This window comes from Dromiciops gliroides, chromosome 6, assembly GCF_019393635.1.
Source record: "Dromiciops gliroides isolate mDroGli1 chromosome 6, mDroGli1.pri, whole genome shotgun sequence".
Classification (NCBI taxonomy): domain Eukaryota; kingdom Metazoa; phylum Chordata; class Mammalia; order Microbiotheria; family Microbiotheriidae; genus Dromiciops; species Dromiciops gliroides.
The window spans coordinates 196857709-196929797 of record NC_057866.1 but is presented as its reverse complement, the minus strand read 5'-3'; the positions used below and the strand labels follow the sequence as shown (position 1 = coordinate 196929797).

General features: G+C 36.4%; 1 pseudogene; it reads left to right on the top strand.

Moving 5' to 3' along the window:
* Positions 1–44897: 44897 nt before the first annotated feature.
* LOC122732191 lies at positions 44898–55451 on the top strand (annotated as a pseudogene).
* The last annotated feature ends 16638 nt before the right edge of the window (positions 55452–72089 follow it).

Below are 72089 nucleotides of genomic sequence, written 5' to 3'. Positions count from 1 at the left end.
AACTAGATCATGGAGGCCTTGATTGCATGTCAAGTGGGGTCTATTTTCTTCAAAAGATAAAATAATTTAAAAAATGGTTTCCTGCTCACAATAATCTGAAAAAATAATTAAATACTAAGATTTCACATGTGAATTTTCGAGTGATAAATACATTTGAAATGACTTTTTTTGCAATTTATTCCAAAAGGCTTTTATATGAAAATATTCACTGGTTAGATTTCTAATCTTAAAACTTTTCCTTTCACATATCTAAAACCTTTAATGCCATTGTGCTACCTTTCCACAAAGAGTCCACATAGATGACACACACTAGTACAATTGATCTCAAACCAATTTTATACCTTTGGGCAAAACCTCATCTTGTCTTTTTTTTCAGGTGGATTATCATGCCCTTTTTCATTTTTTTTAGGCAGAAACAAATCTGAATGATTCACTCCTATTTTTACAAAAAAAAAATCAAGCCCTATTTTTTGCATATTTTGTTTCTCATTTACAGTTTTAAAATATTTATTATTTTAATATTTAGTTTAATCAAAATAAAATATGAAATGTCTTCTTATATAACACTACAAAAATTAAAATAACTAAAAAAATTAATACCTCTAACTGCCTAGTAGTTGGTGACTGATCTTTCATGTATAAAGAAGTCACATTGACCTTACCCAAACATCATTTATATTGACCCCTTATATAATAAATTAGTTGAAAGCATGATCTTGCTTCCATTAATCATATAAAGGGTCATTAACCCTGAGCAGCAAGAAACAACTTTTGAAAATTTTAGAGATTATTTTCCTGGTGATGATTTTATAATTACAAACCGTTATTTCAGAAAAATCAAAACAATAGATAACCCAAAGTATAATGAAAATCAAGTCAACAAAAAGCATTTATTAAGTGCCTATTGTGTATTAAGCATGGAATATAAAGACAAAAATGAATAACATTCCATTGGATCATGGACTATCATTCTATCAGGGAGATGACATTTAGAAATATAATTATATATGAAATAAATACAAGGTCATTTTAGATGGGAATGAGACATTGGGGGCTGGGAAGATATAGAAAGGCATCATCTAGGAGAACACTTTTGAGCTTAACCTTTAAGGAAATTAGGGATTCTAAGAGTTCAAGGTGAGTCTGTCCTCTATGCTGATCAATGGTCAAGGGATGATTTAGCAGCTTCCACATTGAAGAATTAGAAGGCTTGGAATATGAATATTCTGGAGGCCAAAGGAACTAGGATTACATCCCAAGGATCATTTACCCACAAAATCTGAGTATAATTGTTCAAGGAAAAAAATGGTTTGGATAGTCAATGAAATAGAGGACTTTCAAGTGTTCTTGATGAGAAGACCAGAGCTGAATGCAAAATTTGAGTTTTAAATACAAGACTTAAGAGAAGCACAGAAAAGGAAAGAGCATAAATAAATCATGAGGGAATCAATAAGGTTAAACTATTTTCATTCCTACACAAAAAGATGATACTTATTACTCCTAAGAACATTCTCATTATTAGGACAGTTAAAAAGATTATATATAACTAGAGGTCACAGGTGTGAGTTGAATATGATAGGATGATAGCTAAAAAAATAAAATTAAATGGTTAGAAAGATGAAAGAGCTAGGAAAAGGCAACAAGGAGAGGTAGAATGGGATAAATGATCTCACATAAAAGAGGCACAAAAGAACTTTAACAGTGGAGGGGTATATGCTGGAGGTAGGCAGGAGCACTTGAACCTTACTCTCACCAGAATTGACTCAAAGAGGCTATAACTTACACACTCAGTTGAAGAGGTGTATCTTACCCTACAGGAAAGTAGAAGGGGAAGGGGATAACAGAAGGGAGGTCCTGATGTAACAACTGGAATGATGCTACCTGCTGGAGATTTACTATAGGAAAGCTCCACCATGAAGAGAAGGCCTCTGAGGGCAAGCCATGCAGCTTTTCTTTGGTGTCAGGAAGTGATGTGTGCTGGGGGGGGGGGGAGGAAAAGGGGGCGAGGCTGGCTCTCTCGCTCTCTTTTGTCTGGACTCCTGTGGAGAGCGGGGCAGGAGAACTGTAGCTCCCCAAGAGAGATAACTGAAGCTAGGCCTCTTTCTCTCTCTCTTCACCAATTTCTTATTCTCCTTAATAAATGCTTAAAAGTCTAACTCCTGCTAAAGCTTATAATTTATTGGCAACCACTCATTAGATATTTTAGACAGACTAGCTAGAATTTTAGCCCCTTATACTGATAAAAGGTAAAGCAGAAGTCAGAAACAAAAGACTTTTGAGGATAGATAGTTTGAAAGGAAAGAAAGGAGAAATAGGGATAAGATAGGATGGAGGAAAACACAGTTACTAACCATAATTGTGAAAAAAAATTATGTTTTCACTGATAAATGCCTAATTTCTCAAATATATAGAGAACTGAGTCAAATTTATAGAATATAAGTCATTCCCCAATTGATAAATGGTAAAACATTATAAACAGGATGTTTTTAGTTGAAGCAATTAAAGCTATCTATAGTCATATAAAATTTTTCTAAATCATAGATTAGAGAAATGCAAATTAAAACAACTCTGAGAGACCACCTTATACCTATCAGATTGACTAATATGATAGAAAAGGGAAAAAAAGTGACAAATGTTGAAGGGGATGTGAGAAAATTGAGAGAATAATGTACTTTGTTGGAGTTGTGAACTGATTCAACCATTTTGGAGAGCAATTTGGAACTATGAATCCCTTCTGACCCAGAAATATCAGTACTAGGTCTGTATTGCAAAGAAGATTTAAAAAAAATGAATGGCACCTATATGTACAAAATATTTATAGTAGTTTCTTAGTGGTAGCAAAGAATTGGAAATTAAGGGGATTCCCATCATTTGGGGAATGGCTAGATAATTTGTATTTTATGATTATGACAGAATTCTATGGTGCTCCAAGAAATAATAAAGAGAATGGTTTCAGAAAAAAACCTGAGAATACTTTTATGAACTCATGCAAAGTGACAAGAGTAGAATGAGGAGATAATACTCAGTAACAGCAATATTTTAGCAATGATTAAGTATGAAAAAACTTAGCTACTGTTATCAATACCATGATCCCTGAAAATTCCAAAGGACTCATAATGAAAAATGCTATAAACTTTCAGAGAGAGAACTAATGTACTCTGAGTGCAGATTGAAGCATACTTTTTCATTGTATGTTTCTTGCTTTTTTTGTAACATTACTAATGGGAAAATTGGTTTTGCATGATTTCACATGTATAATGGGTATCATACTGCTTGTCTTATTTTTTTAATTTCATTTTTCTGGGTTACATTTTAAATTCTGAAATCTTATTCTCCCTCCCTTACCACCCCACATAAGAATAGGCCACCATTTGATACCGCTATGTAAATAGATATAAAACCATTCTATTTCTATTTCTATTTATCAATTCTCTTTCTGAAGGTAAATAGTATCTGCCTTTATAGGTCCTTTGAAGTTGATTTCAGTATTTATAATATTCAGAATAACTTGCTCGTTCACAATTGTCCTTCAAAAATATTGGCTCTGGTCATTTCACTCTTCATTATTATCATTGTTAATGTATTAATAAACATTTTTATTTATACTTTTGGGTACCAATTTTTTCCCCTCCTTCCCACCCTCCCCTACACACCCCTTGATGTAGAAAGTGTAAAGAATTAATTGTTATTTGAGGTTTTTATGCCTCCGCGCACACTGGCCTGGGGCTCCGCAAACCGCATGGTGCTCCATCCACTGGTTATAGCCGTTGCCATGGTGCTGGCACCTCACATCATCACCACTCACGGAACCCTACATGGGCCTGGCAAAATTATAATGATTGGGAGCCTAGTGAGGGCAGTCATGTGACTCAGAGCAGCCATCCCATTGGCTGAGGCTGTGTGGGGTTTTTCTGGGATTGGGGGAGGAGAATTGGGCATTCTAATTGGACACTAGAACGACAAGAGGTCTGCTGTGTATTCTCAGCTGATTCCTGGGCGGTGGTATCTTTTGAGGTTGTATAATTTCCCTTTTCCCATTTATTTCCTTTCCCTTGATCCTACTAATCCTGTTTGTGGGTGGGTTTTTTTTTAAGTTCGTTCTTGTTAAAATAAATCCTGTTCTGTTTTGAGGGAGACTGCCAGTCTCCTTCCTTTCCCCAATATTGAGGCAAGCCGCTTAGCTAACACTCCCCAATTAAAAATTGATCCCCACAAAAGCAATCATATATGGGTTATACATGTACAATTATGTAAAATATTAACATATTAGTCCTTTTGTATAAGAAAAATTGAGTAAAAGGGAAAAAATGAAAGAAAGTAAAAAATAGCATGCTTCAGTATGTTCCGTCAATATCAGTTCTTTCTTTGGCGATGGATAGCATGTTTCATCAACACTCCTTTGGGATTTTCTTGGATCATTATATTGCTGATAATAGCTAAGTCATTCACAGTTCTTCATCAAACTATATTGCTGTCTCTATTAACAATGTTCTCTTGGTTCTGCTCACTTCACTATCCATGAGTTCATGGAAGTCTTTCCAGGACTTTCATTTCTTATAGCACAATAATATTCCAACACCATCATATACCACAGCTTGTTTAGCCATTCCCCAATTGATAGGCATTACTTTACTTTTTAGTTCTTAGCCACTACAAAAAAGAGCTGCTAGAAATATTTTTGTGCACGAAGGTATTTTTCTCTTTTGGCTAGATCAAAGGGTATGTACAGTTCTATAGCCCTTTGGGCATAGTTCCAAATTGCTCTCCAGAATGATTGGATCTTTTCACAACTCCACCAACAGTAAATTAGCACCCCAGATTTCCCATATCCTCTCCAACATCCAATATTTTCCTTTTTTGTCATATTTGCAACACTGATATGTGATACCTCAGAGTGGTTTTAATTTTCATTTCTCTAATCAATATTGATCTAGAGCATTTTTTCATATGATTATAGATAGCTCTGATTTCTTCGAAAACTGCCCGTTCATATCCTTTGACCATCTCAATTGGTAAAAGTCTTATATTTTTATAAATTTGCCTCAGTTTTCTATGTAATTGAGAAATGAGACTCTTTATCAGAGATATTTGCTTCAAAAATTCTTTCCCAGTTTTTTTATTCCCTTGTAATCTTGGTTAAATTAGTTTTCTCTGTGCATACACATTTTAATTTTATATAATTAAAATTATCTATTTTACATTTTGTTTTGCTCTCCATATCTTCTTTGGTCCTAAATTCTTCCTCTGCTCATAAATCTGACAGATAAACAATTCTATGCTCTCTTAATTTGCTTATGATAAATTAAGGTTATGGTTAATTTGCTTTATGTGTAAATTATGTACCCATTTTGACCTTATTTTAATATACTGTGTAAGATGTTGGTCTATACCTAATTCCTGCCATATTGTTTTCCAGTTTTCCTAGCAGTTTTCATCAAATATTGAGTTTTTGTTTCAAAAGCTTTGATCTTCAGGTTTATCATATACTAGATTATTTTCCACTGATCCACCTCTCTATTCCTTAGCCAGTACAAGATTTTTTTGATAATCACTGCTTCATAATACAGTTTGATATCTAGTACTGCTAGGCTACCTTCTTTTGTAATGTTTTTAATTGATTGCCATGATATCTTTGAGCTTTTGTTTTTCCAGATGAATTTTGTTATTTTTTCTAAATCTATAAAATATTGTTGAAAGTTTGATTGGTATAGCATTAAATAAATTAATTAATTTAGGTAGGATTGTAAAATTTTTATTATATTGGCTTGGCCAATCCAGGAGCTATTAATATTTTTCTAATTGTTTATATATAAATTTGTTTGTATGGAAAGTGTTTTGTAGTACTGGTTATATAGTTCCTGGGTTTGTCTTGGCAGATAGACTGCCAAGTATTTTATATTGGCCACAGTTATTTTAAATGGAATTTCTCTTTATACCTGTTGTTGTTGGACTTTGTTGGTAATATATAGAAATGCTCATGATTTATGTGCATTTATTTTGTATCTTGCAACTTGGTTAAAGTTGTTAATTTCAAGTAGCTTTTTAGTTGATTCTCTAGCTTTTTCTATGTATAACATCATATCATCTACAGAGAGTGATAGTTTTTTTCCTTATTATCTATTCTAATTACTTTAATTCCTTTTTTCTTATTGCTATAGCTAACATTTCCAGTACAATATTAAATAAGAGAGGTGATAATGGGTATCATTGCTTCACCATTCATAGTATTGGGAAGGCTTCTAGCTCATCCATATTACAGATAACACTTTACATAAATTTTTAGATAAATATTACTTTATTTTATATAAATATTACTTATCATTTTAAGGTAAGCTCCTTTTATTCCTATGCTCTGTAGTGTTTTTAGTAGAAATAGCTGCTGTATTTTGTCAAAGGCCTTTTCTTCCTCTATTGAGATAATCATATGGTTTCTGTTGATTTTATTATCGATATGGTCAATTATTCTCATAGTTCTCCTAATATTGAACCAGTCCTAGATTCTTGGTATAAATCACACCTGGTCATACTGTACAATCCTTGTGATGTACTGCTGTAATTTTTTTGCTAATATTTTATTTAAATTTTTTGCATTGATATTCATTATGGAGATTGGTCTATAATTTTCTTTCTCTGTTTTTGCTCTTCCTGGCTTGAGTATCAGCACCATATTTGTCTCATAAAACGAATTTGGTAGGACTCCTTTTTTAGTTATTTTCTTGAATAATTTACATAGTATTGGGATTAATTGTTCTTTAAATGTTTGGTAGAATTCACATGTGAATCCATCTCCTCTTGGGGATTTTTTCTTAGGAAGTCCATTGATGGCTTGTTGAATTTCTTTTTCTTTAAAATTGGGTTATTTTAGTATTTTATTTCTTCTTTTATTGATCTGGGTAATGTATAGTTTTGTAGATATTCATCCATTTCATTTAGATTGTCAAATTTATTGGCATATAATGGGGCAAAATAGTTTCTAATAATTGTCTTAATTTCCTCTTCCTTGGTGGTGAGTTTACCTCTTTAATTTTTGATACTAATAATTTTGTTTTCTTCTTTCCTTTTTTTTTTGATCAAATTAACCAGTGGTTTATCTATTTTATTGTTTTCTTTTTCATAAAGCCAGCTGCTAGTTTTTTTTTAATAATTCAATGGTTTTCTTACTTTCAGTTTTATTAATCTCTTGATTTTCAGGATTTCCAATTTGCTTTTTAGTTGGGGATTTTTAATTTGTTCATTTTCTAGTTTTTAGTTGCATGCCCTCTGCTTTTTCTCTATTTTATTGATGTAAGCAGTTAGGGACATAAATTGTCCCCTAAAGGGGCAGATGGGTGGATAAAGCACTGGCCCTGGATTCAGGAGGACGTGAGTGCAAATCTGGCCTCAGACACTTGACACTAGCTGTTTGGCCTTGGGCAAGTCACTTAACCCTCGTTGTCCCACCAAAAAAAAAAAAATCCCCAAATTAACACTTTGACTGCCTCCCATAAATTTTAATATGTTGTTTCATCATTATCATTTTATTTAATGAAACCATCAATTGTTTCTATGATTTATTCTTTGACCCATTTGTTTTTTAAGATCATAATATTTAATTCCCAATTGATTTTTTGTGTTTGTTTGTTTTTTTGGTGAGGCAATTGCGGTTACCTGACTTGCCCAGGGTCACACAGCTAGTAAGTGTCAAGTGCCTGAGTCCGGCTTTGAACTCAGTTCCTCCTGACTCCAGGGCGGGTGCTCTATACACTGTGCCACCTAGCTGCCCCCAATTGATTTTTAATCTCTTTTTCAGTTGTCCATTATTGAATGTAATTTTTATTGCTTTATTATCTGATAAGGATGTGTTTACTATTTCTGCTTTTCTGCATCTGATTGTAAGGTTTTTATGCCCTAATACATAGTCAATTTTTGTGTAGGTTCCATGTACTACTGAGAAAAAGGTATATTCCTTTCTATTCCAATTCAATTTTCTCAAGAGATCTATCATATCTAACTTTTCAAGAATTTTATTCATTTCCTTAATTTATTTCTTGTTTATTTTTTGGTTAGATTTACCAGGAACATTTTGTCATTTATTCCATTCCTGTAAATCATTCAACTTCTCCTCCAAAAATTGATGCAGGGCTTGAAGTATCATATGTCAGAAGCGACACTGAATATACTCTTTCAGGGAGGAAAATAAAGGGATATTCAATGAAATAGAGGACTTTCAGGCATTTTTCATTAAAAGGCCAGAATAAAAAAATTGACCTACAAATACAAAAATCAAAAGAAACATAAAAAGATATTAAAAAGAAAGAAAGAAAGAATACTTTCTCCTTGATCTGTGAGTTTTGAAATTTGGCTATGATGTCCTGGGGGATTTTTCATTTTGGGATCTATTTAGGATGCTAATAGACGGAATCTTTCAATTTCTATTTTGCATTCTGGTTCTAATATATCAGGGTAGTTTTCTTTACTAATTTCTTGACACCTTCTCTAGAGCTGTTATTCTGGATTTGGCATGCAAAAGTTAACAAAGTATTTCTGTTAGCAGGTGACAGAGGAGTCATTTTGTTGCCAACTGCCCAAGAGTGGGGCGCTGCTTTGGGTTGCTATGGTAACTGAGTCACTCTGTTAGTAGGTCCTGAAGGAGTAATTTTGTTGCCAATCTGCCGGAGAGTGGCCCTGTTGCTAGGTTTCTATGGTAACCAGTCCCTCTGCTAGCACGCCCTCGAAGGATAATTTTGTTGCCGATCTGCTGAGGCTTAGAGTCTCCTGCTGCTGGATTGCCCTGGAAACAGTCTCTCTGCTGGGAAGTCCCGGGGCAAGAACTTCTTGTTGCTCAGCCTTGGGCTGGGTTTTACTATTGGTCAGAAGTGGGGTCAGGGCCTTCCTCGTTGTCTGTGCTATCTATGGGGTACCAGACCTTTCCAGGGGGCTGAGGGTTTGCAGGAGGGTGGAGCCTCTCTGGTGATTTGCCTCAGGCTTAGAAGCCTGCTCCAGGACCCCTGCTGTAAGCCCAGAAGCTGATCCTGGACTTCACTTTCCTGGCTCCTAGGTAACACTGACCTTTTCTGCCAGGGCTGGGAGATGGCTTCCCTGCTCCTAGAATTATTCAGAGGCAGTTTTCTGTTGGTTTGGAGGGGAAATTTGAGAGCTCTCCAGAGGGTCTCTTCCATTTCTCTGCCATCTTGGCACCTGAAGTTGTGATAAGATTCTTAAGAGTTTCAGATAACATTTTCTCATAAAAGAACTAATCCTTTAGACTTTGTTAAATTCCATATAATTGGACATACTTTTTACCTCATATTTCTACTGGTTCCTGTAGGTCAAATTTTCTATTCATTTCTTATATTTTCTTCACAAATACCTGAAAGTCCTTTAATTCATTAAATTATATATATCTATAGATATATAGATATAGATATATGTGTGTATACATATATATATATATATATATATATATATATATATATATATATATATATATAGTTTTTCTCCTCCTGCAGGATAAACCTCAGCTTTGCTGGATAAATTATTAGTTGCAAATCCACCTTCTTTGCTCTTTTGAATACAATGTTGCACACCCTTTGGTATTTTAATGTAGAGTCTGCTAAATCATGAATTATCCTTGCTGTGACTCAACAGGATTTAAGATTTTTTTGTTTGCTTATACTATTTTCTCCTTGATGTGGGAGCTTCAAAACAGCTATAATGTTCCTGTGAGTCTTCATCTTGGGATTTGTTTCAGGTGGTGATTGGTTTGTCAATTTCTGTTTTACCCTCTAGTTCTCAAATTTCAGGGAAATTTTCTTAAGAATTTCTTGAAGTGTAGTTTCTAGACTCTTTTTCTAAAAAAAACCCATAACTTTCAGATAGTAAAACAATGCTTAAATTTTCTCTCCTTGATCAGTTCTTGAAGTCAGTTATTTTTCTATTGAGAGGTTTCACATTTCTTTCTGATTTTTCATTCTTTTGATTTGATTTTATTATTTCTTGATGTGTTATCAAGTCATTAGCTTCTCCTTGCCCAATTATGTCATAATTTTCTTGCCTTAGTCTTTTCACCCTAATTTTGCTTCAACCTTTCAGGTCTTTGATTTTTAAAGCCCTTTTTAAGTTTGGCCAAAAATTCTTTTTTTTTTTTTCAGGTTCTGGCCACTTCACTTTTTTCTTAGTAGTAGAAGTACCTGTTTTAACTTCTCTCTTGTCTTTTCTATCACCATAGTAGCTATGTATGGTTGGTTTATTTCTCTTGCTTCCTTTGTTCCCCCCAAATGGCTTATTTCTTGTCTGCTAAAGTTGTGTTAGAGTCAGGCTCTGGTGTGAGTTGTGCAGGATAAAGTCTCAGTCTTCAAGTTTTTAATGTTCTTATTTTTTAAGCATTATCTGGGTACTTGACTTCAGGTACTCTTCGACATTCCTGAGACATAACCAGGGCCCCCAGCTATGGTGTCACCACAAAGGTTTTTCCTCCCTATAGTTCCCTTTGTGGCTCCAAGTTTTAGCTTACCCCTCTGCCCTAGAAACAAAAGCAGGGACTCTTCTCCTGTGTTTACACAGGCCCCTGCCTTCTGTGATTGTACTCACTAAAATGTACTCATTGCTTCTCACCCAGAGCCACAGCCTGAGAAAGATTGCAGGACTTTCTGCTGGTGCTGGATACATGACCCTGCAATCTTTCTCTGATCAGCCCTAGGTCTCCCACCCACTTCTTGGGGTAAAAATTCCTGAAGCTGAGGCTGACTCAGACAAGGCAGCTGCTCCTAGGGCTTGTTTGTTGATTCAGCAATATCTGTCTGGAGGTATCTGTACCATCACTGGAGATCAGGTTTTTCCAAATGTCCTCCCAAGTTGTCTTAGGTGGATCAGTGTTTTGCATCACCTTTTAAAATTTATTTCTCCTTCTCAAAGTTTACTATGAAGTATTATTAAAATTGTTTGTGAGGAAATTGGGAGAGTGGGGTAATTTTTTGTCTTATTCTTCCATCTTCCCAGAATTATCTCTTGTCTGCCTTCTCAAGATGTGAAGAAGGAGTGGGAAGGAAAGAGAGATTTTGGATCTCAAAATAAACTAAATAAATATTCAAAAAAAAGTAGGGAGGAAAAGACAAATATGGCATACGTCACAGTTTTGCTTAGAATTATCTATAATATTTTGAGCAAGTCACTAGGTCCTCCCTCTGATAATAGAGGTAAGAGGAAGCCAATGTAACTTATTAATTAGGAGAATGATATGATCACATCCATGTTTTAGAAATAGCATTTAAGGGGGCAGCTGGGTGGCGTAGTGGATAAAGCGCTGGCCCTGGATTCAGGAGGACCTGAGTTCAAATCTGGCCTCAGACACTTGACACTTACTAGTCGTGTAACCCTGGGCAAGTCACTTAACCCTCACGTCCCCCCCCCCAAAAAAAAAGAAAAAGAAAGAAAGAAAGAGAAAGAAAGAAAGAAAGAAAGAAAGAAAGAAAGAAAGAAAGAAAGAAAGAAAGAAAGAAAGAAAGAAAGAAAGAAAGAAAGAAAGAAAGGAAGAAAGGAAGGAAAAGAAAGAAATAGCATTTGGATAGCAGTGTGTAGGGAGGATTAGAGAGTAGAAAGATTTGAGGCAGAGAGACCCATTAGTAGGCTATGGCAATAATCCAGGCCATAGGTGATGGTGCCATGGGAGCCAGGTAATTGGAGGGGCAGATATGAGTGGTGTGATAAGATAGAACTGACAAGACTTGACAACTGATTGGATATGTGGTGTGAAAAGCAGTGAGGAGTCAAAATTAACTCCCAAGATTGTAAATTTGAATAACTAAAAGGATGCAAGTGCCCATGACAGAAATAAGAAAGTTTAAAAGTGGACTGGTAAGGTTATATGTTCTGTTTTGGATATGGTGAACTTCTGATGCCTTCAGCCATCCAACTGGATATGTCCCATAGGCAGTTGAGGTCAGGAGAGAGAACTAGAATGGATATTTAGATCTTGGGAGTCAATGGGAGTGAATTGGTTATAAAAGAAGAGAGAAGAGGGCTTAGGAGAAGCTTGAGATCTGCTTCCCAACTCTCTGGAACTGAAGAGCAAATGGAGTCAATTCTTTCTTAAACAAGACATAGGCTTAGAGCCTATTTACAGTTATTGGGTGGTATATAAGTGATGACTCAGCAAAAGGTCATACAGCTAGGTGAAGAACTGAGAGAGAGTGGTAGGAGAGGGAGAGAGAGAGAGAGAGAGAGAGAGAGAGAGAGAGAGAGAGAGAGAGAGAGAGAGAGAGAGAGAGAGAGAGATTGATTTAGTAAAAGAAAGAGGGTACATATAAATTTCCATCAATACAACTGAAATAAGATCATAAATACAGCAAAGTAAGAGTATAAAAGGGTACCTTAGGTAGGTAGTAAAGACTTTTGAAGATTATCAAAATCATGTTTCAGACTTATTACCCTAATTAAGAAAATGGAATTAATTGTGTAATATCAAGTAATTATTTGTTTTTAATCCATTATTATGTTTTCATATAAACTCAAGGGATAGCCTGTTCCTTATCCTATTGTCTTTACAGCCTGGAATATTATCTCACAGTTAATGGACAATTAACTGTTTTTGGAAAAAAATATTGATATGGATTTATTTCACTCTCATGTTCCTCCCCATCCCAGACAGATATATCTATGTAAACACTGTATTCAGTATTCCATACTTATAGCCTCCACATTTGAAAATAAGGGAGTGTTTTCACCTTTTCTAAAGGTAGAAACTTGGTATTTAAATTAACTTAGAATCCAATTTATTTTTTTAGATAACTATATTGTAATAAATTTGGACTCCTTTGTCATCATTGTATTTTTAGAATGCTTTGAAAAAACATTATTCTAAGAAAGGGTTCATAGACTTCCCCAGAATGCCAAAGGGGCACATGACATACACAAAAAAGAAAAGAATTACACAGTGTAAGAAAAATGACATAGAATGCATTCTTCTTTTTATTAAGATCGTTGTCACATATGTCACTTTCTTCACTTTTCTGACTTCATTTTAAATAAGTTCATATAAATCTTTTCATGCTTTTTCTATATTCATTGTATTTATTTTCCCTATAGTAGAGTAATATTCATATTCCATTATCTTAGCAAACAAATCTAACTATCTTAACAGGATAACAAAGGAACTACAAACCCCCTGCTCTCTAGAAGTTCACAATCTAATGGGAGAGATAAAAGGCAAAAGATTATGTTAAAAAAGATATATACAGGATAAAATTGGAGATAATCTCAGAAGTTATAAGGGAAAGACCCTTAGGTGCTGCAGCAGGTAAGATCTCAATTCGGATTCAAGTAGCACAATAGTAACATGTCCACTTTAGTAACTTTAGATATTTTATTATTATAAAATAGGAAAGAAGCAATTATATTTAGATCACATAAACCATAAACAGAGAGCACTAACTAATAAACCAACAACAATTAAAGAAGTAGAAAACAAAGACAACATCACTGAACTGGAAGAGCACCAATCCTTGATCGCAAAGCTGGGGAATCCCAGATATAGGTTATCAGGGTCCTATTCCGGAAGGTCCCAGGCACATTGTCCTGCCCATGGGTGAGATTCCCAAGAAAGATAAAATAAAGACAACATCACCAAGTCAGAGAAGCACCAACATCTGGATTTCTAGCTGGGGAATCCCAGTTCACAGCTTCCAGAATCCTGATTGGGAAAGGTCCTGGGCAGAGCGTCCTCTCCAGGGGTGATTCCAAAGATCTGTCTTCACTAAGGGGAAATTATAGGTCTCAGAACAAAGAAGGCAAATTGCCATGTCCTACACAAGCTCAGCAGACGTGGGAACAAACCAGAGAGTCTGATCAGGGCCTTGTCTCCTTGTCCTTATTTGGGCATAACTTCCGGGAACTCAACTGAGAGACATGAGTTTTAAGCATTTTGTCAATATTTGATGAGATTCGGGTCTGGCCAGCACCCATATCTCATTGAGGTTGAATTCCCTCTCCTTCACCTTTCCATTCTCACACACTGAGTGAGCTTGTACAGACTATCTTAATATTCATGGGCCCTGGGGGCAGCTAGGTGGCTCAGTGGATAAAGCACTGGCCCTCCATTCAGGAGGACCTGAGTTCAAATCTGCCCTCAGACACTTGACACTTACTAGTTGTATGACCCTGGGCAAGTCACTTAACCTTCATTGCCCTATTTAAAAAAAATCATGGGCCTTTTAGGAGATTTAAGGTGAAATTTATGGAGGAACCATATCCAGCACCTTATTTATTCAGAAGGAAGGATCAAGCATTAAAGTGGATCAGGAAAGGCTTCTCACAGAGAGTGAGACTTTATTTGAGACATGAAGGAAGCCAGTGCATCCAGGAGACAGAGATGATGAAGTAGAGAATTTCATGGGGGACAGTCAGTAAAAGTGCCCAGAGATCAAAAATGGGGTGTAGTGTTAAGTTGACAATAAGCATGTTAGAGTCACTAAATGCTAAGGTATGTGCAAGGGAGTTGTTTAAGAAGATTGCAAAAGTACGAAGAGGCCAGATCATAGAGGGCTTTAAAAGGCAAACCAAGGTTTTACATTTGATCTTAGAGGTTATAAGAGAGCCACTGGACTTTATTGAATGGAGGATGGGGTAATATAATCAGACCTCTGTTTTATGAAGGTCAGTTTGACATCTGAGTCAAGAATGGATTAGGGTGGGGAGAGGTTTGAAAAAGAAAGGCCAAATAATAGATTATTGAAGTAATCTCAGCATAAGGTGATGAGGACCTACACTAAAGTGGTGGCAGTATCAGGACAAAGAAAGGACTATAAATATATCTCTGCATCTATCTATCTATCTATCTATCTATCTATCTATCTATCTATCTATCTATCTATCTATCCACACACACACACACACACACACACACACACACACACACACATATCTCCAGTTATCTAAGAATGCATAAACTTGGCAACAGAATGAAAATGGAAGGTGAAAGAGAATGAAGTATGCAAGATGACAACTTGGTGGTGAGCCTGGGTGACTTGGAAGATGCTGATTGGTTCGCTCTTATCTTTTGTTCTAAAAGAGGACCAAAATGAAATCACTATGTTGGGATCAAGGTACACTGTTTCTGACTGTGGTTGATCAAAACAATATGAGCTCAGAAAGCTCTAAACAGGTTGGGTACAAATAGTCCATATGAACATTTGGAGTAGTGATGTCTCTAAATTTGCACATCTCAAATTTATTTTTGGAGCTACTGCAGTTCTGCTTTGCTCCTACAACATAGCACCTTGGTAGGGACCAAATTTAATATGTGGAAAATTTGGCCCCTACACCTTCTTTGATGTTGGCACACCATGCTGGGTGGTCCTACATTAGCGTCTCCCATGTATCACAATCAATTTCAAAGTTCTTCAAAGATGTCTTGATATTTCTTTGTATCAGTTCTGTTGACCTCCATGTGAGTGTTTGCTTTGCATGACTTCTCTATAAAAGAGACTTTAGGCTATTTAATTTGAAAAGACTATTTGCCAATTCTAAAGTGGAGGGAGATTTGGTGTAGAGAATATGTAATTATTTCTACAACTATTACCAAGTTCATGCTGAACTTTTTCTTTCAGCATAGCAATTAATTGATTTCATTCTGTTTCTTTGCAACATTTACCACAAGTCATTACACAGGATCATCAAAATCCTACTCAATGAATAATTCCCACCTAATTATATTGATCTATAAGAAATGTCCCTTCAATAACAGAATGTCACTTCCACATCAATTATCCATGTTTTTAGTACAAGATAAATACTGACTATCTTTTCTTCATGAATAACTTGTGTTTTTAAAATATTTTTAACAAAAAATTCATTATCTATAATTATTTCAGCCAGCATGCTAGAAATTCCATTTGGCATTTTTCTCACTCTCTCCCCCTGTCCTATTAAACATATTTGACAAAAAAGCAATTATCAACATGATAAAAAAGATTTCACTTGCCATCAGTGTTCCAGATTTCTTCAGAAAGTAAATAAAAATAAGGGACTAGAACATAATGAGAAGCTATCCCGTTAGAAGGAGGCACAAGATGTAGAAGATTAAAAATATTTTATATCATGAAAGTGGCAAGAACAATTGTGACCTCAGGCATACACTTTGTTGTCTCATGCACTGTTAAGCAAAGGCTTTGCCTCCTTCCCCCCACCCCCCATTTTACTGGATATAGAAATTGTCCTAAAGCAACTTTCCTTTTAGGGATCTTTTTGCTGTAGTGTTTGGGCTCTAGGTTTGACATTTGAGGCTATTTCTGATTTGTTGCTATTTCATGAATCACATGTCTTACAGAGTTGTTTGAGGCTGAAAGAAGTTAAGAGTTGCCTCTACTCATACTGATTGTGATCAGATTAGCACTCTAGTTATTCTGCCTACAAATGAATGACTTTATCCACTTGGTGCTCTGATTTGTCCATATATAACTTTAATATATAAAAAAGTTGTGCTTTTACATTAAACACATTTCTTTTCTCTAAAAGGGAAGTTCTAAAAGGTCATTAGTCTCTGTAATCTGCACAGTGTTGCTTTTCACAATATAGTATTGTTTTCCCCACTGCCATAGATAAATAATAATCTCTTTCAAAAAACTAAGTCTAGTATATTTTCAAAACCATAGGATCCTCTCTCTATGAGTCCCTGTCTTCCCAGAGTTCCTTGAATAGTTACAGACTTTGGGCACAACCTTTTGTACTTCCCTTTCCCACAATTTCCTGTCCTCTTTTTTATTGTCTCATGAAACAAATAATTTTGAATAGACCTATGTAATACGTTTTATAAAATGCTCCCAACAAACACGTGAAACCAATTCATAGCTTGCAGGGAGTTGTGACTGTAATCAGCTGTCTGATTACTCATAAAACTTAAATAGGGTAGAATTAAGTGTCTTCTAGTCTCTGCTTCATGTATGGGAAATGGCTATGCACATACAATTTTAGGGGAAATAGAAAGAAGTATATTTGCTTACGTTCACTGCAGTAAATAATAATGGATTCACAGTCATTTTCCCCTAACGTTATTATAAATGACATCATTTTATGTTGATTACTCTTCCCAACCATACTTTGAATACACTTGAATAAAAGGAAAATATTAACTAATTTGAGATGCTATTTCTGAACAGATAAAGGAAACTAAAAATGTGTCAGTCACATCTAAAGGCATGATGGAGATATAGAAATCAGAACAATGCAGTTTGGTGCAAGGTTTCAAATACATAGCTTTTGGATCTGCACAGCACAGTAGCATTTTTACAGTATTTATAAAGCTTAATATTTTGAATCTAATTTTTAATGTGGGTCATTCTACAGGAAACCTTCTATAGGTTTTTACTTTTTACAGGAAAGTAGAAAAAATCTTAGACACTTTACATGACACTTTGTGTAGATATGATCTCACAGGTTGACAAATTTCAAAGATGGGTTGTCCAGAAAATATAGTTTGCTGAGAAATCCAACCTTCCCTATTCTTGGAAAACTACAATTTTGTATTTTCTCAATGATAAAGTGTATTTAAATTTCTGTATTCCTGCTGAGAAAACATTTTAACATCTATTGATGCTAAGAGGACTTGAGTATAGGAATAAGATGAATGTGAAAATTCTTAAGAATGGTAAGAAGAAAAAAGTACTTTATTTACAAATTAAAAGGTTTTTGTTATTTAGAGATCTCTTCATTAAGAAATTTTGAACTTCTTTTTAAGATCATCTTTTAGTAATAAACACATTGCAAGTATAACTATTGATAGAGATCACAATCATGACTCTGTAGCATAGCATGGTACAATGAAAAGAACATTGGATTTAGGGTCTGAAAACAGAGTCTCTGCATGTAAAATTAGATGTGTGGCCACTGAAAAAAATCATTAAATCTCTCTTATACTCTGGTTTCCTCATATCTACAATGAAGGTGTAAGGGGGTAAAATTCTAGCTATACTATCTAAAATCTAATGAGTAGTTGTCAATAAATGATAAGCTTTAGGAAGATTATTCAAATGTTTAACTATTTATTAAAGAGCATTAGGATCAGAGAGAAAGGTAAAAATCTAACTATTTCTAAGAGACCCTATCATCCAACCTACCATCGTGAGGTCAGGAACCAAAAAGAGAGAGAACCCCTCCACCAGTGTCCACTTCCTACTTCGTGTCCTCCTCCCAGAAAAATGGGAGGCTCGTCAACTTGATTGGCTGGTAGCCTTGATAGACAGTATCCACGAGCAAACATCACTTCCTGATGCCAAGGACCTTGACCACGTGGCTTGCCCTCAGAGGCCTTCTCCTCATGGAGAGCTTTTCTACAGTAAGTCTCCAGCAGGTGGCATCATTCCAATCATTACAAGGGTGATATTATCTACTGTCATGGGAATTGTTATGAGGACTAAATTCAGTAATGGCTTATAGAAAATTTTATAAATTGTGAAGAACTACATAATTATAATCTGACTATTATGATGATTTTTCACTTTTTCTGCTCATAAGAAGGTGTTCTATAAAAGTTAGAGGAATGCAACAAAAGAATCACTTCTTAAAAACTGACTTTCAATCACCCAGCAAAATATCCCTTCCCCATTTATCTCAGGCTTAATCTAGCAACTCAGTTGTTCTAGCCCTTAAACACCTACACTCCTTACCTTTGCATATCAAGAATGTTATTTCAGTCACTCTAATATCAAGGCTATAGGAAAACAGTTAAATTACAGTAGTAATTTTTTTAAAGTAGACATATGTACAATAGAAGGCACATTCCCCTCGCTTCTTTCCTGTTTAAATTTGCTTCCTACCTTTTTCAGTTTCATGAAAATGAATGACAGAGACAAGCAGGAAATTCATTTTCTCCAGAAAAAATTCACCTATATTACAACGGAGATTTTTATAACAATCATTCTTGCCAGTTAATTCACAAATTGGCTGCAACTTGAAATTCCTTTTCACTCCTTGGAAAGATAGCATGGATAGGTTAACATCAATTAAGCGTGTCAAGCCAATCCTTACTCTACTGACTCAAGCCACTAGGTCATGGTGTGTATAGTTCATTTGCTTTTCTGGCCCACAGTAGGAAATATGTTTTTATAAGCTATGCTGTGTGGGTCAGCTAGGTGGCACAGTGGATAAAGCACTGGTCCTGGATTCAGGAGAACCTGAGTGCAAATCTGGCCTCAGACACTTGACACTTACTAGCTGTGTGACACTGGGCAAGTCACTTAACCTTCATTGCCCTACAAAAACCAAAACAAAAGAAAACAAAAGACAAATAAGCTATCCCGTGTGCTTTTCTAGGCTGGTGGAAGGTGTATAAACCGTATAAACTTACCAATGGAGGATACCTCTTCCCATTCCCACCATGTTTCTGCCTCTTATTTAACCTCTTTGCTATTTCTATGATTTGTGTCATAACTATAATCAGAAGAATCCCTGTGTAGGTGAGGAAAGGGGTTAGAATTGAGATGAAATTAGCCAAATTCAAACCCAAGGCAGATGAGTTCTGAAGAAGATCGCCTGGAGGCAGAAGGTGGTATCAGCAGCAAAAGAAATATGAAAACCAGGAGACACAAAGGAAGGTGTAGAAGTCAGGTGTAAAGAGCTGATACTTGCAAGTAACAAGGTGTCAGGCTAGAAGGACAAAAATAAAACAAAACAATATCTTACTTTGCTTCCCCTAGTGGCTAGGTTCTCATGAATTCATAGTAGTTGGCGTTTTTCACCCGGCTCTATGTGTCTGACTGCTTTCTCCAGTTTCTTTTGACCTACATTCAGTTCCTATAAGACACTGCTATCAGGGTTCTCCATGGCTGAATCCACAGGGCATAAAACATGATTTTCTTTAATACTTCAAATGATTGATGATTGCACTGGTCTAGGGTATTCCTGTCACTGATATAGTTTTAAATGCCTCCTAGCTATGGTTTATGGTTTTTAAGTTTCTATAATCAAAAATATTTATCATCTGGTGGCTAAGAATAGTCAAGAAGAATATTTTAACCTGGTGGAGGTCAGGCAGCATTTGATAGTGTGTGTGTGTGTGTGTGTGTGTGTGTGTGTGTGTGCACGTGTTGTTTCTGAATCATATAATCTCACAGTTGAAAGGGAAGTTAGAAGTGTCATATTCTAAACCATACATGAATAAGAATCTTCCCTACAACTTAGAATTACCAACTTTTTGGAGGTAATTAGGTAGCACAGTGAATGAAGCACTGGGGCTGCAATTAGGAAGTGCTGAGGTAAAATCTGGCTTCAAATATGCATTTACAGACCCTGGATAAGGCACTTACCTTCTGTCTACCTCAGTTTCCTCAACTTTATGGTTTTGTTTTGTTTTGTGAGGCAATTGGGGTTAAGTGACTTGCCCAGGGTCACACAGCTAGTAAGTGTGTAAAGTGTCTGAGCCAGATTTGAACATAGGTCTTCCTGACTCCAGGGCCGGTGCTCTATCCACTGTGCCACCTAGCCGCCCCCATTTCCTCAACTTTAAAATGGGGCTAATCATACCATCTAGCTCACGGCATTGTCATGAGCATCAAATGAGATAATATTTATAAAGTGTTTAGCACAGTGTCTGACACACAGTAGGTATTATATAACCACTTATCCTCTTCAATACCATTTTGTTTGAAAATGGCCATGGGGAAGGGAGAGCTGCAATCTCAGAGCACATTCCATTTCTGGAAAGATAAGAACTCAGACCAAAGGGAAGCTGCAGTTTTATCACTAAACCTGCAGAGTTTTACTGTCAGATAACAAGGGGTGGTGTTAGCAGCAATCTATAGAGTTCTACTCAAAAGCTAGACCTTGTGTACTAATGGCACCATGGGGCTGCTCAGACTCAAATATTGATCAAGAGCTTGCACAGCTCAGACCAGGAGAGTGATCAGATGATCAGTTGTCACCCTGGACCAGGCAGCACTGAGCCCACCGAAAGCTAAAAGCTTTAAAAGCTAAGCCACTCCTCAAATACTAGAAGAAAAGTCACTCAATATGAGAGAAAGAGACTGTAAAACAGAACCAAGGAAAGGCATATTGATTCCTTCCAGAAGTACACAAATCCAGGTCTTAACACAAAAACCTGTTCAGGAAGTAAGGCTGGGAGAATGAGTGAACAAATAAATAAATCCCACCATAAAAAGCAATAATGAAATTGATTCCTAAGACACAAACCTGGAAGAAGGTAATTACTTCAAAATGTCAACAAGCAAAGTCTAAAAGAAAAACATGGCTTTTACACATTTGATTAGTTCAAACTAGAATTCCTAGAAAATAAATGAAGCAGAAGGTTTTTTTTTAGAGTTAAAATGATTTTATGAATGAAATGAGTGCTGGAGGAAAGAACAAGAAAAGAAATAAGAATTACAGAAGAAAGACTTGGAAGAAGAACTCACAGCTTAAACCAAGAGAAACAAAACCTTGGTTAAGAAAACAGACTCCTTGAAAATTAGAATGGATCAAACAGAAGTTAATGATTCAATAATAGGATAACAAATATTACAACAAAATAAAAAGGCTGAATGTGTACATATATATGTATATATATATATATATGTATAAATAGATGTACCTAGTACTTAGATATATCTAGTGATCTATGGATATAGATGAAAGGACAATGGGAAGATTCAGAGTGAGTATATGAGCATATGGTGGAAAATTTACAAACAATGATTTGCATTGAAGAACTTTTAAAGAAGGCATCATCAAGGATGTGTAGTATCAGAAAATAAGGTAGGCTGGCCATTTAGTAATAGGGAAAGATAACAGAATGACATGCCTATCTTGGTACTGGATCCCAAGAAATATTAAAGGAAACAGAATATTTTCATGTATACTAGGCAGATTTTCTATGAAATATTTGCAGAAAAAATATAGGCAAGAATCATGTGGGATGAGAATTGTTTAAGCAGTGTTCTTAAACTTTTTTGTGTCATGGAACTTTGTCAGTTTGGTAAAATCAAGAGGCCCCTTCTCAAAACAATGTTTTCTATAATGCATAAAATAAAATACATAGAACTTCAAGAGAAATCAATTTTATGTAGTTATCAAACTATTAAAAACCAAACAAGATTATAGACACGGGTTAAGACTCCCTGGTAAGAGGGATCATAGGAACTTATGCTCATAGGAACATAGATGTAAAATTAGAAGAGATCTTAGTCTAATTATTTTATTTTATAGATAGGGAAAGTAAGGCCCAGAGAGGTTAAGTGAATTTGCCCCAAATCATGCAGTTTAAAAGAGGCAAAGGAATTTACAATGTTTACTTGTGTCTTCCTTGGTGATATGAATCCATGACAGTGTCAAAGAAATATAATTTATCTCTTTATAAACTGGCACAGAATCCTAAGACCATAGGATCATAGATTTCGAGCTGTAAGGAGCTCAGAGCCCATCTAGTATAACCCTTCATTTAAGAGATGAGGAATTGAGGATGTTTTAGACCCAAATCTTTTAAATCTTTTGCATCCAATAGGTATCTAATATTTTTCAAGAAAAAAAAAGTATCTCCTAAAGTCAAATTCTTCTATTTTGTACTGTAATGTACTTTTGCTATCTCGGCAAGCAGCACTGTAATTTTTCAAGCCTTACTTACAAAAAGCAAGATTTCCTCCTGACAGATGGCTATAGGTTCTCTGCTACAAAGGCCTATCTCTGGAGTCCTTGCTTCTAATCCCTCCCCAGTTAATCAGGAGCCTCAGATGGGTCTTGTGAGCCACCTGTGTCTTCCTTGACTCAACAAATGGCTCTGTCAGTTATGAACTTCTAAAAATATGCCTGCCTGATACAATCTACTGAATCTCAAAGGATAAAAGGATTACTAGGAATGTTTTTATATAATATGGAGTTGTTTCTTCAAGGTGTCATTGTAGATATGGGGCCTTCATACTGTAATGTTCTCTATTTTTCAATATGAATTGTGCTCTAGTTCTTTCCCAGTGAAATCTGATGAAAATACTCAGAGAGGCCCTGAATAAACTCTCAGTTCTTTGTTTTTCTTTCTGGTCACTTTGGCTGCCATTATCTATGGTATTAAACAGTATTCTTTTTACATTAAAACATGAGGATCATCACAGTTTCCATTCTCATATTCCTCCATGGTAGGTCCAATTTGCAAACACTTAGAACGTAAAGTCTACTTCTATAAAAGGAAGACCTAGGCAAAGAGATATACATTAAGCATAGTTAGTTTTTTGTTGTACTGTAGGATGTGTGATTTCATCAGTCATGGGAACTCTCAGTGAGGAAATTCTCTAGCAAAGCAGATCAAGCACCTGCTCTGACTTCACTGAGAGTTGAATTGACTTGCCTCAGGTAACACAGACAGCACATGTCAGAGAAACAACTTGAATTCAAATCATCCTGACTTCAGGGGTGGTTGTTTATCCAGCATGCTATTGTGGCACATCAATATGGATTTGTAGGTAAGCCAGTTTATCCCTAGGCCAATACTTTTAGGCCCACTCCTGTGAAGTCACGTCTATCCATCCAGGGCTGCAGATGCAATTCCAATTTCTAGGCCAAAATTATATTCTTCATAACCACTTGGACTCAAGAACTACATCAATCCTCAAATTCTGTCCCATTAAGCTGATAGCAAATCTCATCACTTAGACTCTTCCAATCTTGGTTCTCTCAAACAAATTCTTCATCACTCATTATTCCTGGAATTTGTTTATATTCATGTTCTTTATCTCATATACATGAGATGTGTTCTCTGACTCAGAAGTCCTGGTCCTAATATCTTCTCACATTAATCTATTTTCTTATTTTCTTACCAAATCAGAAATCTCTACAGAATGCAAGACTTCCATGACTCCGCATCTTGTACAATTATTTTCTCTGTGTTCCATTAAATCTCCTATAGAGGACCTGCTGAACAGGAATAGAGGCTTTCTTCATGTCCTTTTAGTAGCTCGAGGCTTTCAGTGTACTTGCATTAGTCAGTAGTCCATCTTCTTTTCTATTCAAGCATGTGCTTAATAATATAGCTTATTGCATTTCTCACAAACAGGTTGTTGTCAATAGCAACAAGCATTAACATTCATACTATGGTTTTCATACTTTCAGTTCAAACCAGTGAAAGATGGCAAGGATCAGTGAGGACATTGAAAGATTCAAAGGTGGCAAGTTCCTTCACTGAAATATAAGGGAGATATTTCTTTAGGGCATGTAAGCTCAGTCTGGTTTTATTTATTTATTTTATTTTTATTTTTTTGCGGTGCAACAGGGGTTAAGTGACTTGCCCAGGGTCACACAGCTAGTGTCAAGTGTCTAAGGCTGGATTTGAACTCAGGTACTCCTGAATCCAGGGCCAGTGCTTTATCCACTGCGCCACCTAGCTGCCCCTCAGTCTGGTTTGTCATCTGTAAAGATGACAGTCCTCATGAGTTTGGGTACATAAAGCAACATTTTTCTTCTCTGTGACTTAGACTAATGGTCTTCACATTTATTTTTTGATCATATACACCATCATTAAAAATATTGACCATGCTTATGTATGTAGTTAATCATAAAATTATGTATAATAAATACTATACTAATATTTACATGTATTTTAAAAGTTGTAGAAAAGTAGATTTTTTTAAAAAGATGATATAAAAATGAATCAAAACTTGACCCTAGAGAGATGTGAGGCAAGGGAACCACTTCCTCATTAATCCTTGTACATAGTTAGGACAGCTGGGTGACACGGTGAATAGAATGCTTGGTCTGGAGATGGGAAGACCTGAGTTCAAATTTGACCTCTTCCACTTACTAGCTGTATAAACCAGGGTAAGTCACTTATTCTCTTTTTGTCTTAGTTTCCACAAATATAAATTGGAAATAATCTCCCAGGGTTGTTGTGATGATCAAATGAGATAATATTTGTAAAGCACTTAGCACAGGACCTGGTACATCATAGGCACTATATAAATGTTTGCTCCCTTTCCCTCTTCCCCTTCCTTGTTATGGTAAAGGAGTTTGGGCCGGTTATTTCCATATTGCTTTTGTTAAACTCAAAATTATTTAGCCATTATTTTTAGAAAGCCAATGTAATAGAGTAGGCCATAAGTGATGAGAGCTTTAGCCTAATTGATAGCTATTTAAGTTGCAAGGAATCAGATGTGAAAGATGTTGTGGAGGTAGAGTGACAATGCTTAGCAATTGATTAGATATGTGGGGTGAAGGAGAGTGTGGCATTGAGTATAATGCCAGTTTACAAATCAGAAAGTCAGAAAGAATGGTATCAACTATGAGAGAAACAAGGAAATGAGCTGGATGAGAGGGTTTAAGAGGACAGATAATGCATTCTGTTTCAAACATGCTGAGTTTGAGATGTCTCTGATTCATTCAATTTGAAATGTCCAATAGGCAATAATTTGGTGTTGGATCACTGAAGGATGGAATCACTTAAAGTATAATAAGGGAACTAACTATAAAAGTTTGTCAGCTGGGGCAGCTAGGCGGCGCCGTGGATAGAACACTGGCCCTGGAATCAGGAGTACCTGAGTTCAAATCCTGCCTCAGACGCTTGACACTTACTAGCTGTGTGACCCTGGGCAAGTCACTTAACCCCAACTGCCTCTCTCACACACACACACACACACACACACACACACACAAGTTTGTCAGCTATCATTCTTAAGTATGAAATGTATATTTATAATTTCATTTTAAAATTTAAAATTTCCTTTCTGAAAAAAAAGAAACCTTATATACTAGACTAGACTTTCCTGAATCAGAAGATCTTAGGTTTAGAGAGAGGAGAAAACTTAAGAGGCCATATAGTCTGACCCCAGCTTTTTTTTTTTTTTTTTTTTTTAGTGAGGCAATTGGGGTTAAGTGACTTTCCCAGGGTCACACAGCTAGTAAGTGTTAAGTGTCTGACCCCGGATTTGAACTCAGCTACTCCCGACTCCAGGACTGGTGCTCTATCCACTGCGCCACCTAGCTGCCCCTGACCCCAGAATTTTAAAGCTAAAGAAATTGAGTAGCAAAGAAATCCAATGACTTGCATAAGTTCACATAGAAAGTGGAAAGAATACTGAAATTAGAGCTAAGAGATTTTTTGGTTCAAAAGCTACCTCTGTCATTTGCTACAAGGTGTGAAACTGTGGCCAAATCTCTCAGCCTCTCTGAGGCATTTTTTCTTACCTGTAAAATGTACAGCACACTAATGTTACTCACCTTACAGAGTGTTTAAGCAAGCTTCAAACCTCAAAAACTATATAAATATGTAAGCTTTATTATTTTACTACTGAAATGGTGTTCCTTGATTTTTTGAAAGACGTTGGAGAGAGTTGAAAGGAAGACAACCTACAGCTGTGTGAGAAAGACATCTTGTGGTATCTAATTGAAGACGTTAGCTAAATAAAGACAGATGGCAGAGGATTAATTCTAATACCTCGTTATTGCAAAGGAGCCTTGGTTGATTATTTCCATTTTACTTTCTTAACTCAAAATTATTTAGCCAGTATTTTTCCCTAATAAATCAGCAACTTTCTGTCCAGTGATATTTGAAAGGATTAAATGTAATAATCCATCAACAACATTTGACATTTCTTACAAGCTCAAGGTGGGAGAAATGGCAATCAAACATGAGTCATCAAGGAAAGAGGGCAGCTTAATGTAGTCAAACAAGGGAATCAACTGCAAAAACTGCAATAATGTCTGAAAAGGAAGTTGCTTATTTTTCGGATTCTATGATAATTAGCAAATTTCCTTTTATTGAAAAACAAAGAAACAAAATGCAATGAGTGAATTGGGCTGTAGGCTTTAAACTATTTATATGACCTAGGTTCAAATCCCAGCTTGATTGTTTGAACTTCAACAAGGCAGTTAAAACATTGGGCCTTAACCAGAAAATCAAAGCTTTGGGATAGATGACATGTGAGATCCCTTCCAGCACTAAATCTATGACCTAAAGAAACCATGAATAATCCTTAAGCATTGTTCTTTCCAGTCAGTGATGCCCAAACAGTGAGCTGGATACTAAAAACAAAACAAAACAGACCAAAAAACAAACAAAAAAACAAAACATGAAACTTCAAGGTCTGAAAAACCAAATGTGATAGCTAAAAGGGCTTACCTTCCCAGGGAATAGTACTTGGAGAGTTAGCTCTGTGTGGATGTTTCATTCTGATAAAGGTCTTGCACTGTACATCATTTCTAGTTTATTATTTAGAAGAGATGACTTGCCTATGTAGCAGAGCTATTAAACTGTGGCTACATGCCAAGTACATCAGCATGATCCAGACCTATTTTTCAAAGATAGTATGGACCAATAAAGTAGTAGCAAATTGAACATCTCTAGAATATGTGTGCTTTTAAATAAAAGTGGTTTGAATAAAGTATCATTACTCTGGACCACATAGTAGTGAAGGTTATTAGGAGAGAACAAAATCCTTTGGGCACAGAGGGCTTTAGTGTAAGAATGGTGTTCAGAGCTAAAGCTTGGATGGGTGGTGACTGCATAAGGAGGGGCGCAAACCCACTCAGAGAGGGAAAATCTAGCAGGTTAATCTTCTCTACTATCAGTATTGGGAGTCTTCAGTGAGTGGCCATTGCACTTCCAGGCCTGGATGAGATGTGGAAAGAAGGAGTGAAGGAAGGAAGGAAGGAAGGAAGGAAGGAAGGAAGGAAGGAAGGGAGGGAGGGAGGGAGGGAGGGTCACAAATTGAAAGAGTGTAAGTATTTATTAAGCTTTTACTATGTGCCAAATAGAGGCAAGTATTCTAATTCCCCAACTGTAATTCGAGGAGACAGCACTTATGGGAGGCATCAGTTGCAGGACAGATGAAAAGTTAGTTCTCTGCCTACTGCTTTAGGTTATCTCTGAATATGTAAACAACTAATTGACTATCAAAAATGTTAAAAGGTTATAACTAGACCCTGGATATACTATATCATGAAGGGGAGAAAAGATGGGGTAAAGAGGTCCTTGTTAGGGTGAATAGAATGAGATTGTGCTGGGGGATTCACAGGCCCTCTCCTGGAGTGGTAATTAATCCTATACTGAATGTTTATACAAAAAAAAAATCATTTTCTGTGTTGTTCATCACAACTATAAAGGATACGGATCTTTTCACAAAACACTTTGACCAGATGGGGGGTTTCATTGGTGTGAGGAACGCTTTGCACACAGGCAGAAAGCCAACTTTATTATGATTTATAATCTTAGAGAGTGCTTTGAGAAAACAAGTGACTTGCTCAAGGTCACAAAGATTAATAGGTCAAAGGCAGCACTTGAACCCAGGTCGGACTCCAAAAGTGACATATCTACTACACCATATTCCATAGCAGGGTGGGTGATCATGCTAATTTTCAAAGCAACCTCATTGTTTTATTAGGCATCCATTTCTCTAACTCTCCTACTTTATTTTCTCATACTGGTCGGGAGTTTACTTTCATTCTATGATACAGTACTGGTAGAGACCATAATCCTTACTAGGTGAGGAGAGATGCTCATTTCTAGAAGGCTAGCCAACAGCTGTTGAAACTTAGAGGCAATTAGGTGATATAAATTGTTATTGAGGTGAGATTTGAATTCAGGTCCTCCTGACATCAAGACCAGTACTCTATCTACTGTGCCACCTAGCTTCCTTATCCAACAATATTTGGATACCCAAAAGCAATATTTGAGCATATTTCTTCCAGTCTCCAGTACTAGCACTATTTATAGCACCTCAGACACTTATTAGCTGTGTGACCCTGGGCAAGTCATTTAACCCCAATTGCCTTAAAGAAAATCTCTGGCCATCTCCAGTCATCTAGATGCATATATTGCACTGGACCCAGATGACTTTGGAAGAGAGAGTGAGATTTGTGACCTTCCATAGTCCTCCCTCACTTAAATCCAATTCAATGCAATTCATGTCACCACCCTGATTGTCAAGGTCATCTTCCAGAACTAAGGAAAAACAGCAATAGCCGTTGAATGCTGGGTACATTATTTAACTCCTCTCAGTCTTAGTTCTCCCCTCTGTGAAATGGGAATAATAATTGCACCTACCCAACAGGGTTGTTGATAGGATAAAATATCATATATAAAGTGCTCTGCAAGTCTTAAAGTGACATATAAATTCTAGCTGCCATTTTATGAGGCGGAGGAGGAGGAGGAGGAGGAGGAAGAGGAATAGTATTTACTTGGCTACAACAAGTAGAAGGCAGTGTGCTGCAGTGTAAAGTATGTTGGCTTTGCAGTCAGGTGAACTTGCCTCACATTCCAGCTCTGGTTTATATCTCACTGCTGCCTACTTTCTGATTGTATGACCTGCATATATGACTATATGAGCATGTCCCTTAATTGTATGGAACTCAATTTCTACATGTATGGAATGAAGGATTGTATTAGATGGCTTTTAATGGCTCTATGACTTCTAAACCCAAGATTTTAACTTATCAGTCAATCTGTGAGTTAATCAACAAGTATTTATTAAGTATCTACAGTATTCCAATCTTTGTGGTAGCTTCTAAGGGAGACGAGTGCAAAGGATAAAAGATCTCTACTCACAATGTGCTTATGTTCCCATGGGACAGAAAAGTACCTATAGAGATAAAGATAGCTTTCTAATGTTTAGTATTATACAATATTAGCTCATTTGATCCTCTCAACAGCCCTGTGAGGTAGCTACTAATAGTATCATCATTTGATAGATGAGGAAACTGAGCAAGAGATATTTTAAGTGACTTGGCCTTGGTTACACAGCTAGTTAGTTTTTGTTTGTTTGTTTTTGGTGAGGCAATTGGGGTTAAGTGACTTGTCCAGGGCCACAGCTAATAAGTGTCAAGTGTCTGAGGCCAGATTTGAACTCAGGTCCTCCTGACTCCAGGGCCAGTGCTCTATCCACTGCGCCACCTAGCTTCCCTTGCTAGTTAGTTTTTGAAACAATATTTGATTTCAGGTCTTCTTGATTCCATTTCCGTTGCTCTTACCCACTTTGCCACTACATTGCCACATACATACATACATACATATATATACACACACACATGAATGCATGCATGCATGCATAAATATGTGTGTATATATAATCTATACACATAAAACAGTAGAAATGTTAAGTTAATGAATACCAAGATATGCAATAGAATGTTGTTTAGGAGTGAGAACATTAACAATCAAAGTGATCAGGAAAGATTTAAAAGTAGACAGGTTTGGGGATAGAGTTTTCACAATCATGAAATCCTAGCTATTGTAGGGAATTGTAGTACTTTTGTACTTTGTGAAATACTGTGTATTATAGTAAAAAAAAATTTCAGAGCTTTGGGGCTTAAGTTTGTTCTCTGAAAAAGGAAGAAATAAGATGAGGAATGGTCCTTATCTTCTTCCACATTTCTCCTAACTGGATAAATCAATATCTATAGTGTATGGTCTGTAGCTTAAGAAATAGGTTATAAATTTCTTCTCTTTTTAGAAGTCAATGGGACCTGTAGGGAACAACCAGCACAGGTCACCTACATCTTTATAGTGTATCTTTTAATATTTATCAGGGAGAAGTCAAGTCAACAAGAATTAAGTATTTATTATGTACTAGGAACTATATTAAGTGTTGGGGAGAAAAACAAAAATAAAGACAGTCCTTGCCTACAAGGATCACACATTTTAATGGGGAAACACAGCACATAAATGCAAGATGAGAAGTGAAGAGAAGGTAAAGAGGCAAAGGTATGAGGTTTAGGAGGTGTCTCTTCTTGTTTACTTTTATTCCTTCCATGAGGGATCAATGTTAATATAAACAAATGCACTCTAGAGACAGTACAGGTAACAAAAGGATACCCAGATTGTCTTCTTCTCTTCAAGTTTGAATTTCGAGGGAAGAGACACTGTCAGAATTATTCCCTTATAATGAGGCCTAGATAAATTACCTGTTTAAATGGGAATGCCAGTTTTTTTTTTTAATTTTCAACAGGTAATCAATTTTTATACAGCAAAATCTTACACAGTACAAGCAGGTTTTCCCATCAGAAAGTACAAATACTAGTTTTATTTACTTAGGCGAAATAAGAAAATATCAAAAGATCAAATGAATTAAGTGTGCTAGTGAAATAGACAATTTTGATGGAAAAATCATTTATCTGATTAATATAGGGCATATTCTAGCACATTTGATTAAATTAAGTGTAGAAAAATACTATCTGATTTTTTTTTCATTGAATCAAAAATAATTATTGAGTGCCCAGAGTGTGTAGAATGCTATGCCTTAGGTGTCCTGGTGAAATTCATGAGAAACAGAACACCATCCTGTGTATAATAGAATTGTGGTAGAGAATTATATTCTCCTTCTAGAGATAAAAACTGGCTTGAAAAGGCATTTAAAAAGAAAATCAGCCAACAAAATTGAATATTTGGTAGAGTAACATACAATCAGAGGAAAATGAATATAGTTCCAGAGATGTACTCATGGGCCAAGTGACTACAAAGAACTAATTACAGTCAAGCAAGCTTCCTTTTTGGTTCAAATTATACAAAAATGCCTTCATTTAGCTGATATGTGTATCTACTTTCATCCTTTAATGAGTCACTACTGATGTGCTTACAGAGAACTCTTCATTAACTAGGAGCTATTTTGCTATTAATTCAATAAGTGTCATAGCTAATATAATGTGGAAGGAAAAAGACATATATAACAATAAATTGCAAGTGTGAATTAAAGGTACTATCTGTATGTTTACATTGAAAATAAAGCAACTAGATGGCTCAGTGAATAGAGTGCTGAGACTGAAGTTAGGAAGACCTGAGTTCAAATATTACCTCAGATGCTCACTAGCTGTATGATCCTGGGCAAGCCACTTAACCTCTCTTTGCCTTAATCTACTAGAGAAGAAAAACCCAAACCACTCAAGCATCTTTGCAAAGAAACCCCTACAGCGGGTCACAAAGAGTCAGGCATGTAAAGTACAACAGATTTAAAATTTTGAGACTTGAGTATGGTGATGTCTAGCTAAGTCAAGTGCCGTAGATCTCTCAGGAGGGGCTGTCTTCCCTGTCCATTTCTTTTCTTTTTTTCTTTTTTTCAAAATTTATCTATTTATTTATTTATTTATTTATTTATTTATTTATTTATTTATTTATTTTGGTGAGGCAATTGGGGTTAAGTGACTTGCCCAGGGTCACACAGCTAGTAGGTGTTAAGTGTCTGAGGCTGGATTTGTACTCAGGTCCTCCTGAATCCAGGGCCAGTACTCTATCCACTGCGACACTTAGCTGCCCCACCCCTTGTCCATTTCTTAGATCTCCTTTATCAGTGAGACTGAATTCCTCTTGATTATTGAGTACGAACATATTTTAGATATATCTATCTTATACTGTATAATCCTTCAGAGAGTCAGGGAGGCATAGTGGAAGAATCAAAATTAAAAGATCCCTTAAAGAGAGATAACAACAATAAAACCAGCATTAGATAGGAGACTTAAAGAAGAAAGATAGGAAATTGCACTGCCCTCTTGGAAATTACATGTAGTTAAATAGAAGAATAAGATACTAATCTACATAGCTGTTATATCCAGGAGTTACAAAATTAAAAGGCTATGTAGGGGGCAGCTAGGTGGTGCACTGGATAGAGCACCGGCCCTGGATTGAGGAGGACATGAGTTCAAATCCGGCCTCAGACACTTGACACTTACTAGCTGTGTGACCCTGGGCAAGTCACTTAATCCTCGTTGCTTTGCAAAAAAATAAATTAAAAAAGGCTATATATAGGAGGTTCAGTAGGGAAAAGCAGTCTTAACTGGGAAAAGTGAAAGCTTCATAGAGTGGGTAGCATTTGCTTTGGGCTTTAAATGATGGATAATAATTCAACAAGTATAGGGGTGGAGAAAGGAGGGCATTTCATTGTTGAGAACAGCAGGGATCAATACAGTATGAATTTAAATCTACTTTTAAAACTTTTATTAAGGGTCTACTCTGCACAAAATATGGTACTATGTATTGAGGATTCAAAGACATTAAAAACAGTGATGTCCTTAGTTTTATAGGGGGTAGCAGTAAGGAAGAGGACAGCATGCAAATAGAAAATTAAATTCAAAATATAGACAAAGTAATTTCTAGGAGAAGGGACCTTCAACTGAAGGATCAGAAAAGGATGTGGCAATAGGCACCTGTGCAGGCCTTTAAATGAAGTGAGGGATTGGATTAGGTAGACAAGGAGAAGGAATGTGTTCCAGGCATTGGGGACCACCTGAAAATAAAAGGATGGAGATGAGAGAAGATTTTTTTGTTTATTTTAATTTTTATGTGGAACAACCAATTGGAATGAAACTATAGTTCATAAAAGAGCACAATATGTAGTTATACATGGAGAAATAGGCAAGAGACAGTTTGTCAAGGTCCTCTAGGACCTCTAGGGGAAAGGGAAGATTGGCTCTGGGAGACCATTAGAAGGCTATTGTCATGTCTAGGTGAGAGGTGATGAGGGCACAAATTAGTGTGGTGGCCATTTGAATGGAGAGAAACAGATTCATGGAAGATAATCTGCAAAGGCAAAATCAGTAAGGCCTGGCAACTGTTTGAATAAGGAGAGGATGAGGAAGAGGAAAGAGTCAAGGATAACTCTGAAGTTATGACCTAGGTGATTAGAAGGATGATAACATGGTCAATTTGGAAGAAATAGGGAAATTATAAAGAGAGGATTGCATTTGATGAGATTATGAATTCTATTTGGGACATTTGAGTTTGATATGCTTATGGGGCATCCAATGAGAGACACCCAACAGAAAGCTGGTGATAGAAGTCAGAAGATAAATAGAGACTGGATATGTGTCTATAAATAACATATGTGCCAGTGATAGTTGAATAATCTTAGGTAGTTGAGATTACACAGAAATAGAGAAGAAAAAAAGCACCTACGATTGAAACCTGAGATAGAGGTATGAAAAAGGGGTAAAAAAAAAAAATGATCATCTACAAAAGAGGCTGTTTGTATGTTGTTTGTCCTTCATTCTTGAAGAAGAGAGGTGAAGTCATGACTTGCAGTGAATTGGAGTTCAGTGAGGGAGGGCTATGCAAGGTCACCAACCTTTACTCTCTCCTCCAGAGCTATCTGGGTCCAGTGGCAATGTATGCATGCATGAATTTGCATGTGTGTATGCATACATGTATCTAGGTATGTGTGTGAGAATGTATATATGCACATGTACACACATGCACATATGTATGCATATCAGGATGACTAGAGAAGGCCCTAGATGTTTAAGACAATTGAAGTTAAGTTACTTGCCCAGGGTCACACAGCTAGTAAGTGTCTGAGGTGAGATTTGAACTCACATCCTCTTACTTCCAGGGCCACTGTTCTATTCACTGGACCACCTAGCTGCCCCACAAAGGGGATTGAGGAGGAGCAGGCAGACAGGGAATAGAAGAATGAGGCAATTTCAGTGTCAAAAATACAGGAAGAAGAGTTCCTTGGAAGTCACTGTATCACATGCCACAGAGAGGTCAAGAGATGTGAGTACTGAGAAAGAGCCACACTGTTCAACATTTTGTCATTGGTAACCTTGGAGAGAACAATTTCATTTTAGTGACAGAGTTAGAAGTCAGATTGCAAAAAGTTGAAAGGTGACTATGAGGTGAGAAAATTAAGGCAAAAATGTGTAGATACCTTTTTTTCTATTACTTTGATTATAAAAGGGATCTAAGTTTGAAAGGTCTAATTAGGGTTTTTAAGAGATGGAGAACTGGTTAATATTTCAAGCTGTAGCAAAGGAGTAAGTGGATAACAAGAGACTAAAAATAGGTGAGAGAGAATAGTCATAGGTGCAAGTTCCTGGGGGAAGAGAGTAGAAAATTGGATCAAAGACACATATAGGGGGATTGGTGTTCTGAAGGAAGATTACCTTATCCTCCGAGACTAAAACCAAAGAGGAGAAAGTGGAGGGAAATGTTCGGTATGTTTGGAGAGTAGAGAAAGGTTCAAGAGCCATCTAGGTGGAAATATATTAGTGGTATTCAGGGGGTAGTTGACAAAACATTGAAAAAAGTTCAAAAAAAATATTTAACTTTACTGGATTGTAGCAAGTAGTATTCTGGCAAATGTTTCATTACCAGCTCTCCAGGAAAAGTAAATAATAGGAAGTACAACATAAATTTAAGCTTAACCTGCATTAATAACATATTCTCCATGTAGCCCATAATACTTCTAAGTATAATCCAATTCATTTTAAAATGTTTTGGGGGGATATTTGAAATGATAAAAATAAAATAAAACATAGATAATATTAATATGTAGTTTTCTATATTGATACGTGGTCTGTAAGTATCATTATGTTTGCTTTAGTGGCCCCATTCCTATTTGAGATTGACTCTGCTGATCTAATCCATTAACTAAACAGGAAGTCAATGTCTTATTGGTAGTATTTGCTGAATTCTGAGGTCTAAATGTTCCCATGAAAAATTAAAGAATTGGCTGAAAGTCAGAAACAGCTGGCTCCAGCACACTCCTCACTGTAATACTCAATGTGCTGAGTAATACAGGAAAATCAAGGTGGTTCCTTTTATGCTGGATAAAGCAGTCTGGAATTTACTCAGCTTTCAACAAAGAACTAAAAATGTTTTCAAGTAGAGGTAATCATCAGATCTAGAAAAATCTTAGTTCTAGAGGATAAACTAGGAATAATGGTATGGAAGTTACAAAGAAGAATATTGGAAAACTGTTCATAGTCTTGTATACAGTAACAGACATATTGTTTCAAGAATGACTTTGGGGGCAGCTAGGTGGTGCAGTGGATAAAACAGTGGTCCTGGATTCAGGAGGAACTGAGTTCAAATCCAGACCCAGATACTTGACACTTGCTAGCTGTGTGATCCTGGGAAAGTCACTTAACCCTCATTGCACAACAAAAAACAAAACAAAACAAAACAAAAAATTCCAAAACAAATAAAAAAAGAATGATTTTGAATAAGTTATTTTGAATATTATAATTACTGAAGTTAACTGCAAAGGACATATGCAGAAAGACACTATCTGTATCCAGGGAAAGAACTGATAAATATATGTAGAGAGAATAATTTTGATATGAGTATGCATATATATGTATACATTTATGTGCAAATATACATATATGTATACATATACACCTATTTACATCTAATGGTAGCCATCTCTAGGGTGCGGGGGAGTGAAGAAAAAGGGAAAATATACATGATAACTTCATTATGTATTTAAAAGGAATATATATATATATATATATATATATATATATATATAGAGAGAGAGAGAGAGAGAGAGAGGGGGGGGGGGGCAATGAGGATTAAATGACTTGCCCAGGGTCACACAGCAAACAGCTAGTAAGTGTCAAGTGTCTAAGGCTGGATTACAACTCAGGTCCTCCTGAATTGAGGCCAGTGTTTTATCCACTGCTTTACCTAGCTGCCCCAATAAAATAAATATTTTTTTGAATATCTTTTTGATAAGCACACCCTTGGAGACAGTGACGATGAGAGCTAAGCCACACACCTGGCTTCCCCCACACCTGTAAACTGTGGGCGCCACTCCTCCTGTCTTTCAGTGCATGCTTATTTTGATTATCTGACCTTTACATAATCTGTATAAAAAAAAAAAAACTACCACCATTTACATCCCAATAAAGTGACTTGGTACTGATGAAAAAAAAAGTACTATGGAATGTCAAAAACCCCACAAAAACAAAGAAGCATATTTCAATTCTGTATAGGAAAACATAATTAGAGCTGACCAAATGTAGAATGGGGCTGCCTAGAATGATCACAGGTATCCTTTCACTAGAGTACTTCAAGTAGAGAATAAATGTTCAATAATTGCAGAGACTGGGGCAGCTAGGTGGCACAGTGGATAAAGCACTGGCCCTGGATTCAGGAGTACCTGAGTTCAAATGTGGCCTCAGACACTTGACACTTACTAGCTGTGTGACCCTGGGTAAGTCTCTTAACCCCCATTGCCCCGCAAAAAAAACAGACAAAATCATTGCAGAGATTGTAGGAGGAATTTCATTTTAGGTATGGGTTGAAGTCTGAATTCCCTTCCAACTTTCAATTTCTTGGTTCTATGCACAAGAAAGATTATTCTGGAGATAACATGTAGGGTCACTGGAAGAAGAAAATAATAGCAGGAAACCTGTTAGGAGGCCATGGCAATTTTCTGTTTAGCTGGTACTATTCATGTTATACTAGGATAATCCCAGTAAGGGTAAAAAAGAAGTGATGAGAGAGTTGGGGGATATACATTTAAGAGAACTTGCTAATTAATTGCCTTTGTGAAGAAAGGATAAGAGATTAGGATGAAGAAAAAGATTTCTTAGTATTGCGGAATCTGAGTATGTTTACAGAAGATGGCAAGGAGCCAATAGACAGAGAAGGAATAATGATTCATGAAATAGAGGAATTGTCTATTGATCATGATCCTGGAGGAGTTAAGAGGGAATGGAATAAAAGGTATGAGGAATTGGAAGGAAAAGTGGGTAATTAGGCGGAGAAATTTTAAGAAATAGAGGAAGGTAGCTGAGAGATTATCATGTAAGATACACTGGACCATTTGTTTTAAGTATGCCAATGTATTTGGGGATAAGAGCCGAGTAATTGGGAATAGCTGCTGAAGAGAATGAGACCTGGTATACATTAAATGGTTAAAAACCTGAGTTTAAGTTCCATCTCTGACATTTACTAGATGATTGATTGTGGGCAAGTCATTTACCCCTCTAAGCTTCAGTGTTCTTATTTGTAAAATTAGGCAAGTAACAGACTATCAATGTCACAATGTCATTGAGAGGAAAGTACTCTGCAAACTAGAGGTCTGTAGCTCCTTTAAAATGTCAGTTGGCTCTGTTACCTCATCACTATGAAACTTTCTCCATTTATCCAGACTGAAACAAATCTATCCAGCCTCTTTCATCCTGTTAGACTCTTGCCCATGTCCTCTTACAAATCTTTCAGAGAAAGACTCCCCAAAATATAGGAGTCCTCTCAGTAATTGCCTCAATATCTATGGAATATGTAGACTGTCTGTTAGAAACCAGTCTAACAGCTCAGTAAGTCTTGCAGCTCAAATAATCCAAGTGTACAGCAGAGTGTGGTTGAAGGCATTTTTAATACATCTTTGTGAAGGTGGATGCTCTTCTGAATTTGGCAGAGTTCACTCAAGTGGAGTCTGACTCCTCCATTTGTATTAACTCCTAGAACCTCATTGGTTGAGTACTCAGAGTTTACAATCCTCCCAACCTGGTCTTAACAAATCACATTTCAGTATTACAGCCCCTATTTACATTCAGTTTGACCCAATCAGTTTACACCAAAAGGACCAACCAGTTTGCACCAAAGTTGATCAATTTTATTTCAGCATTACAAGGCTCTGTACCAACCAGCAGTGAATAAAACTCAGGTCAGAGATTTGACACTAAACTCACTCCCTGTCCTTTCTCTCACTGTCCATTACTCTTCTCTCATTTTACATAACTAGCCTACTTTCTTTTCTTATTTCCTATTCCTTATGGAACCATTCCTGTATAATCCTTTGTTGTCAATGTGTTGTGAATTAGTCAAGCTTACTGTATACATATCCACTGCCTTTTGGGTCACATTCAACTTTTTATTCCAGAGACTAGGGTATCCTGTAACTTATAGACACACAGGATCCCTACATAATATCAATTTTTAGATCATGCAGAAACTAGATATTATTTCCCTAAAACAATACAGCCCACTCTCCCATTCAGTCCTAGAATGAGTTCATTGCCCATCCCCAGTTCTTTTCTAAGATCTCTCTCTCTCTCTCTCTCTCTCTCTCTCTCTCTCTCTCTCTCTCTCTCTCTCTCTCTCTCTCTCTCTCCCTCTCCCTCTCCCTCTCCCTCTCCCTCTCCCTCTCCCTCTCCCTCTCCCCCTATATGTACATATAGAGAGGCCAACTCCATATGTTAAAATCCAAACTGCTTAGTATAGTCTAGAAAATAAATAGGCAGTATTCATGTATTTGACTTTTTTCAGTTTGCATATTTAGCACAAACTCTTTTGTTTGTTTGTTTTTTGGATGAGGAAATTGGGGTTAAGTGATTTGTCCAGGGTCACACAGCTAGTAATTGTCAAGTGTCTGAGGTCAGATTTGAACTCAGGTCCTTCTGACTCCAGGGCCAGTGCTCTATCCACTGCACCACCTAGCTTCCCCACACAAACTCTTTTTAAGAGATTATCATTCTCTTTTAGGAAATTATACAATGCTTTGGTGCTCAGTGCAACCAACAAAATCTCAACCCCAAACATCTATAGGACTTCTCTCATCTATAGGGAATCTCTCCTCTGTTTGGATTATGAGCTGGATATTATTAAAAATTCTGGCAAATAATTTTAGAGAACACACATTTTCCTGTTTATTTTCAATTCACATAAATAATCAGAGAGGGATCATCAAAGTTATATCTGTTGTTACATTGTTCAAAAAATTCTTATATAGTTCTGATGTACAGTATGCCTGACTGAACCATTAGTACTCTTCATCATCACATTAACATACATTTATATTATGTATGGGTTTTTTTTCTGTCCCCAGATGTCCATTTTTTCCTCCATTAAAAAAAAAACACAACAACGTAACTGGAAATGGTCAAATGGGGAAAAATAGCTAACATTTATATAATGTAAAGTTTGCAAGGCTTTTTATACACATTATCTCAATTGTTCCTCACAACAATCCTGGAAGGCAGGTTATATTATTACCCCTATGTTACAAATAAGGTAAGTGAAGCAGGCAGGGATTAAGTGACTTGCTCAGGATCACAGTTAGTTGGTACCTGAGGCTGGATTTGGACTTAGCTCTTCCTCACTAGATCCACTGCTCTCTCTCCACTGAGCCACCTAAAATGAGGGCATAAACACTATTTGGACAATTGTCCATGTGTCTAACTATGGACTTCCTTATACATTTAAAAATCACTACCCAAATGTTGGCTTTATGCACATCTCCTATATGAAGCTATTATTTCACTTGTTTTTCCCCCATAGAGACATGATCACGTCTACCATACACACACACACACACACACACACACACATGCACGCACACATATAAAATATATGTGTATATGTATATCTATATGTATGTGTATGTGTATGTATATGTGTACATGCGTATGTATAATAGAAGTACTTGGTCTCTAGAAAATCCCAAAACTGTCTTCTTTCTATGTAACAAAACTGGAATTTTCTCTTTAGTAATGGAAGTAGAGCCCTTACTTTGTGAGTGGCTATCCTTTAAATAACCAATGTAGATCTTTCTGTTACAGGAAAGTCTGGGCTTATATGGGAAACCACTTTTGCTTTTGGATCAACTGGAATTAGGGAATATTTTTTTCTGAATAAGTCCAGTTGCTCAGACTGACTGTAGCAAAGAAGAACATCTTAAAGGAAGTTTCTAAGAAAATAGATGATACTATCAGGGCAGCTAGGTAGTACTATGGTTATAGATCCAGGCTTGAAGTAGTCAGTCCTCTTCCTGAGTTCATATCTGGCCTTAGACACTTACTATCTATATGACCCTGGGTAAGCTACCTATGCTTGTATGTTTCAGTTTTCTCATCTGCAAAATGATCTTGAGAAGGAAATGGCAAACCACTTCAGTATTCTTGCCAAGAAAGCCCCAAATGAAAGAGTCAGACACAGGAAACAGGTGATAATTGTATCATCTCCCACTGCTTGAATTTTTCCCTGTTGTGTTGGCAGTATAAAAAAAGTCCTTTATGAGTTTGAGCTAATTTCACAAATGTTTTCTCAGGGTAGTGTCGCTTAGTAGATAAGTGGCCCTTTGTGATGGTTAGGAAGACTTGAGTTTGAGTCTTGTCTCTGACACATATTAGCTGTGTTATTAGGCAGATCACTTGATCTATCAGTGTCCTAGTCAATTCTCTAAGACTATGAATGGCTGAGAAGTTGCTAATCTGCATTGGCAGAGTGAGTTTGCAAAGTAAGATGAATTCATAAAGTCCAGACCAAGAAAACCAATCTCATACCATCTGATTATCTTCTATGAACATTTTAGTCTATAGGAATAGTTTTCCCCTTTCTTTTTCTTTTTCTTTTTTTTTCTTTCTTTTTTTTGTGGCTCAATGAGGGTTAAGTGACTTGCCCAGTGTCACATAGCTACTAAGTGTTAAGTATCTGAGCCCGGATTTGAAATCAGGTCCTCCTGAATCCAGTGCCACTATCCACTGTACCACCTAGCTGCCCCTTTCCCTTTCTTTCAATGTGAGCAACGTCTTACACCTGGATGATATCCTGAATTTGCTGTTTTGTTGTCTTTTCCTATCTGTTCTTTCTGGCACCTGTAATTTATGTGCTTTCTGAATTATTTATGATGGCAGTATCTAGTGGGTTGGCACAATTGAACATATTCCAGAGCTTGACACAGTCTACAAGAGATGATAGATTTATAATGATTTTTTAAAGTATTTTTTACACAGCAGTTATTTCCATGATGTCCAGATGTTTAATCCAAGCCCTTCTCATCCTAGATGGCCATATAATCATCAACAGTATTTCATTGTGATTTACTCACATAGAACAATAGGATTTAAATTTTCCTTTTAAGAATAACTCAGTATCAGCACATCTCATTTTTATCAAAGATTCATGTGTCCTGTAGTTATCTCGATTCAAAAATGAGTCATATTTCTGGTGCCTGCCAGTGTGATTTCCCTGTTTTGTTTCACCTATCAGTAATACATTAATGGGATCCATTATTATATTGTATTAATTGCAAATAAGTAATCAATTAAATACTCACTTGGTCAAGGTTTTCTCTTTAATGACATGTTGGGAAGCATTTTATTATTTTATCAGTTGACAGGTTTAAAATGTTTCAGAATGTAGTGTGAATGGAAATGTTATGAAATGTCATGCTTTGCACACTGAGCATTTGACCTCATTTAAATTCCTCTTCCATCTAATATAGATAAAGCACATCTGGCATTTGGTATTTTGAATGAGGAAATTTTGCAGGGTTTTGTTTCAACCAAGTGTACCCATGTATTTATTTAACTAAAGAACTGGAAGCCTTTCCTCCTGGGTAAACATTAATATTTTTAGATTGCTATCTTCAGCCTTTTTTGACCTACTTTATCCTTAAACTTAAAATCATTCAACTTATCAGGTGAAGAACAGTAAAAGGTTTAATCTTTCCTATTCTCTCTTCAAAATGATCATGTAAAGCATTCCATTTTTAGAAACATTTTGTGAAATTATCCCATCACACCTGTGTCCTCAGATGTAAAGCGGAGCTTGGTTATTCCTTTCAAAGGACAAAACACATTTTTTACAGTTAAATATGAAGCTAATGCTCATTTTCATAAAGCCCCTTGAAAATTCAACCTTGATTTTTCCTACCATGTTAATAAGGTAATGTTTTTTTATTTCAATATATTTCATTTTTACAAAACCAACATTCTCAAACTGGATTGCAAAATATTTCTATAACTATGCTATTACATGAAAAAAATCCCCTCACTTAACCAGTTGTTATTGAACGGGATAGGCACTTGATCTGTTAATACACTGGCAGAAAGAATTCCCAGAGAAGGAAATTCTTTCTGCCCAAGCTGGTTGGTACCTTTGTTATGAGTTGCCTAGGACACTGAAAAGTGAAATGATTTTCCCAAAATGAAATAACCAGTATATGTCAGATGTGAGGATGGAACCTAGGCCTTCCTGACTTCAAGACTTTTTCTCTATTGATTACATAGTCCTTCATCTATTGTAGACTGTTAATCTGATGCATTTTAATTGCCTTCTTTATGAAAGGAAAAGAGAATAAAATGTTATTTGAAACACAGGGCCATTCTGAATATTTATAATGTAAATGAGAGTGAGGTTCTGGTAATTAACCAGTGCTTTTTTCAATTGTGGTGGAGGGAGTAAATTAATAATTTTATCACTGAACAATACAAAATCTTCTTATATGAAGATGCTGTACAGAAAAGTAATTGGGAGTAGAGATGAGTTCAGCTAGAATCTCATTAACTTCTACTCTTACTACACAAGACATCATTCTCATGTTGATAAATGGATTTTTTTTTGTTTCATCCCAGATATAAACTCTGAATTAGTGTGAATCACTAGTAAACACACGTAAAAATTGGAATGCCAAGGCAATTATTTTGTCCAGTGATGGAAATAGCTTCGAGGCCTACTCAGTTTATTTCTTTCTCGACTGATAGAACTCAATGTTACTGCCAAGAACATTCTAAACTGAAACAAAGTAGAGGGGGAAATGGTTTGGTGACCACACTTCACTATACCAGAGTACATATGACCTGTTTGATCATCCCAGAAAAGAAGTTAAATGAGCCTCTGTGCATGGTCCATTACAAGAGTTAATCTGGAAATCTATACTATTTTTGCAACTTTATTGGAACCAAAAATGAGCAATATTTTCAATCATCCATTCTGAGAAAGTGATATATGAAAATGTAGTGTACTATTTAAGGAAACTGTTGGGATATTCAATAGCTATCACTGTATCTTAAGAAATACATCACCACTCGACTCTTCCAGGAAGCCTTTTTTTTTTTTTTAATTTTTGCAGGACAATGAGGGTTATGTGACTTTCCCAGTTTCACACAGCTAGTACGTGTCAAGTGTCTGAGACTGGGTTTGAACTCAGGTCCTCCTAAATCCAGGGCCAGTGCTTTATCCACTGTGCTACCTAACTGTCCCCAGGAAACCATTTGTTTTAGAAATTACAATAAAATATAGCAACTATGAAAAATAAAATAATAGCATAGAGTAGTAATGTTACTCCTTTTTTTCAGTAACCTCAAAGCAGTGTTTTACTTTATGCCATGAAAAAGTAAAATCAAACCATCTGCAACACTATTACTTCTTTTTATATTTCCATTACAATTAGAATTCCTTTTCAAGTAAAGCCAGCTCTCTAACTACTACATAATGCTGCTTTTCAAGTATTGAGATTTTCCATTTCTCTCTCTCTCTCTCTGTCCCTCCCCCCTTCTTCCCTCAGCATGTATATATATATATATATATATATATATATACACACACACACACACACGCACATATTATATATATATATATGCATGCGTATGTATGTATATATACAGATACACACATATATACATATATATGTCAAAATCAATCAATATAGGTGTATATATATATTATATATACATTTTTTCCTTCTCTTCACCCCAGCATCTCATCATCATCGTTAAAAATGACAAATATTATTGACTGACTGCTATGTGTTAGGCATGGTGATGACAACTGAGTGCAGAGGCCTAAGCACAAGAAGAGTAGGATATGCTCTTTGTCATTAAACTCCTAGCAGAGTCAGAAATAGGAACAAGGAAGATAGGCAAATAACATTACTGTAGCCCAAAGTGGTCCTGTTTTAATATTAGGTTGCGGAGAGATATTTTTACATCAGAAAAATTTTCCTTTAGATGGCATTTTGTATGCTAAATCGCATTTGCTTTCATAAAAGCTCAAAAATGTCATTGGCTAGGAACAGTAGGCATAATTTTTATACCTTGCTGAGGATGCCAATGACAGAGAGTCCACCTGTATTCTGCCCTATAGAGTTGCCCTAGGTGGCTAAATGGGACAGTTGATAGATTGTTGGCCCTGGAGAGAAGAAGATGCAAATTGAAATCATTTCCTTGGACACTTACCAGCTGTGTGATCCTGGACAAGTCACTTGCCTCAGCCTCAGATTCCTTAATTGTAAAATGAAGATAATAATAGCTCATATCTTCCAGGATTGTTGTGAGAATAGAATGAGATGGTGTTTATAGAGCACTTAGCACAGCGTTTTGCAAATAGAAGTCACTAACAAATGCTTTCCCTGTCCTTGAGTTTATTATTAAATGAGCCTTAGAGAAGTTATGTAAGTAAAGGGATTTATACATGTTGATTCTTTAGAGAAATAGCATTCCAGTGTGAAGGAGCATATGAAAGAATGGGGAGATATGATAGCTGTCAGTTACCTTCAGAAGATTATAGAGAACCTGAAATTAGCCAGATAACTGGAGACTGCCAAGTACTTCTACCATTTATCACACACACACAGAGACAAACAAATACTCACCACACACAAAGAAACATGATAATTTATTACATATTTAAAAGGAATAGCAAGTCTTATAGTTTTATGTGCAATCATATTTTTTTAAATTCTACTATATTATGGATATGTTTGTTTTGTTTCTTAAGTCCAGAACAAAACAAATAAGGGGGGGGAGGTGTTTTCTTCAAACTATAGGTAAGGGAGCCTGTCAAAAATAATTTAACAGATACCTTAGATTGCATTGTAGATGGACAATAAGTTAAGCCCCAAATAAGTAGTCAGAGGCTTTTAGGTTGGATTGCATTTGGGAAAATGAGCAGAACTTTCAATGACTCCCAACTGCTACTGCTGCTGCTGTCCAATTTTCCAAGTTCACTTGTAGCCTTTCTTTCCCATGTTCTTCAAACCCTAAAATGGCAAATATCTTTAATGTATTTCTAGCATCATAGTTCTAAATATGGTCATCTAAGTTCCAGAGAAGGAACTAACAAGTGAGAAATGCCTCCCATGAGGTGAGGCTTCTCATTAGCTACATGTTCTTTCAGTAAATTCTATTTTTTTTTCTTTCTCATATATGAAACATATTGAATGTGTGACTTTGGGCAAGCCTTTTATTAGGCTTCTGTTTCTTCATCTATAAAACCAGAAGGTTGCATTCTGTAGTACCATTATAGTAATAAATCCATGATCCTACTTCAGTGAAAAGAGTATCCATATCAGTGAAAAACAGCAGACTATTTTTTAAAAAATGCTTTAATTTTGAATACCCTATTTGTATTGAACACTTTTATCCCTTTAATTGACAGGGGAAAAAAAAAGATGATTTCAAAGTCATGCTTTGTAAAGATCCATTAACTGTCATATCACTGAAATAAACACTGACCTAGAATATGAAAAGCCTAAAGTTATTTGGAAAATTAATGAAAATTCCTTAACTCCTAGTGCCTTAGTTAGTAGGACTCGAAAATGTCTTCATTTTTTGCAATTGACTATGATTGGCAGTGAAAATATATTACAAGATGATGGAGAGCATGATTTAGTTGACCTTGTGAAATGTACACAACATGACCTCAAATATTTATTAAGCCCTTTGGGGCAGCTAGTTGGCACAGTGGATAGAGCACTGGCCCTGGAGTCAGGAGTACCTGGGTTCAAATCTAGCCTCAGACACTAAACACTTAGTAGCTGTGTGACCCTGGGTAAGTCACTTAACCCCAATTACCTCACTAAAAAAAGTATTTATTAAACCCTTCTTTGAGGATAGGGACTGTTTCCATTCTGTCTTGTTGTCTTCAATGCCCATCCAGTACTTGGTGCATAGTAGATGCTTAATCTATTTTAGTTTATTTGTAGAGCCCATGGCTGAGCATTTTAAGACTATCTATTTGTTTATCTGTCTATGTGTGAGTATATGTGTATTTATAGGTATAAACATGTATATTTATATACTTTTGTGTGTATACAGACATAAACATATATACATGCATGCACACATACATACATGCATATATAAATATGACAGCCACTTTTAAGAAGTTCATGGTCTAGAACTGAGATAAGAAATTATCCCAGACAGTTAAAATACATACTATTAGGTAACAATGACATCAGAGAGCTAGACAATAAAGTGCTTTGTACAAATGAATCAAATTCCATTTTAGAAGAGAAATAAGTAGTAATCTTTGAGTGTAATATAGCTCCCAAAAAGTGGATAACATGATTTTATCAATTATTCTAATAACAAATCACATTTATATAGTTTCATTTAGCCACACACTTTGATTTCATTGCTATAGGGAACTCCCAATATGGAAATTCCCTCTACCAACACAGACCACGAATTGTCTATAATATATAGTCTTAGTTGCCTGGGGCAGTGAGAAATTAATTTGAACTGGGACAGAGTTAATGTGTGTCAGAGGCAGGCATTGGACTCAGTTCTACCTCATTCTAACAAATTTGGCTCCTTCAGGCCATGGCCTCTCTTCCATTTTGTTTCAGTATCCCTGATAAATAGCACAGTGCCTTTCACATAGTAACCATTCAATCAGTGTTGTTTTTTGTTGTTGTTATTGTTGTTATTTTGTTTAGTTTGTGTTGGAGAATAGATCACAATATTCATCTAGGTCATTGTCTTCAAGTAGCTATGGGTAGCTAGTTAGCATAAGCATAGAGCTACTGGGGGTTAGGGAGACATGAGTTTAAATAGCAATTGAGATGGTTACTAGCTGTGTGACTTTGGGCAAGTTACTTGACCCTGAGTCTTAATGTCTTCATGAGAAAAAAGAGATAATTTTCTCTAACCTCAAAGGATTGTTGTTGACATCCAATAAAATAATGTGAATTCTTTGCAAACTTTAAAACACCATATGAATTTCAGCTATTATTCAACAACAGGATTTTAAATTATTTAAAATGTGAGAAAGTAAGATTTATTTTTTTAAAACTGAAAATGTTTTAGGAGCAGGACTAGAAAAAGAAGAATAAATTGGAGACTTGGTGACTGACTTTAGAAATAGCATCTATTGGGGGCAGCTAGATGGCGCAGTGGTTAAAGCACCGGCCCTGGATTCAGGAGTACCTGAGTTCAAATCCGGCCTCAGACACTTGACACTTACTAGCTGTGTGACCCTGGGCAAGTCACTTAACCCCCATTGCCTAAAAAAAAAAAAAAAAAAAAAAAAAAATTAAAAAAAAAAAAAGAAATAGCATCTATTTGGGGAAATATCTCTCTAGAGAAGAAAATCCTAGTAATGAAATAAGCTTTGTCTCATATCCAGATGTGTTTGAATTTGTTCAGAGAAACCTAAAAGATTTTTGCTTCCTGTATTTTAACCACTGAGCACAGCTGGTGGTATCAAGATGTATGAAATCAATGAGAATCTGTCCTTTCATCTTTGCACTTTCATTCAAATTTTCCATGGGAAAAAATGCCACTATGGCAAGGGAAATTTTGTTGTGGTTTTTCTATTGGTGTGTATACACAAATGTATGTGTGTATGTATGTGTGTGCATGTGTTTATATACAAATTCTATATATGTATGTATACACACATACATATATGTTGAATAATTTGTGTGCATACATATTTTTTCATTTGAGCTACACAGCAGTCCTGTGACATAGGCAGAGAAGGGAGTATGTTTATTTTGAAGATTGAGGAAACTGCTTCTCGAAGAGCTGAAATGATTTGTCATGAAGAAGCCAAGTAGCAGAGCTGGCCTTCCAAGACAGGTCTTTGACATTCATGCCTGGTGTTCTCTAGGCTTCACCAGGCTGCTTCTGGTTATAATCGTCCTCATTACAGAGAGTACCTGTGATATTTATGTTTCTCCTACTTCTTTAAGTAGATCGCTTTTAGTCAAATCAAGAAGCATCATTAAGCAATTACTATGTGCTAGGCACTGTGCTAAGTAGTGAGGATAAAAAAAAAAAAAAGCTAAGAAAATGCCCCTGCCCTCAATGAATTTACAGCCTAATGGGTGAAGACAGTGTGAAAACAACTATGGACAAATAAGTTATATACAGATTAAGTTGGAGATCATCACAGAGGCAAGGAACTTGTCTAAAGAAGTTCTGAAAGGGCAGCTAGGTGGTGTAGTGGATAGAACACTGGCCCTGGAGTCAGGAGTACCTGAGTTCAAATCCGGCCTCAGACACTTAACACTTACTAGCTGTGTGACCTTAGGCAAGTCACTTAACCCCAATTGCCTCACTAAAAAAAAATTTAAATTTAAAAAATTTTTTAAAAATTAAAAAAAAAAGAAGTTCTGAGAGAGATTCCTTGGGATTTTCACTGACAAAGCAAACCGGGGAAGATGGGTGGTGCAGACAACATGAATACACACAGACAACATTCCAAACAAGAAATACAGCCTTTGAAAATGCCCACAGTGGGAAGATGACGTGTATTGTGTGAGCAACAGCAAGAAGGCCAGTGTTACCAGATCTCAGAACATGTGGAAAGAAGGAAGGTACACAGAGATTAAAAAGGTATGAAGGTACCAGGTAATAAAGGATTTAAAAAAAAACAGAGAATTTTATACTGGATCCTGCAGATAAGAAGAAATCAAGAAAGTTTATTGAATAAGGGAAGAAATAAAATGAGGAGAGATTTAAGACAGGCAGACCAACTAGAAGTCTATTGCAATAATACAGGTGTAAGTTGATAAAGATACAAACAAAGGAGACTCAAGATTTGAATGGAAAGCTGAGTTGCTTTGAAATATGGTTTCCTACCAAAACACATTCATATGAAATAAAGAAACATTTTCTATATTTCAAACAGCTGGCACACACATATGTATGTATGTATATATGTATGTATGTGCATGTAGATATGTATATTTTCCCCCACAAGACTTTCTATTAGTTATCTTATTTAAGTCTTATTACAATAATTTCCATTTTCCTTGTGGGGAATTTGAGGTTAATAGAGGTTAAATGATTCGGTTACTCATTGTCTAACAGCCTCTAAATGTCAAAAGTAGGATTAAAAGATGTGTCCAGATTTCAAATTAACATATGAGATATTGAGTCATACTTGTTATAGAAAATGTACACTATACTATCCTAAAAATCATCTGGTAAAAATTGTGCTGACTTCTATAGTCCTGTTGAGTATTTTGTTTTAAAATTACTATGTATTACCAACAAAACCCCATGGGAAGAGATAGAAAATTTCCATTTAAAATAATTAGACAGCAGAAAATGCCTGGGAGTCTACGTGCCAAGGGACATACAGGGAATATATGAACACAATTACAAAACAATTCACATAGATAAAGACAGATTTAAACAATTAGAGAAATATTCATTGTTTATGCATAGGTTGAGCTAATATAATAAAGTGTCAATTTTGCCTAAATTAGTTTACTTATTCACTGTCATACCAATCAAACTATCAATAAATTATTTTATGAAGTTAGAGAAAATAATAAAAAAGTCATATGGAAGAACAAAAGGTCAAGAATATCAAGAGAATCAGTGTTTAAAAAGTAAAGGAAAATTGCTTAACAATACCAGATTTTAATCTATATTATAAAGCTTTAATATTAAAATAACTGTGTATTGGATAAGAAATAGAGTGGCAGATGAATGTAATAAATTAGTTATGCAATAGTATATGACTATGATAATCTAGTGTTTGATAAGCTTAATGATCCATGATTTGGGGTCAAGAACTCACCATTTGACAAAAATTGCTATATAAATTAGAGATCAGTTTGGCAGAATCTAGGCATAGATCAACTTCTTATTCCATAGACCAAGATAAGTTTAAAATGTGTACATGATTTATGCATAAAGGATGATGTCACAGGCAAATTAGGGGAACATGAAACATTTCAATTGTAAGATCTATAGATAAAGGACCAAACAAGAGGTAGGATCATAGAAAGTAAAATGGATAATTTTGATGAAATGAAATTTATGTTTTTCCACAAATGAGACCAATGTTGCCAAGTTTAGAAGGAAATTGGGAACTGGGAGAAATTAAAGTAAGTTTCTCTTACAAAGGCCTTATTTCGCAAACATATTAAACTGAACCAGATTGATAAAAAATGAGTCATTCCCCAATTGAAAAATGGTCTAAGGATATGAACAGGCAGTTTTCAGAAGAAGTCAAAGCTATCAATATTAACATGAAAATTACTCTAAATCACTATTCATTAGATAAATGTAAATTAAAATAACTCACTGACCAGTTCACCTAACATGACAGAACAAGAAAGTGATACATGCTGGAGAAGATGTAGGAAAATTGATACATGAATGAATTGTTGGAGGAATTGTGAACTGGTCTAACCTTTCTGGAGAAATGGGACTATAACCCAAGGCCTCTACTTCCAATAATACAGCTACTAGGTCTATATCCCACATAAATAAAAAATGGGGGAAAGGACCTATCTGTATGAAGATATTATAGGAGGTCTTTTGGTGGTCACAAAGAATTGTAAATGGAGGGTATACCCCTCAATGTCATTGAAAGAATCCACCGATCACCTCCTGAAAGAGACCCCAAAAGGAAAACTCCAAGGAATATTATAGCCAAATTCCAGAATTATGAGGTGAAGGAGAAAATACTCCAAGCAGGCAAAAAGAAGCAATTTAAATATCATGGAGCCAATGTCAGGATTGCTCAGGACCTAGCAGCTTCACCATTAAAGGAGTGCAAGGCTTGGAATAAGACATTCCAGAAGGCAAAGGAGTTTGGACTGCAGCCAAGAATCTATTACCCAGCAAAACTGAGAATTCTCTTTCAGGGGAAAAGATGGACATTCAATGACACTAGGGACTTTCAAGGTTTCCTGAGGAAAAGATCAGAACTGAATAGAAAATTCAATCTTAACATATAAGACTCAAGAGAAGATTTAAAAGGTAAACAGGGAAAAAATGTTACTCAATTAGGTTAAATCTAAATAATTGGAAAGATATCAATTGTTCATGGATAGGCAGAGCTAATATAGTAAAAATGACAATTCTACCTAAATTAATTTACCTATTCAGCACCATATCAATCAAACTACCTAAAAATTATTTTATAGAGCTAGAAAAAATAATAACAAAATTCATCTGGAAAAACAAAAAGTGAAGAATATCAAGAAAAATAATGAAAAAAATGCACAGGAAGGTGGGTTAGCTGTACCAAACCTGGAGCTTTATTATCAAGCGGCAGTCATAAAAACTATCTGGTACTGGCTAAGAAACAGAGTGGAGGATCAATGAAATAGGCTAGGAACAGGAGACACAGTAGTAAATGACATTAGTAATGCAGTGTTTGATAAATCCAAAGACTCCAGCTTCTGGGATAGGAATTCAGTATTTGACAAAAACTGCTGGGAAAACTGTAAGATAGTATGGCAGAAATTAGGCTTGATCAACATCTTACACCTTATACTAAAATAAGGTCAAAATGGGTACATGATTTAGACATAAGAGGTGATATCATAGGTAAATTAGGAGAGGAAGGAATAATCTACCTTTCAGATCTTTGGAAAGGAGAATAGTTTATGATCAAACAAGAGATAGAGAATATTGTGAAATGCAAAATGGATGATTTTGATTACATTAAATTTAAAGGTTTTTGTGCAAACAGAAGCAATGTATCCAAAATTAGAAGGGACGCAGAAATCTGGGAAACAATTTTTATGGCAAGTACTTATGATAAAGGTCTCATTTCTAAAATATATAGGGAACTAAATCAAATTTATATGAATCCAAGTCATTTCCCAATTGAGAAATGGTCAAAGGATATGAACAGGCAGTTTTCTGATGAAGAAATCAAAGCTATTTATTCCCATACGAAAAAATGCTCTAAATCACTATTGATTAGAGAGATCCAAATTAAAACAACTTTGAGGTACCACCTGACACCTATCAGATTGGCTAATATAACAAAAAAGGAAAATAATAAATGTTGGAGAAGCTGTGGAAAAATTGGAACACTAATGCATTGTTGGTGGAGCTGTAAACTGATCCAACCATTCTGAAGAGCAATTTGGAATTATACCCAAAGGGCGATAAAGCTGTGCATACCCTTTGACCCAGACATACCATTTTTGGGTCTTTTGCCCAAAGAGATCATAAAAAAGGGAAAGGGATCCACATGTACAAAAATATTTATAGCTGCTCTTTTTGCGGTGGCAAGGAATTGGAAATTGAGGCGATGCCCATCAATTGGGGAATGGCTGGACAAGTTGTGGTATATGAATGTAATGGAATTCTATTGTTCTCTGAGAAACAATGGGCAGGAGGAGTTCAGAGAAACCTGGAGTGTCTTACATGGACTGATGCTGAGTGAGATGAGCAGAACCAGAAGAACATTGTATACAGTATCATCAACATTGTGTGTTGACCTACTGTGATGGACTATATTCTTCTCACCAATACAATGGTACAGAAGGGTTCCAGGGAACTCATGATGGAGGAGGATCTCCAAATCCAGGAAAAAAGAACTGTGGAGTATAGATGCTGAATAAACAATACTATTTCTTTTGCTTTTGGTGCTGTTTTATTTCAATTTTGAGGTTTTTCCTCATTGCTTTGATTCTTCTCTTATAACATGACTAATGCAGAAATATATTTAATGTTATATATGTATATATATATATATATATGTGTGTGTGTGTGTATATATACACACACATACATACACACACACACACACATATATATATAAATATATATATATATATATATATATATATATATATAACATATCAGATTACCTGCTGTCTAGGGGAGGGGAGGGAGGGAGAAAAATCTGAAATTGGAAAGCTTGTATAAACACATGTTGAGAACTATCTTTACACGTAACTAGAAAAAAATAAAATCCTTTTATCAGAAAAAAAAGTAAATTATCATTATATTTCTTAAATAAGAAAATTAATTTTTATGACTACTTCTATATGCTGCCACACTATGGCACAACTTCAAATTTGTCATAATTCTCAGTCATGACAAGGATATCAAAAAGAAAACTGAAAAAGAGCCTTTGTCATGGGGCAGGAATACCTTGGAATCTGGATAAGGACTAGAACTGTGATTTCATTGGCACAGGGAAATTGTGTTTGAGGAAACTATCTACCAATGCAGTTAGGCATCTTTGCTTCTGGAGCTTATACTCTTAGAGTGAAAATTAATTGACTTGCCCTAGGTACCACAAGCAGTATGTGTCAAAGGCTGAACTTGAACCAAGGTCTACCTTACTTCCAGGCCATTTCTCTAATCATTCTCTCTACTGCCTCTCAGATACTCAGAAGTTCTGAGAGAAAAGACCATATTTGGATTCTTTTCAGAGTCCTAAAGATAGTGAGTTTAGTTTCAAGTCCCACAACTGTGCTGCCCAGACTTCCCAGTAAGGGGCTGCTTGACACACAAGGCTCTGAGAAGCCAAGGTCCCTGGGAATTTGTGCTTTGTGGTAACTGAGCTAAGCTGGGAATTCATCATGAGGCACAGGAGGTGATTCCCATGTGACCCCAACTTAAGTTTTGTTTCTTGACAAGTTGTGTATGTTGATACAGCACTGTTCTAGTGAGGAATGCACATTCTTGCCCAGAATAAGCTTAAAGCCTAGTATTGCAATCTGATTGGTTGGCTAGTACAATCTGATTGGTGGTTAACGGGGCCATCTGATTGGTCATTACAGTTACCACATATGGGAGGTTGGCAAAATATGCTGTGATTGGTTGTTTCTGTAATGCTGTATGGAATTGTCATACTGTAATGTGATTGGTTGAGAGAGCCCCTTGGTGGTTATAACTAACAGTATGGAACCTCACTACAGTACACTCTCTAGCACATTCAGAACAGTGTTCATCTTTGTAAAGATGAATAAAGCCTTCAACCACACCTGCCTGATTGGATTATTTGAGCTTTGAGGTGTGAGCTGCAAGCAACACTTTAGCCTCACAACACTATTCAAGCTGTTAGCTGCGTTTCTAACAATTCCATTAAAGTTTTTTGTGGATGTCTTCATGATAACGGTCTCAAAACTCATGCCCATAAAATGCAATTCTGAGAAAATTCTATGAAGTTGGAAACATCTTGAGTATGATATTAACAAGGGTCTGTTCCCCAAGTATTAGACTAACTAGCTTCAGAGTTCAATTTTTAGGAGGCAGCAAAGCAATTCAAAAAGGTATTCTACTGACAGTATGACGAATTGGATAGAACAGGGGCTTGTAATCAGGAAGCACAAGGTTGAAATTCCCTAAGACTTATTAGCTCTGTGACTGAGCCATTTAACCTCTCTGGGCCTCAGTTTCTTCATATGTACCATGAAGGGATTGGACTTGATGTCTTCTAAAGTGCCTTCTAGGCCTAAATCCTATGAAAGAGGTAGAAAACGGCAAAGTGGGAGGAAAAATCAAAGCCCAGTCGCAGACTCCTGACGTCTACCAAGCCACTGGCTGAGGATGGGTCTGAGGGCCAGGGTGTGTCCATGTCTCAGCACTTCAGTCCTCCTGCAGCAGGGCCAGAGGTCTTCCACAGGGACCCAGACACTCTACTTTTTCTCCTTCAGAAGAGGAAAGAGCCGACAGAACCATGTCCTGGCAGCAAAGTCCCAAAGGATGACAAAAACACAGTAGAAGAGCAGGCAACCAAGATTGCTCATCTGAAGTGACACATAGACTTTCCTGTGGCCGACAAGGAAAGGAGAGAAAGCAAGCAGCTCTGTGCGGAGAAGGACAGGCTCAAGTAGGCATCAGATGTAGATGGCCCATTCTGTAGAAAAATCTGAACTGTGGAGCCTGCCTCCCCTTCAGAGATAGCCTCCTCTACCTGGCAGGAGTTTGCACTAAACACTGGGAAAGCCAAGGACATTCCTATCTCCAACTTGCTTCCCTTGGACTTTCTCTTCCCTGAGCTCCCACTTCTGAAGTTCCCCAAAGATATTCTGAAAGGACTCATGAATAATGAAATGGAAGGTCACAGGGACTAACATGGTAGTGGTAAGGGAGAAGAAATCATACAATGAAAACAACAGAAAAGGGGAAATCACAAAGCGAGGGGTGGTCCAGTCCAGGCAGAGGATCACTGGACGGATCACTTTAGGGGAAGAGACCTGGCCGTGACTTATAGAACTGTCATTGTGAAGAAGAAAGCTCAGCCAAGGAATTGAACATAGCTGAGCAGGCTGGAGTCGGCCAATGCTCACCTTGAGGGCCTGAGATTCAAAACCAAAGAGCAACCCGGAATAACTTTTCAAGCAGCAGTTACTTTCCTTCTCTTAACTTTAGGGATATGCTATATGTAATATTTAATGTACAATGCCATAAAGGATAATGCACAATCAAATTAATACAAGAGGGAGAGGGCTTGTATTGGAAAGATGCTTTATCATGCATTGACTGCATGCATTTTGTTATGCATAATTTATTAATTCTAATAATGTGTCAGTTAACACACCTTCCTAGATGATCCTACATGTGCCAAATTTTGCACTACTCCTAACATGATGACAACCTCAAACGTATAAATTTCCACTTTATGAAGAAAGCAACCATATCATTTGTTCTGCTTTTTAACAAATTATCAGTTTACATAATTTTTTTGTGTGGGGGGGGCAATGGGGGTTAAGTGACTTGCCCAGGGTCACACAGCTAGTAAGTGTAAAGTGTCTGAGGCCGGATTTGATCTCAGGTACTCCTGAATCCAGGGCCGGTGCTTTATCCACTGCGCCACCTAGCTGCCCCCAGTTTACATAATTAATCAGGGTACATCATAAGTTTTAACTTTCTGTTTGCTGTATTAAAATGTTATGCATTTTTTAAGAAATACCCAAGGAATTATCACTTTGTTTTGAATGGTACAGGAGTGGAAATAATATTAGTTGTCAGTATTTGAGGGCAATGAATCCATAAAATAATTGTGTTTTATTAAAAGTCATTGGGAAAAATATGATTATTACAACCATAAAATTTAAAAATTGTCTTTGGGACCATCTAGTTCAACCCTCTCATTTTATAGGTGAGGAAACTAAGATAGAGAGAGGCTAAAGTATTTGCCCCAGTTCACAAAGTGAGCTAGCCTCAGAACTTCTCTAGAACCCAGTCCTGCTTCCTGCCTCCCCATCTACTGGCTTTCATTTGGACATTTATATTGCTTCAGAGATTTAAGCAATATTTCCTAACACCCAGTTCCTAAAAGAATGATATTTCCTTGAACTAGGGAAATACCCACTTTCAATTCTTCTTAATATAGCTTGCCAAATAACAGTATGGATAAGACTTCAATTTGCTGAGAGGCACTGGGCTCAGTGAGTCAAACAATTTATGATTTTCCTTGGACCTTGTAACCTCCTTGCATTCCTTACTCCCTCATAGAAAGATATTCCAATTCTTTTATAGCTCAGAGTCCTGGGGTGAATTGAACTGAGGATAATGGCAGGGAGAACTCATACTTATGTTTCTACAAAGTATGTAGACAGTGATAAAGGTTGTGGAGAAAGGCAAAAATTCAGGAGTAGCTAATAAAAGGATAAAAAAAAAAACTGGAATGGACATAAATAGACCTTTTGATCTATTCCCCTGCCTTTGATCAGTGAAATACCTAAACCAGCCAATGCCAATCATTAACAGTGTCTTTGTTTCTTTTGTGAAAAGAAAGATATATGTCCACCTTTCACAAAGTCAGATGTGATGTTTTTTTATAAGGATAAATAAATATCAAGAGTGGAATAACTCATCATTTGCATGTTTCTCATTATTTCTACAAACTTTGTGTTCATCTCTGATTAATGCCATATCTATTCTACATTTTATTTATTTATTCATTAAACTTCACTGACTACTAGGAGAGAAAATCATCCTACTGAATTGTCAAGTATAGTGTCAGCCCCTTCCTTCTCTCATTGACTCTTAGAAAAACTAAGTGAGGTTCAATGCTCCTACCCATGTGTTTTCTTTTGCCAATCAAGCAGAAGTCACAAAAGACATTTTTAATCAAATAGCATACAAATAGAGTGACAAAAGAAAATCCTCCCATGAGACACCCATGCTTTATACTCCTGGGAAGGGAACAAACAGAGAACATGAGTGATGATGGAATATACATGGAGGAGTCACATATGGACAAAGATCATATCTGAAAGGGTGTTTACCAGAAAGCCTTGTAACCAAGGCACATGCATACATGTGGTTGGGGCCACCAATACCTCTGATGCTGTGCAATTCCATATGTCCTCTGAAGAGGTCATTGTATTATTATCCAATACTATCTGATGAGTGTTGTTTCTCCAGTGAGGACAACATCTTTGCTGGGCATCACATCTCTACTTTGTGTTGTATTAATAACAATAATGGTTAGTATATACTTATATGTATATACCTCTAAGTATGTTAGTCTCCAATGAGATAACATATGTAAAGTGCTTGACAAACCTTAAAGATATATATACACATGTATAGATATGAGTATATACATACATGTGTTTACATACACAGACACATATGAATATATGCTTGCATGCATGCAAACACATACACATATGTATACATATTCATATACATATTGAATATGTCTTTAAGTTTTGTCAGGCAAAACAACCCTAGGGGGTCGATTACTATCATTAACCCTGTTTTATAATTGAGGAAACTGAGGCAAGCAAAGGTGGAGTGACTTGCCCAAAGTCACACAACTAGTCAGTTCTTGAGGTGGAATTTGAACTCAGGTCTTCCTGACTCCAGGCCCTGCACTCTAGCCATTGCACTATCAATTGCCTTTGTATAGGCCTCCACTGAGCATAATAGCCCTTCAGTACCTACTTCTGGCCCTTCTAATGTTTTGTTGCACATGTAATAATGACCGGCATCTGGATCATAGAGGACAGGAGGAGAATTTGCAAAGCAACAGACTTCAGCTCCATCTAATGAAAATGTTCCTAACAATTAGTGCTATCTAAAAGCAAAACAGACTTCCTCAGGAGGGAGATTTAATTGCAGTAGACATACCAAATCTGAGAAACATCAAAAGTTATATTTTAATAATCTGTTCCTTTGAATTAGAAGCCCATACTGCCCACCACTGAGCTTTGTCACCAAATGTCTTTTGCTCTATTTTAACCATTCTCTCTCACCTATGCTATACTTTCTTAGCACTAACTCCACAGAAGAGAGATTTCCAGGCTTTTAATTGAACTACTTTACAAGCATTGAGGAATAGCAGTGAATTCTGAGTTTCTTGGCTAATAATTTGTGACATCAAGACAACTATTCAATTCAGTGTGGACAGGGATGACATTGGAGGTGGAAGTAGATAAAAATGAGTGGAGATAAAATGACTGGGTGAATTTTTCACCCTTCAGCTATTTGTATTGATATTTCATGGACATGATCTGCAGTGACAGTGTAGGAAGATACAGAAAAATTGATGCTGAGCACTACTTCCAGCCACTGGGTGACGTTGAATGAATCATTTAGCATCTCTGAGTTTTATCCTTAAAATATTTTCTTCATCATAGTGTCATTACTGAATGTGATTATTATGAAGAAAGAACCCTACAAATGTCAATCCATAAAACACACCAAAGGGCACTGGACTAGATAGTCAAGAGCGACTTTAATCCAAATCCTGGTTTTGACATTGACCAGCTGTGTAGCCACAGATATGTCAGTTTCCTTATTTTAAAAAATGGGGATAATAATGTCTTTCCAGGCTTGTTGTGAAGATCAAATGAAGTAGTCACAGCCACAGAATCTCACATTTGGAAGATACTTCTGATGCCATTTAGTACAACCTATACATGATTAAGAATTTTTTTAACCACACTCTGTCAGAAAGCTTTGTAAAAATCCCTCTCAGCATCATGTCATAGGCAGATTTGACCAATGTGGCTTTTATTCAAGTTGTCAATAAAGATGTGGGAAAGCCTCAGATAGGGACCACTCTTCAATTTGCCCTCGAAACATTAATGATTACTCTTTGAGTTTGATCATTCAGCCATTTATAAATTCAACGAATTGTACAATTGCCTTGTATAGATCTGAAGTGGAAAAGAGGAGATGTTGCCTTTGTAAGAAGGCAGGGTAATAGGGGATTGTTGGAAGAGAAGGAAAATGTACTTAGAACTAAACTTAGAACTAAGTACTTAGAACTCTACTTAGAACTATGTACTTAGAACTAAACAAAAGAAAACCAAAGGGCAGCTGAGATTGTTTCCTAAGAGCAAGGAGCAGGATGCCCTAAGGAGTAAGAAGCTACTTTTCTTCCAAACACCTATAAAGGAGAACTATAGAAACTGTCAGGTGAGAAAGCATTAAGAAAGGGTCAGAGGAAGAAGGGAAGAGTCACCGAGGTTGGTGATTTGTTCACTTGATAACAACAATAAAGAGGTATCTTGTCTTCCCTGGGCATGTATGAAAGGCGTAACAGAAAACATGAGATAGATGAGAACTATGCACCTCTATTGATTCACATGGACTCAAAGGATATTGCCAGAAGGAAGTTAAAATGTATTGACAAAGTGACCATAGGAACACAGGCTTTAATAGATGTAAAAGATAAAATGTGATTTGAGAGGGTATGCAATTTGTGCTTTGAAATTATCTACTAAAAACATAGGGATTGTAAATTCTTATTGAATGTAAACCTGTTAAGTGTTGTCACCCACCTGGGCCATCTTATTATCTGCCCTGATATTATCTCTCTTTTCCCAACTGGACAAGAACCCCCCCCCCCCCCCCCCCCCCCGTCCGATACTAAGGTGCCAGTCTCCCAGAGGATTTAATCCACTCACTTTTAGAATTCTCCTTTTAGGGATGAACAATATGGATTAGGGAGTCAGGGCAAACTCACCTTTCCCAATACTCACTATATGTAGCTGACCCCAAACTAGGACAATCTTCACATTCTATCAAGTTGTGCACCTGGAATGCTTTACTATGTTCCCTGACACCCATATGCCCTTTACCATTATCTTCCCTCACATACATGTTTCATAAATGTTTTTGGCATAATATAATCAAACCAATGTTACTATATTCCTAGAAAGTAAATGTCTACTAATGCACTGTTTGTGGAATTGTAAACTGATTCATCCATTCTATAAAGCAATTTAGAACTATGCCCAAAGGGCAATAAAACCATGCATACTCTTTTTACCTAGCAATACTACTGTTAAGTCAGCTAAAAAACAAAAACAGAAAATGATTTATTGGTACAAAACTATTTATAGCAGCTCTTTTCTGGTGGCAAAGAAATGGAAATTGAGGGGATTCCCATCAATTGCAGAATGGTTGGACAAATTGGGGTATGTGATTATGAATGATGAGCAAGATCCTCTCAGAAAAACCTGACAAGACTTATATGAGCTGATGCAAAGTGATACGTATTATGTACAAAGTTACAATATTGTAAGATGATCAGCTGTAGATGACTTAGCTAGCCTCAGCAATACAGTGATACAAGACAGCTCTGAAGGACTTATGATGAAAAATGCTATCCATCCCCCGATAAAGAATTGATAGTGTCTGAATAGACTGAAGCATAATTTTTTTTTTACTTTATTTTTCCTGAGGTTTTTCCATCTGCTTTCTTTCACAACATAACTGATATGGAAGTGTTTTGCATGACTACACATATATAACCTATAATGAATTGCATGCCTTCTGAAGGGGGGGTGGGGGAAGAAGGAAGGGAGAGAATTTTGAACTAAATAATTTAAAAATAGATGTTAAAATGTTTTTACATGTTATTGGGAAAAAATAAAACACTAAATAAAATTTAAAAAGAAAGTAAATGTCAAGCAATGGCCTTACAAATTAATTATCTCTTTTATTCCTCAAACCTGATATCTCTTCCTAGGATCCCAGTCTCCAATATATGTTTTATCTCCCCCTATTAGAATTTAAGCTCCATAAGGGTGAAAACAGTCTCACTTTTATATTTGCATTTTGAGAGTTTTTCACAGTCTGAGGTATGTTGAAAACATAACAAATATTTATATATACACATATGCATGCATACATACATGTAGAAGCATACCTATACACATGAACACATATATGTATGCACATATACATATATGTTCATTCATTCAGTTCCACCTACAACATACTGAACATATGGCCACCCAATTAGCCTTTGCTAGAAGACATATGATAAGGGGATCCTATTACAGAGTCCATATCAAGTCAGGAAATGTGTTATGTAGAAGAGTCACTCCATGAAGTATAGCTAAGAAGTAAGTACATTCAAGGTGCAGGAAGTGAGGCTGGAAAGATAAGTTGGGGCCAGGCTGTGAAGGGAATTAAAAGACAAACAAATGAGCATATCTGACCCTAGAGGCAATAGGGAGCCTTTGGAACTAATTGAATAGGGAAGAGACAGTGTTGTGTCATTCCTAGGACAAACACATTAGTAGCATTAAGGAGGATGTAGCACAATAAGGAAACACAAGGCAGGTAGATCATAGTCATGGTGTGATTATGAAAATGTGTTTAATTCTCACTTCCCTGGACAAATATCCAAGGCTAAATGTTGCAAAAAACTTGCAGATCTGCATTTCCTTGGTGCAGGAAAATTCCTGTCCTGATAATCACAAGGAAAGAGTTGTTGAGAGTAAGCAGTAGTTGAGAGTAAGATGTTTTGAGCTCCTGAGGAGAACTAACTACTACCTCTTTTTTGTTTGTTTTTTGTTTTTTGCAGGGCAATGGGGGTTAAGTGACTTTCCCAGGGTCACACAGCTAATAAGTGTTAAGTGTCTGAGGCCGGATTTGAACTCAGGTACTCCTGAATCCAGGGCAGGTGCTTTATCCACTGCGCCACCTAGCTGCTCCTACTGTCTCTTTTTTGTCCCCCATTTTTGTATGACTGACTCTGTCCTCTTTTGGCTCCTCCCTTCAAATCCCCACAAAGGCAAAGCATTTACCTTAGTTACCTATTTTCTGCCTCTATCTCTGACCGAAAAAGTATTCTTTCAAACTTACTAAGGAGAGACAAAAGGTAGCTAGGTGGCACAGAGGATAGAGTGCTTGGCCTGGAGTGAGGTAGATAGATCTGAGTTCAAATCTAGCCCTAAACACTTAGTAACTATATGACTCTGTGCAAGTCTATCTGCCTCAGTTTCTTCATCTGTAAAACGAACTGGAGAAGGAAATGGCAAATCACTCCAGGATTTTTGCCAAGAAAACCCCAAATGTTGTCATGGAGAGTTGGACACAACTGAGAAAACAACTGAAAAGGAAAGACAATCAAAGTTGCCTGAGGCCATGATTTCACAGTTGATGTCCACTCATTAAGCCTACTTCTCCCAAAAAACTGCCTGTTCATCCTACATCCAAGATGGTTTGCATTCATTTACTCTTCTCTGCTTTAGGGAAACTGTACTTTTACTTATGTGTCTCTGGCTATCTACATATATCTATATCCACCTATGAAATCTCTTTTCTTCAGCTCAAGCCCCAAGCTGGTAGTCCTAATAATTAGGAAGAGAATCTTTTTTTTTTCTCTTTCCCTCCATCTTCCTGAATGAACATAGCCTCTCTCTCTCTCATATGCATATAATCCCTGAGTCATATATAAACATAACATTTTCAAATCCTTGAGTAAAGGTGTGCTATAAAAAAGCAAAATTGCCTCACGTGACTGTAGAATCTGAATTAATGAGAATCCCCCCAATATATATGAGTTATGAAGATCACAACCTTAAAGTTGGAAGGGACCTAAAGGTTATTTCATCCACCTTATTTTACAAATAAGAAAGCTTAAGTCCAAGGGAAGTGAATAGTTTTGCCCAGGTCACACAGATAAGAAGGGGCATAAAGGCAGAATTTGAACCCAGGTCATTTGACTCAAAATTCAGCACTCTTTCTAAACCACACTTCATTGTGTCCTAATACTATACAAATATTAGATGCCACAAATTTCAAAGAATTATTTAAAAACCAATCACTTTTAGGAATATAAAATAAAACCAAATGAAGTATTTGCAGCTAATTCATAAGAACACTTTAGCATCCAAAGAACATCAAAATTGTATATATTCTCAATAGGATAGGTAAAATAATGCTGTATATTATTAGAAGAATGAGAATAAAGTAGAAGGATTTTGTTGTGGATGTAAAGGAAATGGAACAATATAGATGGGCCATGAGGAAGAATTAGAGTTTAAAACAAATTGTATAGTTTTCAGTGAGATGCAACCATTGGCACGGGGATCCTATTTAGAATTTCTGAGATCCCTGCTCTAAACTACACTCTCACAAGAATAAAAATTAACAAAAATAATGAAAGAGATTAAATGACCTTTCCGGAACTCCTGTCTAGCTTCAACTTTTGGTTGTTGAGATCTAATTGGCCATAGACTCTCTTGGGAATGTTTAAATATAGACTTGTTCAACTATATCTGCCCTTTAGTTTATATGTAATCACCTACTGTTTCTTAACTCCTTCTTCCCCAATCTTTGTTGAAACCCTTTTTACATTTGAGTTATTCTCATATGGAAGGAAAAACAAGTCACTATTCACTTTCCCCTTCAGAAGACACTGGCACCATATCCTTCTGAATGTAGCTGGTTGAATAGTGGAATTCCAGGCATATGTAAGAGCCTTCTCCAACCAACTAGAGAGTCAGTTGGTAAATTCATTTGTGTTAGTTTTATGCCTTAGAAATTTGCAAGTGCTACAAATCAGAGCTTTATTTATTGTTTTGTTGATTATCTAGACTTGGAAAAGTGATGGAGAAAACGTGAATATTGCAGATTAAATTTTAAATTATGTCCTGTTTATATTTTTTCCCAGAGGGCTGTTAGACGTTTAACATGATACTCTTTGTGAAATCTCACTTAGACCCTGTCTTTGGCTCAGTATTTAGAAGAGATTGAAGAATCAGACTAAGTAATGCTGAGTAACTGGTTTAAACATATTCACCAAAAAAATTAAATTGTGGAATTTGAAAAGGAATGAAATGAAGATAATAAAGAAGGCAAGATGATCAAGAGAACTGAGGAAAGGACCAGATATTTAGAACTTTAAGAGAACTCAAAGATCATTTTATCAGCCCCTCCCTACCCTGCCATTTTCCAGATAGCAAATAAGGTTCAGAGAGATTAGATGACTTTCCCCAAAGCATAGAGGCTAAGTAAATGGCAAAGGGATTTGAAGCCAGGTTTCTTAACTCTGAAACAGGTATATTTTCTCACTATTCTTTACTTTAAAGGAGTATGATTATCTATCTACCTATCCATCTATCTATCTTTCACATATATAAATAATTGGTTTTTCTTTGATTTGAAATTGAAATAAATCTTTGATTTTATTAGTTCAGAACTCTTGATGCAACATTTTATGTATCAGTAAAACTTGTTCTTGCAATACATGCTCTTAGAGCATGTGAGATTTAAAATTGGATATTAGATCATAAATCTCCCCTCTTTAACCTTTCCCTTAATTTATCTCCCAGACTAGTAAATGGAAGAAGCTTCTGGTTTTCTAGTTAGAACTTTTATTGTATGGTAGTTACCAGGTGATGTTGATTAGAGGGATAGGAAAGTAGGAATACAATACGAATCATCTTAAATCTAAGCTTAGTCTATATTCCGTATAAAACTCACCAAAAGCCCAAGGCCACCTTTGGGGAGAGAGAGAGACTGTGTCAAGCACGTGCTGCTGCTAACCACTAGCCGGCCGAGTTGAACTCCAGTCAGCATCTGTCTGTGCTGTGCAGTCAGGAGACCAGCAGAGCAGGAAACAAAGCTCCCACTTCCATTCTCTCCTTGCCTTTTAAGCTCGCACCCCAGAAGTCGAGTGCGTAGCAGGCAGTCTGACGTGCACAGCAGGAGGACTGGCGTGTGTAGCTCATGTCGTTGGTCTCCTCCCTGAAAGGGTGGTCCTTAAAAAATTGGCCTCTTTCAGTTATCCTGACTGTTAAAAAACTTTCATTTTTTTTTTTTTTTTACCACAAGCATTTTCATAGAGGTTAGCTGATTTGCCCAGGGTCATACAACCAGGGTCTTCCAGATGAAGGATTTGCCTCCAGGTCTAGATTTTCCTAAATTTTGAGACTAACCCTATCCTTACTCTTCTTTGCTTCCTCTCAAACATATATGCACATACAAAGAGAGAATTAGACATTTATATTATTTTTGCTTTTATGATTTCAGGCATTAAATTGATAGTCAAAACTTTTCTAATTTTTTGGTATGCTTTACATAAAGAAAAAAAAAATGCTTCCAATCTCCTTGAGTTGAGCATCCAGAGGTGAAAATGCCAGATCCAAGTTAAAAAAATAACTTTTAAGGGGATTACTCTCATCATCATCTTAAATACTGATGAGGTAAAACAATTAATTAAATATGTGTAGCTCACAGGATCATAGAATTGATAATTAACTTTGAGAACACTTAGACATTCTGAGTCATCTTTCAAATTGGTGCTCTTCAACATGATCACACTGGATCTAATTCTGAATGTAAATTTTAGCAAAGCTTTCCCTAAGCAACCATTCCTTGAAAAAATATTTGTCAGGCCAAACTTCTTCAAGGAAGATGTTCCGCTTAGGCTGAAATTACATTGTTCCAGGAATTTAAATTATTCTAGTAGATGTCAAGAATGGCTGGACTCACAATAAAAAGTCTTGCCATTCAGGGAGAAATTCTACTTTGACCTGGTATGTACAGTCTTTGTGGGAATTCTCCATGCATCTAGCTGCTATAATATTTCTTTGAGCTCTAGGTAGAAACTATCCATCTGCAGATGCAGTATGTAATCCCCTTGCTAGGTTTGTTGCTTGGTTGAAGTCTATGAAATACACAGTGAATATTTCTATCATTATTTCTTTATGCATGAAGTTATACATTTTACTAAACAACTACATTTGTACCATTACTATTCTGCTTTCCAAGCATTAACTCGTTCTACTCTAGATGATAGAATTTAGAGAGCAAGAATGTAAATCATTATGTGCATCGCACCTCACATTTAGGATGCAATTACATGCACACATACATATATGTATATTGACATATGCATATGAAAACATGTACATAGACATGTATGTATGCATATACTCATACACACATGTGTATGAACTTATTTAAAGTATGTGTGTGTATAGGTTGTTGGTTGTCAAGCATAGGGAAGGCTTCTCATGAGCAAACTATAAAATGAAGATCTCTTATGTCACTCGGTAAATGTATTTTAGTACGTTTTGTCTTAGGAAAATGTAAGTTGTTAGCATAACTCCTTTAAAGGATCACATGGTAATGTATGTAAGATGCTGTGGCCATACAGCCTGATGATTTGAGGAATTAATCCCAATTCAAATTTCAGCACACTGAGTCTTTATTTGTGAAATAATATTAATTTTAAAAAATATAGGGGCAGCTAGATGCCACAGTGGATAAAGCACCAGCCCTGGATTCAGGAGGACTTGAGTTCAAATCCATCCTCAGACACTCGACACTTACTAGCTTTGTGACCCTGGGCAAGTCTCTTAACCCTCATTGCCCTGCAATGTGTGAGTGTGTGTGTGTGTGTATGCACAAACACACTTATGTATTATATATGTGTATATATTTTATTTTTAACGTTCATTTTCAAAAAATTCAGTTCTGAATTCTCTACTTCCCCTTCTCTGCCCACTGAGAAGGTAAGCAATACAATATAATATCAATTATATGGGTGAATTCATGAAACATTTATTTCTACATAAGCTATATTGTAAATAGCAATAACAACAAAAATCAAGAAACATAAAGTGAAAAAATAGGCTTCAATCTGTTCTCAGAATTCAGTTCTCCATCGGTCAATAGCACTTTTCATCGTAGACACTTGGGATTATCTCTAGTTATTGAACTGAGCAGAGCAGCTAAGTCTTTCCTCTTCAATCATCATTACAATATTGCTTTTACTGTGTACAATGCTCTTCTAGTCCAGCTCACTTCACTTTAAAAAAGTTCATAAAGTCTTCCTAGTTTTTTTCTGAAACCATCCTGCTTATCATTTTGTATAGCACAATCATATCTGTGGAAGTTTATTTTGATTTGGGGACCCTACCTTTAGGCTGAGATTAGAAAGTCTTTAGCCTTCAGGGTCTCTCCCCCTCATCCTCAGCTTCAGCTGAGTAAAAAAGCCCCGTGGGCTATACAAGAAGCCAGGTCAGACAGCTGGGGAAAAAAAAAAAAAAGAAGCCCCAGCTCCCTCTGACCTGAGTGGAGCTATCTGAAAGATCCTGGATAGCCTGTGCTGAGGCATGAGGCTCGAGAGCACACACCTCCCCCCCCCACCAGCTGCAGCTCTGGCTGGCGGATTAGCTTGGTCTGTGGGGGTGAAGGAAGCCCCGAGATTTGAGTGGAGAGAAGAAAAGGTATATATAGACCTGAGAGTTAGAGGAGAAAGGGGGGCTGACTAGAGGAGGAGGGACTAGATAGACAGGACTAGAGGGGAGCGCGGATGGAGGAGAGTTGGGTTTGGACAAGGAGACAGGGGGCTGAGAAGAAGTCAAGAGGGTGGCTGACAAGATTAGAAAGGAGGGATCTGTCAGGGGGGACGAGACGAACAGTAATGCAGGACTAGGAGCAAGGAGGAAAGGCTAGCGGACAAGATTAGAGGGGCAACAAAGGCGGCAGAGGACAGAGCAGACAGACAGAACAGGAGACAGCGGAGAGCACAGAAGCGGTCAGCACAGGGTACGGGTTGGAGAAAGTGAAGATTAAGAGGAGTTAGAAGAAAATAGCTGAGCAGGGAAAGTGTAACATGCCCTGAGGCCAGAGGTGGCTAAGGCCCTTATTGTATTCAAGAAGGTGGGAAAGAGACCGCAGGAAAGCAGTCAGGTTGTACTTTATTTCCCTGTATTCCTAATTTGAAATAGTATCTCATAAATAAACTCTGCTTTGATTATTTGGTTAAGAGGCTTCTTAATCTTTAGTTTATCAATTTGGGAGTGGAGCAGTGTGGTGGAGCTTTACAAACGGCCCACATTAAATTAATGAAGTCAGATAGCCAAATAGTCAAAAGTCCCCAGTTTAGTCATCCATAGTTTAGCCCCCCCAAATTAGCCCTAGTTAACAAAATATTTTCACATATCCCATCACAATCATATAACCCCCACTTGTTCAGTCATTCCCCAATTGTGTGTGTGTGGGGGTAATGGTATTAATTTTACAGAGGTGACAGTCTATGATTACTTCTGGAAGACATATTTTTACCCTGGTACTATAAAATCTTCATGTATATTTGTATCTATATATAGTATTACATGTATATGTAATGAAATTTACTAAAACTCTTAATATATGAAATTTTGTCTAATGAGTGAATAATAATAAGGGCCTTCCCCATAATATAATATTAGGAGCAGCAATTTAGATTTGTCAGTATTCTCATTTGCACTGAACACATTTTCCCTCATTGTCTGTGTAAACAGTGTCCTGAATTTTGTCACAAATATAGTTATTATATATTTCTTTTTTTATGTATAAGGTATTTTATTTTTTCCGTTACATGTAAAGATAGTTCTCAACTTTTGTTTATACAAGCTTTACAATTTCAGATTTTTCTCCCTCCCTCCCCTTCCTCCCCCCTCCCCTAGACAGCAGGTAATCTGATATAGGTTATATCTATATATCTCTATACATATAGATATAGATATAGATATACACACATATATATATATATATATATATGTACATAATAACATTAATCCTATTTCTGCATTAATCCTGTTACAAGAGAAAAAATCAGAGCAGTGATACAAAACCTCAAAATAGAGGGGAAAAAAAAAAAACAACAGCACCCAAAACAAAAGAAATAGTATGGTTCAATCAGCATCTATACTCCACAGTTCTTTTTTTTTTCTTGGATTTGGAGATCCTCTTCTATCATGAGTTCCCTGGAACTCTTCTGTACCATTGCATTGGTGAGAAGAATATAGTCCATCACAGTAGGTCAACACTCAATGTTGATGATACTGTGCGCAATGTTCTTCTGGTTCTGCTCATCTCACTCATCATCAGCTCACGTAAGACTCTCCAGGTTTCTCTGAACTCCTCCTGCTCATCATTTATTACGGCACAATAGTATTCCATTGTATTCATATACCACAACTTGTCCAACCATTCCCCAATTGATGGGCACCCCCTCAACTTCCAATTCCTTGCTACCATGTAGAGAGCAGCTATAAATATTTTTGTACATGTGGGTCCCTTTCCCCCTTCCATGATTTCTTTGGGCAAAAGACCTAAAAATGGGATTGCTGGGTCAAAGGGTATGCACAGCTTTATTGCCCTTTGGGCATAATTCCAAATTGCTCTCCAGAATGGTTGGATCAGCTCACAGCTCCACCAACAATGGATTAGTGTTCCAATTTTCCCACAGCCTCTCCAACATTTATTATCTTCCTTTTTTGTCATTTTAGCCAATCTGATAGGTGTCAGGTGGTACCTCAGAGTTGTTTTAATTTGTATCTCTCTAATCATTAGAGATTTAGAGCATTTTTTCATATGGGAATAGATAGCTTTGGTTTCTTCATCAGAAAACTGCCTGTTCATATCCTTTGACCATTTCTCAATTGGGGAATGACTATTATATATTTCTAACCAGTATAAATTTTACCTAAGCAATACATAGGCATGGATGTTCCCTTTCAGATAAAATTGTTGAATTTTATCCCCAGTTTGAATTGTCTAAATATCTCAGAGCCTATAAGTTGTAGAAAAGTTACCGACTTGAATTAGTTGAAAGATTTTCCTGGTCTGGCAGCTCCCTATATGGATGAAATCACAGTTCCAGTAGCTATTTTTACATTTTCAAAAATGACATGTGTGCTGGGCTGAGGTCAGGAATGGGGGCAGCATTGACATTAACATGGTGTCACTAAAGAGAAGAAAGACAAACAAACCAAACTTCTCTGTTAATGTTATAAGGAGTTAGATTCGTCTAGAGCAAAGCCACTTCCAGGATATAGAGGCATCCTAGAAAACAACAAAAAAACAAACAAGCAAACACAACAACTTTGTCCAAACTACATTGTAAGTTGCATTCGATGCAGCTTGGAAAGGAGGATAGATTCAGAGTCAGAAATGCTATAGTTGAGACCATAACCAATTTATTTATTTTTTGTGCTTTGATTTCTTCATCTGTAAAATCAGAGGATTGGGCTGGATAATTTTGATCCCTTCTAGTTTTAAAAATATGATTTTACAAAGGGAATGAAGAGCTGTTATTGTGTGATAGGACAAAATCTGGACTGGGAGTTAGGTGATATGGGTTCTGGACTCATTCTGTGGAACATGAATCCTTTTTCTATGGTTCATTTTCCTCAGGTGAAAAACAAGGAAACCTGTTCCTACATGATCTCTTTTATTTCCCAGATTATATGCTGTATCATAATGAATCAAAAGGGTGGTTTTAGTTTCTGACGTGGGCAAATTTAGCTGTTTCCATACTCCGGGGACAAATAACCCAGGATTATAAACTATATCAGACCTTTTTTTTTATCACATCTCCATATGAAGAAAAGAATTTTACCTAGAGTGGTGGTCTTCATAACAAGCTATGCTGTACTTTGCCAAACTAGGCCAACATATTGAGATTGGTTTTAATGCCATCCTATTACAAAGAACTAAAGAAAGTACTTTTGTCTTGCTTCATTGAGTCTAGAACCCTGTTCAAGTCTGCAGTATTGGATGTTATCATGATTGACACTGTAGGAGAGATTGAGATGACTGTTTACAAAATATAGTATTCCATAATCTTTTTTTTTTGTTTGTTTTTTTGGCAGGGCAATGAGGGTTAAGTGACTTACCCAGGGTCATGCAGCTAGTAAGTGTCAAGTGTCTGAGGTCAGATTTGAACTCAGGTCCTCCTGAATTCAGGGCTGGTGCTTTATCTACTGCACCACCTAGCTGCTCCTCCATAATCTTTTAAAGCTTAAACATGTACTAAGACTATTGGGACATGTTATGTAAACAAAGAATACGGAATGGTCTAATGCTAAATTATATCCTACATCATTAACAAATAATATTATACATGCCCTATAATTACAAGAGATATAATTTAAGTATTTGAAAGGAGGTCTAGAGTTCCTTCCTAGGAAAAGGAAGCAGCATAAATAGTAATTATACTTAGGTTGTACACCTAACATGCATACATTTCCTTTTGACAAAATGGCAACAGTTTACATTTATATAGTCTTTTGAGTTTTGGAAAAAATTATTCTTTTAAATATATATGTTTATATATATATATATATACACACACACACACTTGGTCGGGTATATACATACATGTGTGTGTGTATATATATATATATATATATACACACATATACACACATATGTTATGGTAAAAAATGAAAGCTTTTAACTAACATTGAATAGTTGGTTAACAATAACTGAAGGACAACAGTTTTTGAAGGACCGCCCTTTCGGGTAGGAGACCGTGACGAACAGCCGTGCGCCTGCTGATACCGAGCACTCAGCTTCCGGGGTGAGAGCTTAAAAGCAAGGAGAGAACGGAAGTGGTCTGTCTTGTTCTCTCTCGCTCTGCACACACACGCTGACTCAGGTTTGACAGCATGGTCTGGTGATCGGCCTGGTCCTCGGTAACAGCACGTGCTTGAAGCAGTTCTCGGACTCAG